Source organism: Microtus oregoni, unplaced genomic scaffold, assembly GCF_018167655.1.
Source record: "Microtus oregoni isolate MIOR12 unplaced genomic scaffold, Mior012 000110F_ref0000174, whole genome shotgun sequence".
Classification (NCBI taxonomy): Eukaryota; Metazoa; Chordata; class Mammalia; order Rodentia; family Cricetidae; genus Microtus; species Microtus oregoni.
In genome coordinates, this window is record NW_024544728.1 from 1,419,626 (window position 1) to 1,491,714 (window position 72,089).

Below are 72,089 nucleotides of genomic sequence, written 5' to 3' on the forward strand. Positions count from 1 at the left end.
CTTGTTCAGACCGACTGCTCTTTCTGTCTTTGATCTTGGAGGCAATTCCAGAGCTCTGTTCTAGTCCAGCTGTTCTATATATTACTCTTGTGGTTCCTATGACTCTGCGGAAAGTTGTGGCTAATCTTCTTCCATTTCTACAGCTGCCCAACAATTCTAAGGGCATGGATTCACCTGTTTCCCTGCTCCGTCCTTTGATATTTTCACATCTGTTCGTCTCCTTAGTGTGTGTTTAAGAGAAAGGAGATAGGAGTACATGGATGTATGTCAGGTTCCTTTTATTGGGGATTACACTTAAAATCAACACAACAAAGACACAAATCACCGTGCTAGAGAGAGGGCCCTGTGGATGAGAACACTGGCTATTTTCCAGAAGACCTGGGGTTCAGTTCCACCCACATGGCAGCTCACAACTATATAACTCCAGTGCTGAGGAATCTGATGCCCTCTTCGAGGCTCTGTGGGCAGTGGGCACAAACATGGTCCACAGACATACATGCTGGCAAAACACCACCCCCCCACACACAAAATAATAAAAAAGAAACACCCAAATCACGTATTATTAAAGATGATTTTATTGAGTTACAAGATAGAGCCTATAAAAATAGGCTGAGTAAAAATTTTACTGTTCATCGGAAACTAGAATCTTCACATATTAGAACGTATTTTAAGTGGCTAAACTGTTAACTACTTATGTATTATTTAAAATCTTCACTATTAAGGCAAGTATTTAGTTATGCACTGAACCCTCAAATTTAAAAAAAAAAACAATCAGCTAAAGTTCATACCAGATAAAGCAAATTTAAGTCTTATTAAACTCAAGGAATGTTTGCCAGTGAAGGAAACACAACTTCCCCATCTCTTCAGAGGAAATCACCACATTTCCTATAGTCTCAGAGTCATGTGCTAATACTATGCCCTGTTTGGTTTTACTTCCTAAATGTACCCAGGAAACACTGTACTTTGAACCGTGATCCCCTCTTGGGCCCATTCTATGCAGTAAGCCACTTTCTGGAGATGCTGGGCAGCAGCTGTGAGCAGCATCTCACCTTAGCCGCATGACCATGGATGGGCTGAATATCGCATCCCTCCTGACTCACGGTGCTGAGAAGGATGGGCCTTGAAAGCGTAGGTATAGCAAATGCATTCTTTACGTACAATCTTTCCAGTTATGGTGTACTTATGGAAGGAACCCTCCCCGACTGTCAATCAAAGAGCTCAATTGTCCTCCTCCTTCTTTCCCAGGAAGGCATCAAAGTCCCATAAAAAAACGGTTTCAAAGTTTAAGCTCCTCTAACATTATCTGATTATAAATTTCTTCCGTCAATGGAACGTAAGCTTTATTCAAGTTATCCATAAAGTAAAGTGGGTCAGAAATCTTCAGCGGATGAAATCCTTCTTCCACCAATTGTATCTTCTGAAGCTTGAATGTCCCTGTTGTTGCCATTTTCTCCTAGGAAACAATTACAGATCTGAGTGGAACAAGTTATTAGTATGGTATGCACGGTAGCTGCTACGTATGAGTACAGTGTTTAACAATGTAGGCCATATCTCCTTATCATAGTTTATATCTTTACATTTAGTATTAATTTAACATTAGAAATAGAAAACTTTAATTCATCTGTAAACTTTATTGAAATACTAGCTTACTGAATGCATAGTAATTATTAGGATAATCAATAAACAAAGTATGTTTGAAAGACATAGACATACCCTAACTCATGACAATACCAAAACAATATTATAAATATACAATGTTGTCATAAGAGAGTTATAAAAGACAAAATTTATGACACACGTATTCTCTAGTAGTTCTAGAGAGTAGGTTCTAGTAGTTTGTGTCTCTGGAGTAGAACGAAACGACGGAGTTAGTTTTATTTAGCCATACTGAGTGCTATCACATTTAGAAGTTCTGTTATGAGCAAAACTACCCTGTTAAGAATGTGAATTAAATTTTTCACAAAGAAGTTGCTTTATGGGAAGTAGATATCTTAATTAAGGGAGTTATTTTAGGGTTGGCAAGAGACTTGACTCTAGAGGGGTTCCCAGGTGTCCAAGGGGATGTCCCCAACTAGTTCTGTGGGCAACAGAGGAGAGGGTGCCTGAACAGGCCTTATCCTATAGCCACACTAATGAATATCTTGCATATCGCCATAGAACCTTCATCTGGCGATGGATGGAGATAGAGACAGAGACCCACATTGGAGCACTGGACTGAGCTCCCAAGGTCCAAATGAGGAGCAGAAGGAGGAAGTCAGGACCACTGACTGAGATGGTGGTGCTGATCTAATGGGAGCTCACCAAGGCCAGCTGGACTGGGACTGATGGAGCATGTAATCAAACCGGACTCTCTGAACATGGATGACAATGAGGGATGACTGAGAAGCCAAGGACAATGGCACTGGGTTTTGATTCTACTGCATGGACTGGCTTTGTGGGAGCCTAGTTTTTTGGATGCTCACCTTCCTAGACTTGGATGAAGTGGGGAGGATCTAGACTTCCCACAGGGCAGGGAACCCTGACTGCTCTTTGGAAAGCGTGAGGGAAGGGGAGTGGGGGGAGGGAGAGAGAAAAGGGAGGAGGTGGAAATTTTTAATAAAAAAGGAAAAAAATTAAAAAAAACAAGTTGCTTTATTCATATGGTCAAAAGTAAGTTTTAGTTCTGTATTTTCTCAGATTACTTATCGCTATAATTAATTTGTTATATATATTTTCTGAGACAGGGTCTCACTATATAGCCTTCCTTGTCTTGAACTCACTATGTAAACCAGATTGACCTCAAACTCAAAGAGATCCACTTGCGTCTGTAGAGTGCTAGGATTAACGTGGGTGCCACCAAGCCCTGCTGCATAAATATTTTGACATCTGTGTATGAAGCTTTAAATGATATGCTTTCTGTTAATTGTAGCAAATTAAATAATAATCATTACTGTAATAGTGAATGTTCTATTTGGAAAATTAACGATATTAAAAGATTTTCTAAATGCTTGTGATGCTGAACTAGTCTAGAATAGTTCAATGATAAAATGTGGCTTCTGCTTCTGTGAGTAAATTTTAAGCTATGCTAGGAATAAGGGCTAAAATATTGCTTTCTAAATCTGTGTTCTGTTTTGTGAAGATATATTTCTTGTGGGACAACAGGGGGGATAAAGGGAAGAGTGGGAGCAGCTATAAAAGGCAAAGGTAGCAATATTGGCTGCTTCCCTCCCTTGGAAGCTTCTATTGCATCTTCTAGTACCATAAAAATTAATCCTCAGTACATGCAGTAGGATCAAAACCCAGTGCCATTGTTCTTGACTTCTCAGCAGTCCTCATTGTCTGCTATGTTCAGCGAGTCCGGTTTTATCCCATGCTTATTCAGACCCAGTCCATCTGGCCTTGGTGAGTTCCCGATAGATCATTTTTATTGTCTCAGTATGTGGGTGCACCCCTCGCGGTCCTGAGTTCCTTGCTCGTGCTCTCTCTCCTTCTGCTCCTGATTTGGACCTTGGGGTTGTAGTCCGGTGCTTCAATGTGGGACTGTGTCACTGTCTCCTTTCATCGCGTGATGAAGGTTAATATCCAGGAGGATGACTATGTGTTTTTCTTTGGGTGGGAGCCTAGGCTGTTTGGATGTTCACCTTACTAGACCTGGAAGGAGGTGGGAGGGCCTTGGACTTCCCACGGGGCAGGGAACCCTCACTGCTCTTTGGGCTGATGAGGGAGGGGGATTTGATTGGGGGAGGGGAAGGGAAATGGGAGGTGGTGGCGGGGAGGAGGCAGAAATCTTTAATAAACAAATAAATTAATAGAAAAAAATTAGTCCTCAGAGAGGAGCCTTTCAGGCCACATGAAGCTCAGATCCTCTGGCCACTGTGTCTTAATTCATAAGGACTTATATCTTAGTGGTAACCAAAGATTCTCTAACTGGACTTAGGAACTTCTCAATAACGAGAAGATCATGCCTTGTATTAGTAATGTATCCAGCTATCCGAGAGAATACACCTAGCTAGTGGGGTCATGGATCTTGGAGGAGACCCTACAACCTCCATATTACTAAACCAGTGTAATTCCTAGCTGTATTCTAAATATTTAGTTATACCCACAGATAACAAACATTTTGTTTGAAGACTATCACAGAAAACTACAACTTCAACCAACATACCTATAACACAACTCCTGCACATAAGGTTCAGAGAATAGTTTCAAAAGAAGGGACAGAAGATTGAAAGAGCCAGAAGAACAGAATTTCTGCTGTGAGATTACATTTCCTAGAAAGGCCAGGAAAGTTAAACTTATGACATCGCAACAACATGGCTGCCTAAGCAAGACTTGAACGTGGATGACACCAGCAGACATGCTAACACAGAGGAAGAAATCTCACAGGGTCTTCAACCTAGACTAGGAACTAGAGACAGGTAAAGAATGCTGGGAGTGAGATGAAATAATCTTCCTCAAGGAAGAACCCCCAAATTGATTAACCCAACACCAAATAGTAAGCCCTGAAAGAATGTATATATAAGTAAAACATTATATGGACTGAGCAGGCTGTATTTATTATATTTAGAATTATATATTAGGGATTTATATATATATAACATATATAAAGAGGGTATATAGAAGGTATACAAAAGATGATGTATAGGAAACACATGCACATGACATGTAAGTACACAAGTAAATATGGGAAAATTGATAGTAAACTTGGATTGGTAGTGCCACATGTGCCTGTGTTAATGTGAGTAAAATATATACAAGATATATATAGATATATATATATATATATATACAAGATATATATATATACAAGATATATATATATATATACAAGATATATATATATATATACATACATGTTAACACTTAAAACTAAATGCTAGTCCTCAACTTCATCAATTCAAGTTCCAACTAATATATGTCACTTCTTTTTCATATTTATTTGCCTTTATAATTTCAGAGAATTTTTCTGAAAATTATCTAATATATATATATATATATATATTAGGCAAATGAAATATAAATAACTTCAGATGATGTGCACCGTGGATAAGAAGTGTTTTGGCTATGAGTATTGATTTTCAAATGCTATAAAAACGAATGTAATTTCTGTTCCACTTATTACTTGATAGTAACATAACACATATATTCTGTAAAAGTCTGTGTGTTATAATGCTAAAATGGAAAACTACTAAGTTTGGGAAATTGCATTTGAGCCGCAGTATTAACTGAGTAACTGAACAGGTAAAGTTATCAGTAGCTGAGTAAGTTATTTTCAAGCCACTCCTTACTAGCAATCCAACAAAACGAGAGCCTTTATCCCAACATAGGTGAGCTCAGGATTTCCCACAATGCAAGAGGGAGAGGACCTCACCTAAGGACTGTACAAAGAGGGTGGGAGGAAGATATGTGCAAGGTACAGTTTTGGTTTGCCACCCTCACTGAGAGTATCACTTGGTCCAGAGGTCCTTGCTGAAGAGGAGAAAACTCCACAGGAAGGACAAAGACAAACCCAACACTTTGCTTTCTTCTCACACAACTCCAAGTACAGCATCAAAGAGCATCAGCAATGTATCTTTCTGCTTTTTATTCTTAAAATTTACTAATATAAATAAAATTCACACATTATCTAAAGGAGACAGCAGCATTTTGCTACTGACTCACCTCTTGGTTCTGGTTCTTACATTTAACAATAAAGTTTGAAGCTGTAAAATTACCTGAATTCTTAAAAACCGTGGGCAGGCATAAGCCGGTAGAGATGTTACAACTTGGTCGTACATTTTCTCTAAGTCTAAAGACTTGTTTGGTTTAAGAATAATAGAAGCCATCCCTGCTTTTCCTTCGTAACCTGGGGGAAGGTTTGGAATAAAATCAGTGTATTACCAGACAAATTTTCAAGATCAGTCATGTCACACACTCCTTGCTACTGAGACACTTGGTCTATTCCAGAGGTAACAATGTGGCAACTGAGTCTGTGTCTTTCCCTGATATATGATGTAATCACTAGAAATAACTGAACAATAGGGAAGACCACACTTTGTCCTTGGTTGTACTTCAGAAATGAAACTAGTAAGATGGTCAACGAAATAAATTAGGTATAATTTGTATCCCATCGCGACAAATATTAAGAATGAAAATATTTATTTAGAGGTAACTATAGACCAGCAAAAAACATACATTTTAATTACTAATGAAAAAAAAAAGAAATAAAGGGACTATTTGAAGTAAAAAAACAACCCAGAAATGGGTATTTTGACTAAGGCCGCCTTGCTTACCACCTGCTGTGCCATCTGCAGACCTCAGAGGACTGATGCATTTCTCCCATCCTTGGCGACAGCTTCTGAACCTGTCCCTTCTTCCTCTGCTGCATCCCTGGCCTCCCCGCCACCCACAGCATTAGCAGGAAACACTGTCACTTGCATTAAAGGACACACTTTTATCACACGTGGTATTATTTAACATTTAAACTAGAACGTGTTCCGGTCTAGTGGGATGCACCAACACTTGTCATAACAAGAAAACTGAGACAATAGGAAAGATCACTTTCAATGATTTCCAAGCAGTAAGACCCTGGCCACGTTTTCTAGCTCCTGCCTAAAAAAATACAGAACGTGAAAGTTCGTATGTACCTCTTCTCTAATGTGTCCATCAGGTTTCTTAACTTATCCAAGGACATTGTTTGCCAAGGCAAGATGAGAACTTGTAAACTATTAATTTTAAGATGTAGAATTTTAAATATTGAGTAAGAAAGTAATAGAACCTAAAGTGGACATACGCTTTTTTCCTACAAATCTCAAAGTTGTCAACATCCACGTACCCGGCACAGACACACCATATACATTTGCTTCCTGTATGAAGTCCAGCCTCCCGATCACGTCAGCAACCTCTGTGGTCGCAACATTTTCTCCTTTCCACCTAAAAGACAGACGGATCTGAGTGAGAGTGTAGGTATTTGAAGAGCCGACTCCCGCTTGCAGTTTTTGTGACTTGAGTTTGGCTCTGTGAAGCATCTAGTGGCCAAAAATAACTAGTTGCCAAGTGAAAGCTATGCATGTCTTCTAAAGCATTTTGTTCAGGGTTCAATAACAGCAGCAGCTGTGGTTTGGTTAAAATAACTTAGAGTTTTATTGGTATAAATTGTTCAGTGTTAAATATTTTTAATAGAGTCATAAAATAAATCATGATAAGGAGGGTATATTAGTACAAAATCACTACTTTGTACAACAGTAAAAATTAAGTTTAAAATTTTATCTTTGGTAGTAGGAATTGAAAGAAATACTACATCTGCCTCAGTATCTTAACCCACTTTAATCTCTAGGTATTGACTCCTTCAATTCTGTTATTTTAATGAACACAATTTTATAAGATGAGAATTTGACATACTACTAATTTATTCCGTTTGTCTATTCATCAAGCCCTTGTTAGATACTTACTCTATGCTCTTGACTAGTCTATTGAATGACATTGAATAACAAAGTAAAATAAACTTTTAGGTAGGCTAAGACAAGTTTTAGAAATTGGAAAATAAAATGTTAACTGAGCGAGCAGTCTCAGTTTCAAAATACTTTCATTACATCATAAATAATCTCAGGACTTGTGAGACAGCTCAATGAATGGAGACCCTTGTCATCTAACCAGAGTTCAGTCCCATGAACAGACAAGGTGGGAGAAGAGAAACAACTCCCCAAAGCAACATGCATGTGTGTCATGTACTCTTCCTCCCCAACACTAAATAGAGAAATGAGAGATAAGAAATGAATGAATGAATGAATTTATGGCTCTTCTGTTTAATCCTAACTCGCAACTTCACACAGTACTTGTTTTTAACGCTAATACTAGCTTCTCACGTCGCTTCTGCTTTTGTGTCCTACTGATTGGGTACAGACTACTAATTAGTTTTTAAAAACACTTAGAGTGTTTGACATCAGGACTCATAGTTCATTCTAGAAATGAATCGTGAGTGAATCTTTGAGCGGAGGAATCATCATGGAAATGAAAGGACCCTGTGTGTCTGAAATCACAGCAGCAGCGTCTCTGCTTTCCACAGAAGATGGGTTCACAGGCACAGGACCAGCTGGGCATCCAGCGCCATTCCTACCTGAAAGTGTCTCCAATACGGTCCCAGAAATAAAGGAAGTTCTCGTGATCTTGGACCATGAGGTCTCCTGTATTGAAGTAAACATCTCCCTTCTTAAAAACATCAAAAAGCAGCTTGCTTTTCGTGTGCCTGTAAGAGCCAGCGTAGCCAAAGAAAGGATTCTTCGTATTGACGCGAGAGATGAGAAGTCCAGGTTCTCCTGCAAGAGAAAGGGCCATTTTTGCAGCCATCTGATCTGACAGTATCTTAGCAGACTGTGCACATGTACCTAGTTATAGCAGACGGGCCCAGCTCCTGTAGGCTCTTATTCCCTTGGTGTTTGTTTCCATCCCACTTAATGGCATTTATTCTTGATGCCTACGTCTAGAATATTCTTTCACAGACAGCTTTGAAAAAATTAATGGCAGGAATTGTATGCAAAGGAAATGTGAATTTATTTTTTTTAATTAGTTGACAGACTAAAGGTAATGTCTCTTGGAACTGCCCAGATTTTTAATGCAGGTAATACTAAGAACAAGTCACTCAATAGTTCAAATAAGCTGTTAATAGCAGTACATATTAGGGACCATGCCTGCTCTGCAAATATAATTGCATTTAATTTGATTAGCTATTGTTTGAAACAATTAACAATTCTTATTAACAATTAGCATTAACAATTCTTACTTCACAGAAAAGCAAACAAACAAAAAACGAATGTCCAGAGGAATGAAGCCAACTGTCAAAATCAGAAAAGGAAATGGATGTAGAACTCACAATGAAACTTTTGCAATTTTGGATGAAAGAATCTGTAATGGAGGCTGACCCAGTTAACAAAGTAGCCTAGTGTTTGGTCCTCCAGGATGTTTTTCTGGAAACACTTGACAGGGAAATGGATGGCATTAGAGAGATTCCCATCTCATGACACTTATGAGTGCCACTCACGCTTAGACACTTCTGAAATCATTATTCTAGTCAAGCCCATTTAATCAAGGTTGTGCTTGACGCTCTGCGAGACAGGATTGCATTTAGAGTAAAGGAAAGCGGCTTTCACAGCAGCCGCCTCCTAGGCCACTGTTTACCTCCTGGATTAGCTGCAGAGGTGGGATGAGTACTCACTGGGCTCTCAGCAAGGGCTGCACCTTACCTCTCTGGACAAAGATGCAGGCTCTGCTCCCGCAGAGCCCCACTGATTCTTTCTCATCCTTTCCATGCCCCACTAGCACCACCCCTATGACATCATCGCCACAGTCCTCTGGCACACTTTATCCTAGCATCACTGTTCATAGAGCACAGCCCATCTATCCACCCCATTCTCATCACAAACCTCTGAGAAAGGCCTTGGCTACATTTTGTTTTTACCAATGCAGAAAGGGAGGCAGACAGAGTAATCTGCCCAATGTTATACAGCCATAGAAGTCATACACGTAGAAGTTGGGGTATGCATTTTAGGACTAGGTCCACATTCCTCCAAAGCCTCATATATATATGTATATATATATTGTGTAGTCTGTCAAGCTACATTTAATATTCCAGAATTAAAAAAATACTCCTATCTTCCTCTCAATTTGCATAATGAAGGCACAAGGCTGCAATAGAAAGTAAAATGCAATAGCTCATCATGAGGATTCTAAAGTGGAGCTGGCAGTAGTTTTAGAAATGCTGAAATTACATAAACATGATCCCAAGGTTCAAGTTTGAGTTTCAGATCTCATGGTGGTTATGAGCAAACATGTTAAAAAAGACCTCAAGTTCTCTACATTTTCCAAAGTTGATCGTTTTCTCTTGAACAGTGCCTGGAGTTGAATTAAAAATTTTGAAAGTGTTTATTTTAATTTTAGTGTGTGTGTGTGTCTGTCTGGGTGTGTGTGTCTGGGTATGTATACTAGTGAATTGAGTGCAGATGCCCTCACAATCCAGAGACTCAGATTTCCAGGAACTAGAGTTACAGACAGTTGTGAGCTGCCTGACATGGGTTCTGAGAATTGAACTCAGGTCCATGTAAGAACAACACCTCTGTCTGTGTTATCTCTTCAGCCACCAAGACACTGATCTGATATGCAGAGGCTTGGAAGATTATTTTTTAAATAAATAATACTTTCTTTTGCAATATCTCCAGTGCCAGTAAGAGAACAACAAGAACAGCAAAGCGGGCTTACAACTTGCTTTATCACACTGAAGTCCAGATCTAGGAAGTTAACTCTTGTGTAGTGAGAGGCAGCATGAGGCCTCATAATGGAATTCAGGTTATATTTACGCGGATAGTATCTCTAGCCAATGCTAAGTGTACATCTAAATAGTCTATTTTCAATATTGATATAGAGGTAATCGAGATCTTTGTTTTCATCCAAATTTTTAAACTGAAACTTCTATATAGTCTACCTTGGGAGAGGAGTAAAATGGAGAAGTGAAGAAGGCAAGAAGCCATGAAGATTTATTCACAATATTTAATTGTCAACATGAGGCTCGTGAAATAATGTCACCTCTGATTTACATAAGAAGGAAGTTAGTCTAGGATCAGCTGATCTGACCAGAGTTTCATGTTTTCTAAGTGTCAAAACTCAAATTTAGATCAAAGGTGGCCTGACTTCTCCTTGTATCTAAGACAACAAATTAATTTAATATTATTGGTAACATGTGATGTAGACATTTGCCATGATTACTGCTGGGGAATACTGATCACACTGTGAACCCCGAGTTTGCATTTGCATTGACTAAATACAGTTAACCTTGGATCAGGAGGCTGAGTTAGCAACTAGTTGACAGAAATCATAGAGCATCAGAAGGCATCTGGGAGACGGAGAGACCCAGGAAGTAGTAGGGAGGGATCTGGAGTGTTACGGCTTGTTCTAGTTTGGTGGAGTCAAAGACAGCAAGGAGAGAGGGTTAGCTAGTTGATACTCCTCCACCTCTCTGAGCTGGCAGGTTTTCACCCCAGCCTTTGAATCTCAAGTCTTATTTATAAATAGAATGATAGAGATTTAGTTAAAGCTGCCTTTAGTGGCAGTGACAGGGCCTATGCCTGTGGGAACAGAATTCCCGCCAGGCTGCAGTCTGAGCAGCTGGGCTGCCACTAGAGATGCAGGTCCATAACTGCAAAGTGGCAATTGCTGGCTGAAATAGCATTAGGTTAAGGCATGGTCCCTGGGCCAAAATTAAAACAACAGATTACAAACTAGATAGGTACATGCAGATCAATAAAAGCCAAAGAGATGCCGCTTAACCAGTTAACAATTGGTCACTTAACCTAAAAAGGGCTCATTTAGCAGCAGTTAAACCAGTCCACCTGCATTCCAATCCAGGGTATATCGCATTCGGTACTGTGGTTCTTCCTTTCCTGCACTCAGCACCAGTTACGTGTGGATTCAGGCTCTTTGATTAAAAGGGCATCTTCGTAACCCGTCTTACCTTCTCGCACACGGTGGCACCAGCCTCGTTCGTTCCTCATTGGTTCATCTTTTTGAAAGTCATACTTTATCAACTCAAAAGCAAAAAAGAGCTGCGAACCCAAAACAAAGCAAAAACACATGAATGTTTTTCTATTTGTGCAACCACAGGAACCTCCAGTAGACTCTATGCTCAACTGAAACAAGGAAATTTAACTGACATATATATATATGAGATTTGAGAACCGAACTGGAAAGCAATGCAGGCCTCCCTCCTTGGCATTCATCTTGCTTCCTTTCTGCCTCGTTTCACCTTAGCATTGCCGGGTATTGCCCACGAGGGAATGAAAGCAAGCGACAGAAGGGACCCCGTCCCGGTTTCCTCATTCCTCTAACCACAGGCAGGAGGACCTGTTTCTGAGTCTTCAAAAACATCTTCTCTAAAGGGAAGTTTTAAACAGAACTAAGATACAAGCTCTGAATTATCGGGATTTTTGTTGGTGGTGTTTTCCTCAAGGCCTCCAGAAAAGTGACCAACTGCCTAAATACTATAATAACAAGTGTTTGGCTCTCCTCTCTGCCTTTCGAGTTAATTCCTCTAGACTAACATATAGGAGTCTGCCCATTTTTGTGGCATGAGAAGATGTGTCTGGTAGAAGGTCCTACTCATTTAAAAACCAGGCGAACAGGGTGTCCATTTCCTTCATCTTCAGACAGTCCCAGCTGCCCCCCCCCATGATGGCTAAGTCACAATGTCTCGCTGATACATCCTTTCTATTAAAACTGACCTGACAGTGAACTAAAAATTGCTCAGTCCAGCTGCCTCATGTTATTGGTCATTTAAACATGTAACCTTATTAAATGGAACTAGCAAACAGATTTAACATGGAGATGAAGAAATGAAGTAAGATAAAATTCCAAGAGCATACATATGAGGAGGGAGAAAAGGAGGTGAAGATTAAAAAATGCACAACAAGAACAAGTAAATTAAAAAAAAAATAAAAAGAAGCTGGGCGGTGGTGGCGCACGCCTTTAATCCCAGCACTCAGGAGGCAGAGGCAGGTGGATCTCTGTGAGTTCGAGGCCAGGCTGGTCTACAAGAGTTAGTTCCAGGACAGGCTCCAAAGCTACAGAGAAACCCTGTCTTGAAAAAGAAACAACACCACAAAATGGCATCACTAAGATAAATATGATATTAATATCTAAGTATAAATAAACCATATGTGGTGTTTAATCTTAGTAAAAAACAACATGCAATCAGATCCACAATTCACCATCCAAAAGTTTTTATAAATTATAGTTATTTACTGTGAGTGTATGTGTTTGTATATGTGATTGGGTACATGTGTGCCATTGTGGTGTGGTGTGTCGTGTGTGTGTGTGTGTGTGTGTGTGTGTGTGTGTGTGTGTGTCAGGGGACAACTTTTGGGGGTTGTTTTTTTTTTCTCTCTTCCTTCTGATGGCCAGGACAGACACTTTTATCTAGTGAGTCATCTCTCCACTCCAAGATTCATCATTTAATTCAGTTTAAATGATAACATCCAAGGTCAATTAAGCACTTATTGTAAGCCAAATACAGGGCTAAAATCTGAGAACTCTTAAGAGCTCTCTTTTAAGTGTGGGGACATTGTGTGTGGGGGTGACTAATGTCATCCCATTTGAAGACTAGGGCCAAATCCAAGAGGTTGCCATGAAAATATACCGTTCTTCTTTACATAAACCAATGTACATTTATATCATGCTGGCAGTTGTTGCTTTGATAACATGGTATTGTTACACTTGCCTAACAGCTGGTGGAAAGATTCCAGACATTCAGTCTAGTCTACATGCAACAGGAGAAAAGAGAGCCCTTCCCATCCCTCATCCTTTTCTCCCTTATTTTATATTGTGAAACACTTTCCCCACCGCTTCCGATATCAGTTTTGCTGTTATTTCTTTCCAATTAATTTGGTAACAGTGTACACTGGTGAGAATCATTTCAGAATGAGTTATACTCTAAGTGCGTCTGTTATAAAATGAATAGGAATTGGTGGCAGATCTTTGGAAAGTAGGCAGGATCAAAGCGTCAGTGTTCAGCTAGAAGTAGCTCTCTTTTCTATCTTTGAGAGTACAGAAATGCCTGTGCTGTAGTAATGCAAATAAAAGTAGTCACCGCACTTTAAAGTCTCACATCAAGTCATAGGCATGTGCATACATGTGCAGATCACAGCTGCGTGAGGTCCTGCTCACAACAATATTGCTGTGTTTCTCTTCAAATGATTGCATGATTACATGATTGTATAATGGCTCTGGGAGTCCCTGCTATACCTACATGCCTTCCTAAATATAGACGCACAAATGTCTATATTGTTAAGGAACCCAAAAGTCATTTTCTCAATTAATACATGAGGAACCTTTTATCCAGAGAAAAGTGCCCAGGTTATGAAGTCAAACAGCAACAGAGCTGGCAATGGAACTTGGTTTTCTGTCTCTGTGTCTGAGAAGTTTGCCTTGAAAATGATGTCTGGTCCCTCCTTCAACTTCTTATTCATTGTCTCCAGGACCTTGCAATGTTGTTCTTGTTACAAATGCATTCATTTGTCTCAGATGCTTAGGTTAACCAGATAGTAGCAATGGGGTGTTTAAGTGGTGTCGCTAAGCCATGCCAACAGCAGTGTGGCTGGACTTTGGGTCACACAGCTGCTGTATCCCAAGGGCAGGAGGAAATGGGGGTCAGTCTTGTGGACTAGAGAGCTGTTCTGAGTCTAGAAGAGAAGACAGTCTCTGGGTTCCGTCCATGAGCGGTTCCCTTGGTTAGATTTACATTGTCCTTTAGTTGTGATAAACTGTCACCTGGAGTGTATCAGCTCCCAGCCAGCTGATTTCTTGTCAGCTTCCATCCCAAAGGTGGTCCTGGAGGCTCGTGGAATTGCTGGTGATGTCAGAAATGCAGGAAGTCTTATGGCGAATGAGCTCTGACTTTGCCTTTGGCCAACTTTGCTCATGGTGGAGAGATGATTACATTTAAGATGATTAAATAGCTTGTAAAAACGTTAGGAAACAGACTTTTTAACAACCCCACATTTTATCTTTATTAGTATATCCTTGGGTTTACTGCTGTGGAAGAAAGACCACCTAAACTTCCTCCCTGCTCTCTCCTGTATATGCTCGTAATACATACATTTTATATTTTCAGATTTTGTTTTCATTCCATACAGAGGCCTAAAGTGGATCTGTTTAATTTTCTGTGTTTAAACTGCGTTAATACTGGCCATCAAACTTTTTAAATTGAAGGTGCCATCTTCTAAGTTTTGTTTTATTTTCAGACTTACCAGATATTTCCATTCAATTCATTTTCTCAGAGAAGAACAATATTCTTATAGCACACATATATTTTATTCTCTATTTGTGTGTAAAACTTTTAGAAAATTCCTTTGTTGTTCTTATACTGGGAGAGCAATTTAACCCATACTAAAATCCCTAGATGAAGGTACTTCATTTTTTGGTCTGGCCTTTGGCATTCTGTTTGTGTATTTGAGAGCTTCCTATGCCACGTTGTCAACCAAGCTATGTTTTGTACATCCCGTCCTGTTTTGTTTTTAATGCCTCAGCATCACCTGGTTCTTTGCATTTCGTTCATTCACTTCACTAGTGTGTCTTTTCCTGTCTGTTATTCTGCATCATACTTCATTTCCTGGAACACAGTACCCTCTTTGGCTAAAGATTCAATCTTCACGAGTATTTTCATCTAGTACAGTTACGAGAATTAATGTTAGTATGGTTATACTTATTTTTAGTATAACTATACTAATTATTAATAATATAGTTGAAAGAATTATTTTTCTCTGTGACCAGTCCTTTTCTGCAAGAACAGTTAAGCACGTGCCGGAACTGTCTACATTTAAGAGTTATCTTTTAACCTGTGTGCACAAATCTTTAATACTGTTCACTTTCTCTCCAACAATGTTTACAATCTGTTTTGTTTTTAAACTTTTAATGTGATATTAATTTCTATTACATGTTTATTTTTCTTCATTTATTTCTTTGAGATGAACTTGTTTCATTTCTAATTTCTTTGTTGATCTATGTTGCCCCTGAGGCCTCTTACCAGAGCTTTGATTTTTTTAAATATTTATTTATTTATTATGTATACAATATTCTGACTGTGTGTATGCCAGAAGAGGGCACCAGATCTCATTACAGATGGCTGTCAGCCACCATGTGGTTGCTGGCAATTGAACTCAGGACCTCTGGAAGAGCAGGCAAAGCCCTTAACCGCTGAGCCATCTCTCCAGCCCAGAGCTCTGATTTTTTAAAGAGAAAACTGTTATGATCTTTTCCTGAATTGATGGGAAAAATATTTGTGTAGGCATTCTTGGTCACTTTGAAGCACTTATTATTTTGATATGATTTGTCATCAGCTCCTTTTGGTCTATACTTATAGCTTCCCCCCCCCCCCCCCCAAAAAAAAGACATCTTGAAATTTGCAGGCAAATGGATGGAGCTAGAAAACATTTTGAGTGAGGTAACCCAGACCCAGAAAGACAATTGTCATATGTGCTCACTCATAATTGTTTTTTAAACATAAAGCAAAGAATAGCAGTCTATAAATCACAACCCCAGAGAACCTAGACAACAATGAGGATTCTAAGAGAGACATACATGGATCTAATCTACATGGGAAGTAGAAAAAGACAAGATCTCCTGAGTCAATTGGGAGCCTGGGGAACATGGGAGAGGGTTGAAGGGGGGAAGAAGGGAGGGGTGCTGAGAAAAATGTATAACTCAATAAAATCAATAAAAAAAGAAAAAATTCAAGCCCACTAAAGCTATTGTACTGAGTTATTTTTAGGCTGCATATATAGGGTATATGTGAAGCAGGTAAACTTATATATGCAGACTAGTGTTCTATTCCCCAAATCAAATATTGTGTATATGTAAGAACTCTAAAATCTCAACAACTGTGAAATATGAAATTCTATCACTGAAAGGCATTTTAAATAAAATATACTAGATACACAACAATAACAACAAAATTATTTCTCCAGATTAGCATTGGAAAAAGTGATAGCTGCTCATAACCTTGAGTTTGTTTCACACATATATTGTTTACAAACTTTTATTTTGTTTACATTGGGCAAATTTAATGGATGCCATCTCTTCAAAGAGCATGGATTACAGTTATAAACATATTGGGGCTACAGAAATTTCTCCTTCACTCTTAACATTATCTCTCTAGTTGGAAGCTGATTCCCCTCAAAACAGTAAGCCCACAAGGTTTTGTTTTTCTTTGTACGTTTGTTTGTTTTGAGAGGACTTTCTATAGGACTCTGACCATCCTGAAACTCCCTATGTAGAGCAGGCTGCCCTCAAAATCACAGAGATCTGCCTGCCTCTGTGCCCAAATGCTCAGATTAAAGGCAAGTGCCACCATTCCTGGCAAGGTTTGAAGCTTTAAGAGACATACTTAAAAAAATCTCCTTGCCTACTTCTGTAACAATCATTGATGCTTTTATTACTTGTACTATAAGCAGACAGCATGTAGCGGAAATGGTAAAAAGACAGGGTAGAACCCATATAGTCCAGAATAACTTAAAAAATACTATGAACAACTGGACTAAAATGAATTGAAAAATCAGTATTTCTCAGAAACAAATGGAGACAATGTGATGTCTTGTATTACTGACATCACGGAGGTTTCTCAGGAGGACACTAGAAAGAAGCTGAGCCAGCAACGTAAAATACTAGTTATCTTCATTACATGCTTGGGGTTTTCATATGATCGCAATTTTTTCTTAATTTCCTAAGTGGTCTGGTAATTTCTTTTAATGTTTCCCAAGTGCTTGAAAAGAAAGGGTATTGTACATCTAATAGATACAGGCCCCACAAATACCACTTAGTTTAAGCAGTTTGTTTATTGAATTATTCAAACATCCTATATCATTGCAATTTTGTTTATTTCTCCTTGATGTGTTTTTAAAAACAAATTTTAAGGTTGTTTAAACAAAAATTTCACCTTTCTTAATAATTTTTAAAATTATCTTTATTTCTGTGAATCTGCATGTGTACGTGTTTGGGAGTAATTGTCCTGGGTGTGCAGGTGTCCGAAGCGGCCAGGAGAGGGCATCAGATCCCACGCAGCTGGAGTTAGCACCACCAGGAGCTGCCTGAAACGGTGCTCACGTTCTGTGTCCTTGCTTTAATTTTCATTCTTTAAAAAATATATTATTGCTGTGTACTAGGAGGGAGCTTTTATAACTCAACATGGTATAAATGATCCGAGGTAAGAAGTAGTGGGAGAAAAAGACTCAAGGGGAAAGAGAGAGACTCGTCCAGGACTTGCACTTTATTCTTAAACATTGAACTTGAAAACTCAGCGAAAGTAAACCGTCATCCTCCTGCTGCGGAGGGAGCGCAAGGCAGATGACTGGAGTCTGCAGAACCCACGGCATTGCGGCTCACCCACAGCCACCTCTGCAGACACTTGCCTCAGCTTCAAAATTGTGATTAAAAAAAAATGTTCACAAGGTAGAAGTTTAAGCTCCAGACAAGAGTTTGTAGAACGCAACGTATTTCCTATAGAAAAAGCACTGTTTACCTTGTAAAAGAAGTTTGTCCTCCCGACTGACCCAATCTTCCCCGTGTGGTTCATGAAGCAGATGTTTCCTTCTGTAGCGCCATAGAATTCGCACATTTTAATATCTCCGAATCTGTCCAAAAACTGTCTCCACACATCACTGCTCATACCGTTTCCAACTGCCAAACGCACCTGATGGTCCCTTTCCCCATCTCTCTGTCAGAAGAAAAGATTTCACTGGTAAATAACTCATTTCCCGCTCTCTCTGTTATTCCTGCTATTTTTACGGTAACTGTCCTAAAAGTAAACAGGGCATGCACAATAGGAGAAGAGACGCAAATACAGTAAGCAAGTCAGAGTTTTGTTGGAGAAACGTGTCCAGTAGTTAACAAATAACTCTGGGTTACATCTGGTTCCTTTTCATATGTGGGAGGGGGTGTTCTTCCCAAATTACAAATTATGAAGACCCTTTTTGGGAGGGTAGACACTTAGAAGAAAGTATATTTCAGGATGTGAAAAACTTTTAAAGGATTATGAAATATTTAAAGTTTATTTCCTAGGCCTATCTTTTATTACCTGTATAATGTTGATATTGACTCCCACTCTGATTTTGTTTATTTATAAATCTTTATATATACATATATATGCATACACACTCATATATGTAAATATATATTAAAGGCTATAGACCCACATAGGAGATAACAGTAAATAAAACCCTTAGAACCAATGAAATAGTTAACTTAAAATGAGACAATGGGATGTAACTCATAGTTTAGAATGCACAATCTTCACATGCTTTTTTTTGTATTTCGAATTAAAGAAGAAATGAATTTTGTTCCATGTTCAAGAAAAATGTCAATTAATGTGGCTAATGCACATTTAAGTTCAAGTAAGGCCTTATTATCATTGTAATCCCAGTAAATTGATGATTTGCTCAGAACTACCTCTTGGTAACATATGATCCACTGACCACAGGATGTTTCAGCCTCTTCTCTAAGCACCACCAAAGGGTTTTAACTAAAATGTTCTAACCTATGAATGCTCAAGAATAAATAGAAAGGGACGAGATGTGATTGGGAGCCTAAAAGGTAAACAGGTAAAAAGACATGACTAAGAATTAGTGAGGTAGATGCACAAGCCTATATGGGGGAGCCAATCAGTGCTCCCCAATGTCAAGTAATCCCGTGAATGAGGGAACTATAAAGCTTGCCTGGCTGTCTTCCCTTGTTTGCTCCTTATTGTCTAGATGCGAGGGAAGTTACTCTCTGAATTCCAAATATAGAGAAAACAGTTGGGGTCGAGACATTAGTAAAACAGAAGCATTTAATGGCAGTTCCTTTCAGATTAGGGAAGTACCCCGCCCTAACTGTGATTCTCTGACATTTATTCTGAACAAGAGCAGTACACTCCTGAGTTATCAGATATATGACTTAAGAGAAAAACACATCAATTTTTAGAAGTGCCTCAATAAAATGGCTTGATCTCTTCCCAGGCATCTTAGAATCTAAACCTTTGGCTCCCAAGTACCATACATCTGTAATTAGATTTTGACGCCATTCTGAAATATTATTAAAGCATCGATTTTTATAGGATGAAGCCTGTGAAAGGATGTCTAAGATGTATGGGCTGCCATGAAAACTGTCCGAGAGAAAAATGTCTGTATCTGCAGAACAGTAAGAAAATAAAACAAAAACCATTATTTAATAGCAGTTTCTAAAATGGATGGGAGACTATTGAGCTATGTACTCAAGGTCAAAAAAATTTAAAATAATAAATATAAGGATGGTGCTTGAACATCTTCTGATAAAGTGAGAAGAAACAAAAGGGAAAGGGAGACAGAGAGAGGAGAGAGAGCAATAGAGACAGAGAGACACACACACACAGACATAGAGAGAGATCATTCTTAAAGAGACTGTGGAATTTTTTGTCTATTTTATATTCTCTGAACATATTGTTTAAAACTTTAAAAACAAAACATATCTTCAGAAAACTAAACACTAAACATGCACTGGATCTGGAGAGATAAGTCTGTGGTTTAGAGCATTTGCTGCTCTTGTTGGGCATTTGAGTTCAGTTGCAGAGGAACTGAGTTCAGGTCCCAGCACCTGTAACTTCAGCTCCAGGGTTCTGAGAATACCTACACACATGCAGCATACTCACACATAAACACACACATTCGTTTAGATAAAAAATGTTTACGAAGATATGTAAAACTAAACATTCATCTTTAGTAGAGTGGTACTAGATAGACCACAAAGGATGCTTCCAACATAAAAAGGTAGAGTATCACAGGTAGAGCAATGACTGAAGAGCAGAAAGGAGGGAAATGTTATAGAAAATGGGGTATGGTTATATATGACTGAATTAAGATATACTCTTGAGTGTCATTAATGCTTATGTGCACAGTCAAATTAGATAACTAGATCATTCAAGGGATAGGCTGAATTAAAGTTTTATAAAGTTACCTGATGGAGGAAGGTCATTGGTTAAAAAATAAAGAAACTGCTTGGCCTCATAGGTTAAAACATAGGTGGGAGGAGTAAACAGAACAGAATGCTGGGAGGAAGAGGAAGTGAGCTCAGAGGCCATGCTCCCCTCTCCCGGGCAGACGCCATGAAGCAAGCCGCCAGGTCAGACATGCTGAATCTTTCCCGGTAAGTGCACCTAACGATGCTACGCAGATTATTAGAAATGGGTCAGGCAAAATATGAGAATTAGCCCGTAAGAGGCTAGAGCTAGTGGGCCAAGCAGTGTTTAAATGAATACAATTTGTGTGTTGTTATTTCTGGTGTAAAGCTAGCCATGCGGGAGCTGGGCGGGACGAAAAGCAGGCCAGCAGCTCCCCACAACAGTTACCACCCAGTCAGTTACATGGGAAAATGCTGTCTTATGAGAGCATGTGACAGATTAAGGATCAATGCTATACTGTTTAAAGTAATTAAATTACTCAAGGGCCTAAAGGGAAAATGTTTACATTTTAAATTATGTGTGGGTATGGGTACATGCACTCATGTGCTTTTAAATGATTTTCTCTTAAGATTTCAGAAAAGGCTAACAGAATCTTTTACAAATTTACTGCCAAATATTTATATAGTTACACACACACATAGAAAGAATGAGAGATAGAGATAGTTAGATGATGGATGAATAGATAGATGATAGGTAGATAGATGGATAGATAGATGATAGATAATAGATAGATAGATACATACATAAGTCATTATCTAAACCACATAAAATACTTGCTTACTCTTCAGCCATATAAAGGTTACCCAGATTTCTGACAGAGTGAGATCTTCTCTCACAGATATCCCATGGGCTTAGTTCTCAGCAGGCATGATCATTTGGGTTTCAGTACAAAGAACCAGACTGGTGTGATGACATTCATGAAGGAGCCACACCAACGTTGAAGCTTTCATTTTCTTTAAAAACCTCTTCTACTGTCTCGTGCACCAGGAACTTAAGGGAACTTACCTACTACAGATCACTAATTCCGAAACAGTCTTTTTCTTCCAGAACATGGACTCCATCCAGCTCTGAAAAACCCTACTGCAACTGGCTCGAAGACCCTCTTTAGTTGCCTAGAAAACCTGAAACTCCATAGTTTCTCTTTAAATGCAGAGAACTCTATGTAACTTTACGTTTTAAGGAAATGAGAATGTTTGTTGTACATGTAGAGGCAGAAGTACCGGACACAAAACCAATTAACTACTGCCTACAGCTCCGCATGGCAAACTGTTTCCTGCAGGAAGCAGTGTTTCACCCTGGAATGATCATCTAAAGCACAAACAGAAGACAGTAGGAAAGTTGGTCCTTCCACTCTGATTCTAAAGGAGACCTCTTAGTTCTAAAGCCTACTGATAATCATGCATGCATGCATATGTCTAGCACACACCAATGCAACTTTAAGCACGATCACGCATTCTGACAGTGGGCTTTCCTTGCAAGCACTGCAATAACACACTGAACTAGTACAGGCAGGAAGTTAGGTCGGTTTACAGTATGGGGGCAAAACTGAGAATCCCATAGACCATGGTTTGAAACCTCGTGTACATATTTTTATTTAAAAAATAATGCTAAGGAGGGATAATGAAACCACATGTTCTTTAGATAAATCCAGATTTGCTAATTTAAAAAAAATAGATAGCTTCTAACCAAAGGAGGAGGTAGGGTAGATAAGAAATCTCCCCAAGATCACCAATAAAAGCATCTTGTAGATCAGGCTATCCAAGTCCACATTCTTTTCTGTGTTCATCTGTCTCATGCAATCCCACATAATTAAAAAGTTGTATTTGTCCCTGCCTCATCTCATCAGCATTGGAAATAATTAATGGAAGTAGTCTTCATATTTTAACCAGTAAAAACAGAGGAGATGGCCCACCATCCTGGGCTGAGTGAGGGATCTCAGGCCAGGAGGTATAGCTCAGTTACGGCTCCACTGTCTGTCCTCATGAAGGGTAGTATGCTTCACAATTTCTCTGGCTGATGTTGATTTGATTAAAGAAAAAAAATTACATCTTTGCTGTCAAGAGTGTTTAGGAAGTCAGAAAGCTTTTATTCCTTTTTTTCTTTCTTTTTAAAAAATATTTGGAAAGATAAATGAGACCAGAACAAAGGCAAGGACAGAGAAAGCAAATAAGCCACAAAGACACACTCTAGGCTTTGACAAATTTCTACACTGACCTATTTCTCATGCAGTGACAGCTGATCAAAAGGATGTCAGATCCACTGCTTTGGGGGTTGGGAGATGAATACCAATAAAGTTTCCTTTTAATGCTAAAAACATTAACAGGACTATACCCAATATAATCATTTATTCAAAAAAATAGTGAAAAAAATTCAAAAAAAGTGCAATTGCTCTTTTAAAAGTACAGAGTTTTGAAGCATTGCCAATTTTAAGCTTGGAGTTATTTTTCTGTAAGCATCATATGCATCTAATTTCATAATAAATTTCATAATAAAATTGAATTAGCCTGGACTTGCAGTACGCTAGCACATGGATCTGTCCTGTCCTGCTACAGAACAAAGCACACAATTGACACGTTACTGGGTAGTCTGTCTCTTATTTTCCAGAACTTTCGTATTTATTTCATCTTGTATTTTGTAAGCACCTCTGGGTCTTTGATAAATTATGTTCTGGAAGACTGTGGAGTGAAAGCAAAGAAACCAAAATTGCCTCCTGCCCTGCTCCCCAGCACGTTTTCCGTCTGAAATCCTCAGCACCTCCTGGACTGGTTTCTCCTACCTGAGGCTGTTTGCACAGATAACGGCAAAGTTCTCCGATGTACTGAAACACAGTCACGTTGTACTTCTTGCAATCATTCCAAAACTGGCTTGCAGAGAATTTCTTCTTTAACACACACGTAGCACCTGTGGGAAGAGGTCAAAACAGGCAGTAACTACCATGAAACTCAAATGATTCGGTTGTCTTAACAGATTCGCTCCCTTCCAGGGTTTTGATAATTCATCTTCAGTGACTGCTAGCAAGTTGATTTGGAAACATTACTTTTACAGCCCAGTAATCTCTTAGTGCAGTCCTGTGGTAGCTATGAGTTCTGACTGCAAATGTGCATTTTGCAGTTTGTGGAATGGAACCACCTTCAAAATTAGTAAGAAGTTTATGCATACTTCCACAAGTATAGAAGTCCATGTATGCCAGTGTAGAAGTCCGTGTATACTACCACAAGCTCTGGGAGAGCCTTCCATCCTTCGTCTCAGAGATGAGTGATATTGACTCATTTTATCTTTGCACAAAAACAGGCAATTTGTCCTGAAGACTTTATATCTGTCATACCCCAAAGCAGAGATTTAAGGAGCTATGCTAAAACTCCACTGACAAAAGTTCGCCAATGGATAAAGTGTCGAGTTTTAATAACATATTTTTAACATGATATCCTGTTTTTAATTGGAATCTAATTCACAATTAAACACATACAACCCAGTGGTTTTTCTTAGGGTCACAAAGGTGCCATCAGTGTCATCATCTTAGTCTAGGGCCTTTGTTTTTATTACCCCAAAGGAATTTAACTGCCTTAGCAGCAATTTCCAGCTTCCCTTACCCTTGGCAATCTTTTATGTACATCTACCTTAAATTTGCTTGTTATTGACTAATGTGGCATATTGTGCCTGGTCCTTTCATTTACTATAAAATGTGATTTGGGTCTGTTTATCTTGTAACATGCATCCGTATTTCATCCTCTTTATGGTTGAATATATCCATGGATATGCAACATTCTATTTGTTAATTCATTAGTAATACTTATTGGGGTTACTCGTTCTTTTGGCCATCAACACTAATGGTAACACGCACAAGCATGGTCAAGTGTGTTTGCATATTTTCAGTTCTTTTGGACATGTATCCATGAATAGAATCACTTGATCATATGACTACCCCATGTTTTACTGGCTCTGAGATCTAACACATACACACAGACCCTCACAGTGATGGAATCTTACTTCCAACTCTGCCCTTGGCTGTTCAATAAGATGTTCTTGGGGCAGTTAGTAAACCAGCTTAAGGCATTTCTACAGCTCAGTCCACACAATTTTGGTGTTCTTGGTGCTCTGGCTAGCAGTGGATTCCACCATGGAAGGTCGGGTACTGGGATTCAATAATAGACATAGATCAAATCTCTCTCTCTCTTCCACAAAGATAGGCTCGTTCTCTCTCTCTCTCTCTCTCTCTCTCCCTCCTCTCTCTCTCTCTCTCTCTCTCTCTCTCTCTCTCTCTCTCCTCTCTTCTCCTCCCTCTCTCCCTCTTCCCCTCTCTCTTTTCTCCTTCCCTCTAATAAGCTACTTAAAGTTGCTTACGGGGCAACATGGTGGCAGTTCCTTCCCCTGTGGCTTGCTCAGCATGCCCTTCCTTTTTACTATATTAAAATTGAGCGCTCTGCTCTGTTATCCAGTTTACTTAATTCCCAACAAGGTGATCTTTATGTGTGTGCACGAATGATCATCTTGTGGTGTCTGTGGAGAAGTGACTATGACCCTACACTCACATCTAACAATCCAGTTGTGATAGGAATGTAAGATTCTTTGTCCAGATTCTTACAGATGTTTTTAATGATGGAAGCTCTTTTCCTGTGAATCTTGACCGCACTCTGAGTAAGCTGCAACTGAGTACCAGGCATGCACAATCGGTAATGAATGAGCTCTAGTATTTCAGAGCTAGTGAATGAAGCATCCTTCTGCATGTCTTCAAATGGAACATCCTGAGTCATACACTTTATCTCAAATGTTCTTAGGTGTTTTGGGACAGACTGGGAAGAAAAGAAACTGGCCTTTCCAATTCCTTCCCCTCACTTACCTGTGTAATACAAATTTGTTCTTCTTGCCTGGAAGAGGTAGAGTTTATTTTCCCACTGTTCCAGTCTAGATGCTCGTCTGAGCTTTGGCTTGTGTTGCTCAGCAGAATGCTGCTGAAGTGACCCTTGAGTTTTGGGAGCTTGCTCTGAACAACTATGTGACTGACTGCCTGATGATCCTGGAGCTGGTCTGCCAGAGAATGAGCAACCACAAGAAAAAGGGAGTCTATACAGGGCTGAAATCACAAGAGCAAATGCCCAAGATTTGACTTTTGTAGTTTAGCAAAGTGCTATGTTACAAAAATGTCTCCTTGTCTCAGATATTACAATGTATTTATGCAATATGCAGTTCCTCGGACTTCTATGAATATTTGTAAGTTCCAATAAGCACAAGCTCAGACTAAATATTTTGGTGACCCATCAAAAAGAAAAAGCAAACTTACCTAACTCAACACACCCACCAATTCCAAGGAGAGCCCCTGAGCTATGGTACAGAGGGAGGGTTATATAAATAATGTCGTCAGCTGTGCAGCCGAAAGCCCACAGCCCAAAGGATCCCTTCAACACCTGCAACTGACTAATCACAGCTGCTTTGGGCAGACCTGGAAGAGAAGAAAAGAAAGAAAAATTAACCCCCACACATTCTCTGAGGGACTCTGAGTTCTTGGAAGGATTCCTGTCCACATTAAAGATCATGCTAATTGATGGCAGCGAGGTACAGTGTCATAATTGAGAAAGGTGAAATGTAGGCAGAGAGCCAAAATTATCTTCAGACAGCTTACATGCTTTAGGAAATGGCTATTTGTGTTTACTTTCGTATGTGAGCTAATTTTCTCATAACCATTGGGCAAGCTTTTTGGAACAAGCTTTGCAGGAGTCTAGCCTCCACCAACCTATAGCTAAGAATGCTTTAAAGTAATATCAAAAATATATTGAAAGAATTTTCCCACCTTGCTATAGCCAGCTTATCTAATGTCCCCGCCGTATTCTCAGAACGGACTGATTTATAATTTCCTTTGTTCCATAGCTTCAGAAGTCCATGAAACCCTTTCAGTGGCAGAACATACTTCCAGAGTAACTTGAACCTACTAGGCAGGTCACGGTCACTGTTATATGTCAAGTGTGTATGTGTGTGTGTGTCTGTCTGTCTATGTGCAAATATATATGTCCCATTACACATAGATTTATGAAGAAAGATTATCCTGATACTAACAACACAAAGAATTAAGACAAAAAGGCCTCAAATTTTTCTAGATGCCCTCTAGTAAAATGTGCAATGTGAATTGCTGCTATCATGAGGTTCTGCAGTCTTTAATTTCTGTAAAGGAAGTCAAAATCACACAAAATCAGAGTGCAGTGTCTGCCAGAAACTAATGAAAAAAATGCTAACATCTACAAATACATGCCCCCAAATGAGAGGAATTATAATATGCATCTAAATTGCACATAAAGTAGAAGCTTTCCAGAGGACAACTTCTCCAGGTAGGACTCGCACTTTGTAGGGATTAGCCATGTCTTGTATATGATCCTTTTGTAATGTTTAACCATGTCGTCTCATATGATACTTCAAAAATACAAGGTTCATGAAATATGTTGCAATGGTTCCACACATTTCATGAGCCAAACACGTTCCTTCTCTGTCTAGTCTTCCTTCACACATAATTAGTTTCTTATGAAAATATACAGTTGTAAGTAATATATAAAATATTTGTATTTTGCATAGTGCCTTAGTGCTGGCATCTATGGGTAAATATTTTCCTTACTGTTTTGGGATTTGTTATTGTTATAGAAAGTAATAATGTCAGTGTAAGAAATTCATCCATTAAAATGATCTGATTGGTTAACCCATATGACATTGTAAGATCATGGTTGGCCATTAGCACTTCTATGTCTTTCCAGGTATATGTCTCTATCATGGAACACAACTTGTATTCCTGATGATAACAATCACCACTCCAATTAGTTCATTAGATCTGATTTCATCCTATTCTTCTTACAATTTAAAGGGTTTTAGTTTTTCCAAATGATTTCCTGCACAGGCGGCCATTTTGAATCTCTCTCACTGAGGCTTGAGTTGGGTGGGGCTTGGTGGTCAAGGGCTCACCCGGTCAGCATAAAAGAGCATGTGGCACTGAATTCCATCCCCTGAGCAACAGAAACTAACAGATCAATCTCATTAAAAAACGTGTTTGCATTATAAAATGCTAAGGGGATAAGGCCAAATGGGGGGTTTCCTGGATGCAGGCAGAGAGGCAAAGTCAAGGGTGGCAGGGGACCACAGAAGACATCGAAGGAAGGGTCACAGTCCACAGAGACGTCAAGTGCGCTCCAGAAAGTCTCAAGCCTGCCTCGTTCGGTACCAGCTCTGAAAATCCTGACAGACTTTGTGCTCTATTTCCCTAATGGGATTAGACTTGCCCTCATATGTGAAGTTGGGATAATATTCACCACTATCATAAAATCATGGTCTTTCTTAAAAAGAATCCTTTGTAACTGCTCCCAAAAGCTTGGACTTTTAGACCCTCTACCGAGAATCCCTCCAGGCTTCCTCCTCAAAACTACACATTCGTAGGTGACATGAGACTAGTTCTAGTCACGATTCTAAAAACAGCTTTCTGATCCTCATCCAGAGGAGCAAATATTCTTGCTTTTTCTGCAACAGAGATGTTCTATGCCTTCATATCACACTGTCCATCCCATGGAGTGTCCCTGCCCACAGTAAACCAGCTCTCAAATTAAGCACCTGTCATGGAGAGGCTGGTCCAGAACCAGCAACACTACATCCCAAGCTCCTGTCACCTATCAGGGGACTTTAATGTACTTCTTGAGCTTGCTGCTTTCTGCAGCATCTTGGCAAGGGAGAAAGACTGAAGAAATAACTGAGGCTCTAGTTAGTAGGGAACCAAGAAAACATTGAAGGAATTCCCAATGTGATGGCGAAGAACAAATGCACAATAACAACACAGCAGCTGGACAGGACTGAAGGGGAAGGAAGGGTGTCTGGAACAGGGGTGTCTAAATATTGACTTGACAGAATGCATGGGGCTCCTTCAGTGTCTACAGCTGCATTTTCATTGTGGAGTAGGTGGCATCGCAAACTAGTTCAATATGATTGTTATCTCAGAATCCATGCTATTGGAAGCCCAGTTATCTCTTTCTGCTTCTAAGAACTTTCTATGACCAGGAGACTGTGCTCCAGGAACACGTCCCTCACGTCACTAATCCACACCCATAGGTTTGACCATGATAAACGCAATGATCAACACCAGGGGCATGTGTAAACCCTTCTTCATTGGTGTTTTTTTTTTTTTTAAACTATCCCATACATGATCCCTACAGAGTAATCAAAGGGATAATGCCCCTGGGCTTCAATAAGTTTTTATCCACTGGCCCCTCTCCCATGTAGCACTTGAGGTATGGTTCCTTACTGCCCCTTGACTTCCCACTGGCATCCCTAATCTCTCTAAACCTTCGTGTAATCCATTCCTTCTCTTTGTTATCTTTTGCTTTCATCCTTCATCTTGTCTCACCTGCTACACACAAGCAACACTCCCTTCAACTAACAGTTCCCTGAAGTTATTCATTTCCACTTACATGTAAGAGAGGTCCATGTAATCTGCATTCCATATGGCTCAGTCAGCAAGTGTCCACTGTTATGACACTGATCTAAGTATGGTACGAAGAGGAAGTGGGTGGAGGGCCAGGGTGCAGGGGAACCAAGAACCATTTGTAGATGTTTGTAGATGCGTGCTAAGTGTCTGCTAAGTTACCTGTTCTCACTAGACATAGAGAAGCACGTTTGTTTAAAGAGAGGTTATGCCTACTTTCTGCTTGTTCTACCTAGACATAGAGAAACACGTTTGTTTAAAGAAAGATTATGCCCATACTTTCTGCCTTTGAAGCAAAATTAAAAAATCAATACAGTGTCTTTCTCTCACAGATCCACAACTTTTTCCCAATTTTCGGCTATATAATTGCAATAGAATAAATGTAAAATTAGTGATGCTTTCTCTCCCAGCCAGTTGTGCAACAGCACAAAATGTCTCAGCTTTGACCCCGAAGATGAAATAAATGCCTGTCACAATCTGCTCCAGTCTGCCCTCATTGGAGTGGACAGGTAGAGACTGTCTTTAAGTCACCCCTGACTTGTCACAAGAACACAGTCACAAAGTCAGCAAACTGGCTAAACACTTTCTGCTGGAATATAAAGAAACCCCCTTTTCTAAAGTTATTCTCTTTCAAATACCAATATCCAACTAAAATTGTGCTAACAAACATACATACAAGCATTTTAAGTTTATTCATTCTAATCATATTTTAAAATATAGTCTGCTTCCTAAAGGACTAAAAGGGAGAAGATGCACCAAATTACTGTCTGGTCAGTTTTCTTAATTCATGTGTAATAGCAGTTTTGCTTAGGGCATGACACACACATAGGAATGGCAATATTGAAGCATGGAAACAAAATTCCAACTGCCAGTCTGATCACAGAGCCTCCCTGGTTTGTCGTTCACAGTTCTCAGGGCTTCCTAAAAGGTAAAGAATTCTCGTGCATTCTCAAGCAGTTTCATTATCTTCTTTTGGTTAGCACCATTCAACCGTTCCCCCCAGTAAGGAAAGCTGAGTTACTTAAGCCCGTTTTGTTTCTTTCTTGGGACTCACTAAGCTTTCCAGACTTCCAGGGAGTCACAAGACTCAGTTATTCTGGGAAAGTTAGGAGAGCTGTCACCTGCACCACAAGTCAGGAATAGAAAGAACTGCTTAAGAGTCCACTATCAAGTTTTTAAACACAGAAGGGGCGTGGAAAAAGAGACCTGAAAAGGAAAGGAACATGACCACTCCTAGGTAGGATGGAGGAGAAAACTTACTACAGATGAAAGGGAGAGTGCACGCAGAGACTGGACCATCTGGGAGAGTCCAGAGTGGACTTGATGACGCGGAGCTGTGACCTCTTCACATGGGGAAGGGAAAGTGGGGGAGGGGGACAAGCTGCAGCAGCTAAGAGGGCAAATGTACAAAAGTGTAGGTAACCTAAATGCCTGTCTTTAGAGGAAAGAGCCTCTCGGGTAATGGCAGCTCAGGTTCTGGGCTGGAGAGTGTAGTGGGCAGGGTATGCTAGCCACACCCTGGAACTGGCAGAAACCGAGAGATGCTGAAGAACCCAGCAGCCAAAAACCCAGCAGCCAGGTCCGCTTTGATGCGTTAAATAGGCACCTCACTTAGCCTTTTGGCCAGGGTTTGAAAGTGAAAGGAAGGTAACTAGCAACTACCTAAATGATTCTCTTCATTATTAGGTACCAGAATCTGAGGTCCAGAAAAAGAGCAAAAATAGTGTCTAAGAAATTGGCTAAGCTCTGGGACTGGGTTGACGTCTTCAGAAATTCCAGCATCCTTGGATTTCACTCCCTAAGGAAATCTCAAACGAGAGTAAGGCCAATGAGCACCAGCATCTGCCAAAATCGAAACAAGCTACCTTTTAAAGCCAAAGCAATTAACTTCCCCACCTGCATTTGAAAGTTCCAAGACCTGAGAACCATAGGTCTTTCAGGCATGATTCCTCAGATATTAATTTGTTACAAATGACTGGAAAATTGTTTTTGAGACAGGCTCTCACTATCTCTCTATGTTTCACTGTTTGGCCTAGACTCATTCTGTAGACTGGGCCGGCCTTGAAGTAATAATAGAGTACCGCCTGCCTCTGCCTCACAAGTGCTGGGATCATGAATTAAAAAAAAAAATGAAAACAAGACTCCTAGATTAGTGGCAGAAGGGGAAGGTTTATTGTAGCTATGAGGGAGAGCGTAGGCAGAGGCATCTGGAAGAGTCCAGACTGGACCAGGCCATGAGAGGAGAAAGAGGGGTAGGGAAAGAAAGGAGGAAGACAAGAGAGAGGGAGGCAAGAGAGGAGCTAAGGACCAAGAGACCTAGCCCAAATGGCTGGGTTCTTGTGGAAGCTGGAGGAAGGGAAGGGGGCAGTGTATGCCAGCCAGGATGACTCTGTAACAGGTACTGAGAGAAGCTGGGAGAACCTGGGGATCAAGTCCACTCTGGTATGTAAATAGACACCTCAGTTAGACATCAGTCCCGAGTTTGAGATCTTACACATCCGATCTAAGATTTTATTATTTTTAATTATTTGTATGTGCATGTCTGTGCAGTCCCAGCACTGATGACACAGATGCACACACACATACATACAGACACATACACAGACAGACAGACACATACACAGACAGACAGACAGACACACACACAGAGCGAATACCTGTTGTTCCAGAGGTAAAAATATACAGGCACGTAGACTTGAGGCTTGAGGCGACATGATGGCTTGTGGGCACTGGCTCATCAGAGGCCAAGTTCATCTTTTCTGTAAGTGAAACCACACCTTGTGGAACAGAATCCTTCATTCCCCAAACACGAATGTGCTTGGGGAGGCTGGGAAGGATTTCTTCTATGCTTCCAAGCAAATCTGAAAAGCAAGCGGTTAGAAATAGGTTAAAAAAAAAAAAAAAACCAAACACACCCGGGATCTCAAATTTCATGTTGGGTTTCTTTCACGTGTTGGGACAGAGATAAAATGGAAATAAAGTATCCTCTCTGCTTGATTGAGCTACAGCAAGGCTACTTTGTGCTTGTATTTTTTGGTTTGGGAAGCTTTGTCACCCCAAATGCCCCAAGTTTGTCCTTGAATTTGCAATTGCCCACCTCAGTTTGCAAAGTCCAGGGATTGTAAGCACGAGCCACCTTTCCAAGCCCTGTTTCTCTCTTTCAACTGGATTCTGGTTCTATTTCAACAGGACTAAATGAAAAAACAATTTTGTCACATCTGATTGAACAACACAAAGTGGAATCACAATAAATGTTGGTGGTTTTGATACCTTCCTGCTAAAAGACTACACTTCAGCTTCCATGCCAGGCTCAGCAGGCCCTGAAGAAAGCGGTTAGGGAGTGGTAATAGTTTCTGCAGCTGTAAGACACCAGATCTCATCTTCTGTAGGCTTTTTGGTCATCCACACATTTGTCCCCTCAACTGAGGTCAGACCAAGCCTCTCTTTCTTCCTGCCGTCTATCTCTTTACAGCTATCTTAAATAATCTTATGTATTCTATTACTACAATTGTTATAGTTTCCCAATTTCTAAATAAAACTACTTCCTAGAGTCTTTTCAAATTTAATATTAGGATACTGAAGTAGACATTTTGTTCTAAATACAACTTGGTCGTTAGTTATTCCAGGAGAACACCTGGGTGTTAAATTGCTCCTCTTTCATGAAACACACTTGAGGAAATCCCTTGGCCACTCGGGAGTCCTAGGATCATTTTGGTTTCCAGGCCATTTTGAAGCCAAAAGCTAATAAATTCAGAGAGAGGCCTGTTCTCTAGGCAATGTGATAAGTAAAGTTGCAAACCCCTGAAGCAGAGGAGGAAAGAAAAAATGCCTTTCAGAAACATCCTTTATGCAGGGAAGGATGTGACAGGGCCAGCTGAGAGTGCAGTGACAGCCCAACCTCCAGCAGCAGCTTGGGGCTCAACACCAAGGACAGAAACAAAGTGAGGCAGAAAAAAAGGAGCAGTTAACGTTGAGAGCTTAAGTACTCACAACTGAAAACCTTTGGGGCGCAGTTAGTTCAAGGGTCTGAGGTTTGAGGGATGAAAAAACAGCCAGGGTTTAGGAAACTCAGTGTTCCCAGGATTAATAATACAAAAAGGCAATGGCTGAAGTAAGGGGAGACTAAATTATTTGAAACTCTCATTTGGCCACGAATGTAGGATAAAATGCCATACTGTAAAGGTCACTGGTGGGGGAGAAGGGAGATAAGGCAGTGGTGAGCCCCTCAGGAGGAAGCGTTAGATATTAAGGTACCCAGCACTCAACCGTATAGAAAAGAAACAAAATCTATCCTTCCTGAAAACTCTTTTTCCAGAATAGAGAAAGAGCTGTGTACATCACATTCTTTTTGCTGGAATTTTGCCTTAGTTTAACACGGGTCTCTGAGAGTAGGGTACAAGTTTTATATTTATTACAGTTGTTAGCTTTGTCCCATATTTCTAGGATGTTTCTTTTGCCAGGTGTGAGGGACTTCTGCTTATTTTATTGCTTATTTTAAATTGACATTGACACTAACATTTTAGGTGGAGCTGCACAACGACACCCACTAGCCAAGGACTACTGGCAGCCACCAGAGCCAAAGTAAAGGCAAAGAATGTCTTTTATACTTCTCTGTGAGCATGACCCTGAAACCTCCCTGGCTTTAGCAGCCTTCAGAACTAGGCCAGATACAATTCCTTAGTTTAAACTGCCAGTGCAGGCTATTTTATCACAGCGTCTCCAGGAGGCTAATAAACCAAGTTCTGAAAATGATGCCCAGTGTAACTGGTAATCAAAATGAAATGAAGCAATTCCCAAACCACGTAAGCATCATAAAAGAAATCAGTGAATTGGCTCAGAGGTTAAAAATGTGCACTGCTTTCGCAAAGGACCTGAATTCAGGGTCCAGCACCTACATTAGGCACTCACAATGGCCTGTCATACAGCTCCTGTGGCCAGATGATCCTCTGGCATCTTTGTGCACCTGTGTTCAAGTGCAAATACCCCCACAAGGATACACACAAATAGACATACTTTAAAAAAAATGGTGATTAGTAATAATACTTTTTAGTGTACAGTAGACCCTGGTCAGAATGCTCTAGAATATATGAAATTTGGCCTGCACTTAAAAAAGCAACTATGTGTTATTTAATTCTTAAAATTAAACTGAAAACATTCTAAGGGGACCCTGGGTCGGCCTAAAGGGCAGGAACTCCAGGGAATGGAGGTAGGGTAGGAAGCTTTTTTCTAGAACTAACAGGCTTCCTGCTGAGGTAAGTAAACTCAGAAGCAGGTTCCAATGGAAAAGCAAATTCATTACTCCCTTGCTGTTTTAAGGGACTTAAAGCATTATTTTTTGCTTTTCTTTTAAGTGTCAATGATAATTTAATAAAGATTTCTCCTTTCAATGAGTAAAAAAAAAAAGAAGTAAGCAGAGTTTCGTTTGTTTATTTTTGTTTTGTTTTTCAAGACAGGGTTTCTCTATGTAGCTTTGGAGTCCATCCTGGTACTCACTCTCTCTCAGTCTGTAGACCAGGATGGCCTCAAACTCATTGAGATCCGCCGATCTTTGTCTACTGAGTGCTGGAATTAAAGGTGTATGCCCCCACCAACCGGCGCAGAGAGTTCTTAAAAGATAAAACGCAAAAGACTAAGAAACACTTAATGAAATGTTCAACATCTTTAGCCATCTGGGTAACACAAATTAAAACTCTTTTGAGATTTCATCTTAACCCAAGATCAAGATCAATAAAACAAATGGCCAAGATTAATAAAACCAATGGCAGCTCATACTGATGAGGATGTTGGATAAGGGGAACACTCATTTATTGCTGGTGAGAGTGCAAACTCGTACAGCCACTGTGGAAATCAGGGTCATAGTTCCTCCAGAATCTGAGAATATATCTGCCTCAATACCCAGCTATACCATGTTCGTGCACATCCCCGAAGGACTCTGTGTCCTATTACAGAGGCTCTTACTTAACCAAGTTCATTGCCGACTGTTCCTAATAGCCAAAAATCAGAAACAGCCTAGGTGCCCATCAACTGATGAATGGATCCTGAAAACACGGTGCGTTTGCAGAATGGAATACTATTCCGCTGTTAGGAAAACTGATTACTGAAATTTTCATTTAAAAGGCTGGAACTAGGACAGAAGTATCCTGAGTGAAGTAACCTAGGCCCCAAATGACAAATATTCTATGTTTTCTCTTTTATGTACATGTTAGCTTTTAAGCTTTCAAAATATATGCTTTCACCCAAATAACCATAGAGATTAGGTACCTAATATGGGACCAGAGGGGGAGGAAAGGATCTCCCAAGGAAGAGGAAATAAAATAAGTGTAATGGAGAGACAAGGGGAAACTAGAATAGGAAGATTAAATAGGAAAGGGGACGGGGTGCAGGGTAAACAAAGGAATATGGGGAGGGACAACTAACACTAAAGGCCATTTGAAATATTTATGGAAACCGACTACTGTAGAAGCTTCCTAAGATGTTTCAGTCCTAGTGACTAACACTCACGGTACTAAAAGTGGAGAAAGGTACAGTCATGTCATCCAGCTACAAACCCTGTGTGTGACCAGCAACAGTGACCTGGCTGCAGGATATATTGGTGCAATAGTGGCATAGAGGGGAGCAGGTGGAAAGATCATAACAGCCAGAGGTGATGGGTGACTCCAAGCAAAAAGTGTCTTCCAGGCCCAACAGGACCGATGCACATATGAACTTACAGCTACTGTGACAGCTGCTGGCCCTGCACAGGTTCAGGTCAGAAGGGGTCCCAGCACTGAGACTTTAGGTAGACATGGGGTCGAATGCCTAACCAGGAAGCTATCTCCAGTTGCTGTCTGCTGGAAGACGGAAGGTCAATTTTTTCCAAAGGAGTCTCATTGGGTGTGTCAACCATATTTTAGGGCAGGCCCATGACCAGGAGTCACTGGGCAGCACAAGCAAACTTAATAATAAATATTTTTGTAGACTTATTTTATTTTACTTTGATTTTTTTTGTCCTTTGCTTGTTTGGTTTGATTTTCATTTTTGTGTGTAGTTCGTGTGTGTGTGTGTGTGTGTGTGTGTGTGTGTGTGTGTATTTCTTGGTTTTGTTTTGGTTTCTTTGTTGTAGTTGTTGTTTGAGAGAAGACAAAAAAACATAAAGATGGGTGAGTAGGGAGGCCAGAAGGATCTGAGGGGCTGGGGAAAACCATGATCAAAACAGATTGTATGAAAAATATTTTTTTCAATAAAATTAATTAATACCAATGAATGAGTCAAATGGCACTAGACAACTCATAAATAGAACTTATAAGAAACTGAAAGCAAACACATAAATAATGAAGCATTACACTGCCAGGGAGCTAGGGGTTAGGTCTTTAAATGTCCTATTAATCTTTACTTCTACCACAAATACAAATTAAGCAAAATATAAGAATCCAGGAGAATGTTCAGTTCTGGTGAGTGTATGCAGATATGCAATATTCTGACTTTCAGTTTTGGTGAGTGTATGTAGGTATGCGATATTCTGATTCTCAGTTCTGGTGAATGTATGCAGGTATGCAGTAGCTAGTTTTCCTACGATGTTTAATAGTCTGTATTGCAGAAGGAGACTCAATGCATTTTGGTTTGTTTGTTTGTTTTTCAAGTGTTTTTTTTGAAAACATGCAAAAATTTCAGGCAGGTTATTAGGTGGAATCTCAAGTGTAAAAATGAGTCAGGGATGATCCTGTGTGTGAGCACTCAGGCCCTTAGTACAAAACAATTCTTCTTCTTACATCATCGTTGCACCTCTTAGTCACTTTTCTGAGACGACAAAAGCAGTAACAAGAATTTCACATGTCTGTCTAACATGCCATGCCAATTGTGCTTTGCATTTTGTTTTGTTTCAATAACTCTTTACTTCATCCTGCTCGACATTTAACGGACCTGTAGTTCTAAATATGAGGGAAAGGAATCAATTGATTATAGCTTTCAATAGATTGGTAAATATTTTACTTTTAAATTTTTATATGACTAGGTATAGGTCTATGGTAGCATGCTTGTCTGATATTTGTAGGATCCTTGGTTTGATTTCCAGCACCAAAAACATTAATAAACCCAAGATGAAACTCAACTGCAAATAGGCAACCTGATCTCTCTATAGTGCAGAACAATGTTCACAAAAAAGTCAGGGTGAAATTATCTATTTTATCACATACTTGTAGCCAACACTCTCCTGTGTAGGGCAGCTCAATAACCTTGTTATAGGGGCATGGCTAGGCTCTGGCTTTTCAGAAATGATGCTTAAGGAAGCCGTGTGATAAAGGACTATTCAGACATAATGGTACCAGTGCTTCATGATAGGTGCAGAAACACAGTCCTGAATAAATAGTGCTCCAGCTACTCTTATCAGCACTGTTTATTACAAATCACAGAACGCTTAGGAAGTGTGTGCTATTTCTGTGTATTTATGTTCATTATTATCATGCAGTATTATCTCTTATGCTGTTTATGCGTATTTTATGAACACTGTTTATTACAAATTATAGCACACTTAGGAACTGTGTGGTATTCCCTTTCCTGGAAATGAACCACAAAATGAACCACAAGGGTAAAATAGCTTGCCAAAGCTACTGGGCTTGTTTTAATCCGGGCACACTACTAAACTTCTAAATATATACCAGCACTCCTGATTAGCATCCATTCTACATTTCTATACATTATATTTCTGTACATTATAAATATTCTCAGAATCAGCAGTCTTCTCTTGACTTGTTTTAAGTAATTTCCCCTTTTCCATTGAAAGAGGTGATATGTCTGAGCCATTCTGTTTCATTGATTCTCTGTCTAAGCCTTTTTGTGTTTTTGTTCTTATTTTTTAATTACACTATACCTTCGGTTTATTTGTGTGTTTGCTTATTTGTTTTTCAAGACAGCGTTTCTCCATGTAACCCTGGCTGTCCTGGGACTTGCCATGCTCTGTAGACAATGCCAGACTCCAACTCACTGAGATCCGCCTGCCTCCTGAGTGCTGGGATTAAAGGTGTGCACATGACCGCCTGGCTACACTATTACTTTTAAATTAACAAAATCAATTATTTTCTTCTGTAACAAGGTAACTTTCTTGACCCTGCTAAATCAAAGACGAGAGAAATACAATACAACCATTCTTATAAATACAAGAAAAAATTAGCACTATCCTAAAAATGAACGTGGATCCCATGTGAGGGTATCACAGGACACAAGTTGTAGGTAACAAAGTTCCCAGGAGCCTTTGCTTTCTGTACCTCTGTACACATAACAGTCAATAAAATTTAGAAGGACTTTATTTTTTCTCTCTTCCTATTGAGCGTTAAGAAACGGTTGCTTTTATGGTTAAATGGCATTTGCCAGATTGCAAAGTCTCCATTGTTAACCTGAACATTTGCTCTGCATGGTTTATGAGGGCAACTGCTCATCATAACAGGGCCAGGCTGGACAGGGTAGCATGTTTGCTGCCAACATGAGCAGTTCCTTCTCCTGAAGAGAAATCTGAAGTCTTTTAAAATGAGTTCATACACAAAGTGTTTTCACACTTAAAGGAGAGAAGATTGGGGTAACAGAAGATTGTTTTAAAAGTTTGTAGTGATTTAATATGAGGTGCATTCAGAAAGTAAAATGTACACACTCCAGGAAACATATAGACCCAAGGTCGACCCAAAGCACTTCTCTTTTAGGAGTAGTGTTTTCTCTTCCCTAATAAAAGCTTTCTTTAGCAACAGATTCTGTCAGCTGTGTGGAGAATTTCCAGGCTGTCACCTTCCTGTCTGAGATTTGTCCTGACTTTTAATTTTAATTCTGTGACTGTCAGAGAACACGATCCTGATCCAGACCCCTAGACTGTAACACAGCTAAGAGACTGCTTTGCAAGTCTGTATGAGTCTTCAGGCTTTGTTGGAGGGTCTAGTATCATACACAGTTTTCTAATTAGCATGTATTAAAAGCCTGATGTGTTGACATTGTTTTCTTATAACATAGCCAGAACACATACTTTTTTATAACTATATTGCCGTGTACCTGAAAGTGCTTATACAACCAGATGGTGATTAGATCAGTATCCCACATCGGAACCTAGGTTTTGAATCACAGTTCTGCAATCTATTAAAATGAGTTACTCAACTTAAGCTACCTGATTTCTTTGCCTAACACCATTGCATTTGCTTCTCAGAGCACCTGGAGACAGGCTTTACAGGAGTTGGCTTTTGTTGAAGGAATTCATTCAGCCAATAACCTTTCTGATAGCAGATCATTAGAGCATGGTCTGAGATAATATAAGCACAGACAGGGAGCCAGGAAGCGGGCTCTCCCTTTTTATCTCGCTTGGTTGATGGTCAGAGTTAGGTTCACAGCACCCAGCACCCACTGAGCAGAAGAGGAACGCAGCGGCTTTCTTATTTTGAGTGTTCCCCAATAAACATGTTTTCCTCATGTGCTCGTGGACCTCCTCAACTATGCCTCCAGGCTTTGAGAAATGGTAACTGTTGACATCATTGTAATAATAATAATAATAATAATAATAATAATAATAATAATAGAATAATGCTTGATGGTGGTTTAATTGATATTTTTTCTCTGGCTTCCTCATGAATATGGTTACCAGATAAGTAAGTCAAGGTAGAAATTGTACCTATCTCCAAGAACATTACTTGACCTGATCCATAAAGCTTGTTTAAAATTGTATATTACTTCTGGGACTCCAGAGAGATCTCTGGAGCTAGTCAAGAGCTTACCTTAGAAGCACAGAGTCTAAGTTTTATACCACCTTCAAATAAATTATTATAGTGCACATTTCTGATACCAGCACAGGTAGACAGGACACAAGCAGAAACCTGGTGTTTAGTGGCTGGCCAAGCTAGTCTATTTGATGATTTCCAGCCAATGAGAGATACTCTCTCTCCAAAGGAAAATGAATGGCAGGTGAAAAACTACCCTGAAAGTTGTCCTGTGGCCTCCACGTGCACACATATGCATGTACACTCACACACAGGTCCATATACAAATTTGCACATATACTGTCATACACCCCAATAAACCGGATATAACTGGATATATAGAGAGGTGCAATGTTTTTTAAAACACCACTTCAAGACAACTGGGTGCTATTCCTGTGGATGTAGGATGTCTTCATGAGCACAGCAGGAATTCTTTCCAACGCTAAGTATCAAGCTACTACCTAACAGACCCTTGGCCGCTTCACAAAAGCCAAATCATTTCATCCTCAGAGCTGCGCTGTGAAGTAGACGGCATTATCACCGTCTTACAGCTTAATAGAGTGACACTCACAGAGAGATTCCAGCAGCTGCTAGGTCTGTCTGGCTGCTCTGTGTAAACCACTCGGCTCTCCACATCTGTACACTCTCCCTAGGACCACAAGGATCTCCATTAGGAACAGCTGGTCGGAATCTGTAGATTCTGAAGTTTAAAAACCTAATCATGTATGGTGTTCACCAATGCAGCCTAAAATACCAAGAATACAGTATTTCAGGATAATAACTTTAAGTGCACACAATTTACTAAGATCCAGGCTGTTCTTAAACGAACAACCTATTCGTTAATTAAAAGATAATTATCACAGCCTTGAAATTCATGTAGTGTGTGTTTTGAGACATGTTAAAGTAAGTGATTAATGTGCTTAAGTTTAATTTCTCCAGTTAACTACTTTGCTGGAAAACTCTGCTAAATAGAATGGACTTAAAACTCCATCCAGTAAGACAAAGTAGTAGTCTCTGTGTGTGTTTATGTGTGTGAGAATGCATATGTGTGTATGAACGCACATATATATATATGTGTGGATGTATATTGTGTGTGTATGTGTGCGCATGTATGTGTGCATGTGTGTGACTGCATCTGTGTACATCTATGTGTGTGGATGCATGTATATGTGTGCGAATGCATGTATGTGTGCAGAATGTATGTGTGTGTTTTGTGTACGAATATGTGTATGGTCTTGTGTGGAGGTCAGAGGTCAGTCCGATGTATTCCTCCACTGAGCTACACTTTACTATTTTTGAGGTGGAGTCTCTCATTGGCCTGGAGCTCAGCAAGTAAGCTAGGCTAAACAGCCAGTGAGCACTAGGGACCCACCTACATCTTCCTCTCAGCTCTGAGATTACCACACATAGCTTTTTTTTTTTTTTTTCTAACTTGGGTTCTGTGGATCAAACTTAGGCATTTATGTCTGGATGGTACTTTCCTGGACTTAGCAATGTTCCCGGTCTCCATGGCTTTTATGTCCTGAATAGGAAGTGGGGGATGTTGGGATGTCGGCATTTGAACAGGAAAACAAGGAAACACTGCAATTAGTTATGCGAGAGCAAAGTCAAAGCTAGAACGAGTAAACTGTAACACTAATTGAACATAATTAAGCAACTCTTCATGCTACAGCATGAAGTTTGTGTAACAAATTGAGAAGTACCCAGCACTAAGACTCCTTAGTAATTTGCTCTGGGAAGCTTTTCAGATTGCCCTCGGCGTCAGAGCCACAGAGATCTTTTCAGCGGCGCTGGGGCCCTCTTAGTTTGCTCTTCTGGAGAGAGACAATGCTTTCTAGCATAGCTGGGAGCTGAAATTCGCTACATGATATGCAGTGATGGAAGCCGTGGGATAAAATGTCAGATTGTGTCCACAGACAATAAACCTTGCTTATTTTTCTACTGCGTTCATAGCCTGTAGTAATTGATAAACACTTTTTTTTTACCACACTGTCAACATTCTTCGTGGTTTCTCCTTGTGGCTCTAGGTCACTGGAAACTCGGCACACAAACACGCCTCTGTACAAAGTGAAGTGGAAGACAGGACTGAGAAAACCACCAGACAGTACCGAAGGAACAGATTTTGGCTTCTCCACTCCTATGGCCCTAAACTAGCTGAAACCAGTGCTTGAAGATAAACATCTTCTGACTTGGTTGGGCCACAAGGTAAGCTGGAAGGACATAGAGAAATAGGAAGAGTGACAGTGTTGAGGGCCAGCCCTTTTCTGTCCCCATTCTAAGTTATTCTGGTCATGTGTGAGTCTGTGAGAAAAGAGAACCGGAAGCGTCTACGTGTTTAGTCATCGATGAAGCAGAAATTAGATTATGCTCCCCACTCTTACAGGATTCTGAAATTCTATACCAAAAACCGGGATGTATCAACTAATCTAAAATACTTAAGTATTTTTCCCAAGATCTTTGCTTTGGACACCTTTATGACTTTTTAGCCCTATGCAAGAAGAAATTGTCTAAACCCTTTAGGTTGCATCAAATAAGCAACATGCTTCCTATTTTAGTGGATTGAGCTACTCTACCCTCTTCCCAGCTTCTTCTTTAATTACTCAGTGAGAACATATGTAGCCATAGGTATCTTAACTCACATCAGGGGAAGAAGGTTACTGAGAGAAAACCACAGAGGTGAGTCAAACAAGGGGGAGGACTATTGTCTGCCAGGAGTCTGCCCCTGGCTGAGAGGGAGGCTCAGCCTTTCTTGGTCAAACTCTAGCTTGTGGAGTACAAAGGAAGTGTAGGAGTGAAGATAAGAACTTGTGAATTTCACATTTAAAATTTCTGTTATCCAAATGTTTTCATTCTTGATAAAATCACTAATTGGTAGCTTTCTTATTCATGAAACTTTTTGCCCGGGGCTGATAAAATAACTGACCCAACCCTATGTCTCTTGAGACCTTGCAGGGACCCTTCCCAAAACGGCAAGAAGCAGAGATTTCACAAAAAAAAAAAAAAAAAAAAAATCCTTCCATTGTATTGCTATTTACTAACCTACAATGAGGTACGTGATTGAAGGGGGCTGGGAGAGGAAGCCACTGGCCATGGGATTGAAGAACGTTTGCCTATGCATAACTTATACACCTTATCACCCACCTCAAAGTATTAGACATGAAATATGGTTACTTAGAAAAGGGGCGGGGAAACAGGTTGGTTCTCTTTGTGCGCAGCAGACCACAGCCCATACTCTACCTCCGCCAACCACCACAGCCACGGGCTCACAGGTGCTGATGCAGTGCAGGAGGGAACTGAGGCGAATGTTGGAGTTGAGGAAGGCCACCACGCAGCCCAGCTTAGCCAGGCCAAACCACACATGAATGAAGTCGGGCTCGTTGCTCATCAACAGAGCCACAACATCCCCCCTTTTCAGTGAGGAGTGGTTCAGGAAGGCATGGGCGACTCTGTTGCTCCTCTTGTCTACGTCCTCGTAGGTGTAAACGTCTCCTTCATAAATAATGAAGGCTTTCTGGGGTTGCCTCTTGGCGTGGCTCAGGAACTTATCCAGCACAGTGACCAGCTCCCCTCTCATTTTGTATATCGTCATCTGAATTCCATAGCGCACCACCTTCAGCAGGAACCACAAGTCGTCCCAGAAGTACGGGAACAGAAGTTTCTGCACCAAGTGCAGGAAGAGCAATCCAGCCCCAAATCCTGTGAGCCAAGGCAGAAGCATGACTGCCCTGGCCACCAGTTGACCCAATGGGTCCTGTTAGTGTCTTTCTTTTCCAAAGGCTTCACCTCCTTTACCCTGGAGACCCTTGTCCTAAAAGCTCAGGGCTGGAACTTGCAGTTCTGGCTCAGGCTTTCTGTGTATATCCTGTGAAAGAAATCACTCGAAGGCAACGGAAAGCTGCTGATAAGGCTTGGGACACTGGACCCCCGCAGTGCTGTAGAGCAGAACACTTGAGTCTTCTCTAAAAAAAAAAAAAAACGACTGCACACACAGTTCTCTCTCTCTCTCTCTCTCTCTCTCTCTCTCTCTCTCTCTCTCTCTCTCTCTCTTTCTCTCCTAAAAATGAGTCCCCCACAGCCCAGTGTTACCAATCCTCTTTGCTGCCAGAGCGGGCTGGATGCAGGAGACTCTGGGCTTCAAGCTGGGAAGGTCTTTGGCTTCTCTTGGTCCTTGCAAGAACTAGGTTATGCTCGTCTGTACCTCCGCAGGTAGATGCTCCCCTTTGATTGCCAGGATCTGGAGGCTGAACTGGAGATGGAATTCTAAAGAAAGGCAGTGGTTTGTTCCGGGCTCCTGACTGTGCTCACGCAGGGGCTCAGCCACGCCTCGCAGTCCCGAGACAGATTCTGCAGCCAGAGTCACTCTTCTCCAGTCACCCTCGCCCCGCCCAGGGCAAGGCTCTCCCTTCCCCGCCCACACAAGTTCGGTCTGCTGGAAGGAGCTGCTGGCCACAGAAGCTAGGGATCTTCCCAGTGTCCTTGGAACTGGAAGAGCCACCCCGCCTACGTCCTGCCTCCCCCCAGCTTTGAGCCAGCTTGGCAGTGATTTCCTGGACTCTCAGCGGTCTTGCTGAGCAAATGACCCTCCTCTTCCACGTGGCAGTGTGGTGGCAACATCATGCTTTAAGACCTGCCTCAGGCCGGATGTCCCACAGTCTCATGTAGAATAACATAGGTACTGGAAAGCACGGTATGGGGGTGTCTGGAGGACCCAGCTATTGGCCTTGGGTTAGGGGTGATGAGGGGCTTCTGGAGAGACTAGTGAGGTGAAAGAATGCTGCCCCAGAGGGTTATTAGTAGATTTAGCAAACTATTGATGGAGTTAAAAGTAAAAGCATTCAATAAACAAAGCAAAACCTGCCGAAAGAAGACTGGAGATGAGTGTACACTTAGGAAGAAGTTGGGCCCCAAAATGATTATTTTCTGAAGAAAAGTAGAATGCTTGAACTCATCTAAGAAAGTTCCCGTTGTCTTTGTTTACAATAGACGAATTTTAAAGCACATTTTAAGTTAATGTTGGCCTGTCCGTTGCAACACTGTCTTTAGAGTGCCAATGTCAAAAAATTGATTTAATATTTGAAGTCACCACCGTAACTTTTAAAAGTATGAAATGATGCCTATTTTGGATTTTTGGAAGGGATGAAGTGGGTAACATGAGGGCAGCTGGGAGTTGCAGCAATTGTACGAAATCTGTGCATGGAATTCTCTAAGAACAATTTCAATAAGGTATTTTAAAACAGTATTATTTTTTCAATTAGGTATTTTAAACAATTGTCAGAGTTCAGAGGATTTCTCAGGTATGCTTGCAGCTATGGCAGTGGTTCTCAGTCATCCCAATGCTGGGACCCTTTAATAGTTTCTCATGTTGTAGTGACCCCCAACCATACCATTATTTTTGTTGATACTTCACAACAATATTTTTGCTTCTGTTATGAGTCATAGCACAAATGTTTTTTAGAGAGAGAAGTTTGCCAAAGGGGCCACCACCCACAGGTTGAAAACATTGAGCTATATTAAAAGAGTACATATTTTTATACAAAGAGAATTTTACTAAAGATAAAACACAGAGGATCATTTAATTATGCATTTAAATGGCTTTTTATGTATTTACATACAAAATACATATTTATAAGTGTGTATATGTGTTCATGTATGTACCCTTGCAAGTAGATGTACACACTGGTGTGTAACCTTGGCTATGGAGGCCAGAAGTTGATATTTGGTATCTTCATTTATCATTCTCCATATTATTGTTTATTATTACTCTGGTGATGCTGAGACTCGGGCTCTCGCTGAATCTAGTGGAATGAGCAAGAACAGCTGGTCAACAAGCCTGGGGGAGGCGGGTCTCTAGTTTCTGGTTCCCTAATAATGGAACTGCAACCCTGTGCCACCTGGCCTGATATTTCATATCAATGTAGGGGATTCAAACTCTCTTCCTCATGCTGGTTGGGCAAGCACTTGACTCATCTCATTCGCTCTTGCTCATAAATTCGTTGCTACCAGACATCATCAGCCAGGTTCTTTGCTTTTAAATGCTAATTAAATAATCGTTAGTGCCTCATTATCTCTGTTTTTTTTTCCCTTCCATCAACAGGCTTAGCTAACTTCAATCACTTTAAGAAACAAAAAGCAAAAAAGAAAGAAAAAAGAAAGAAAGAGAAAGAAGAAAGAACAAAAGAAAATAAAGAAAGAAAAGGAAAACAAAAAAAGGACAAAATAATAACAAAACCTTTGTAAAAACCAAACACATGCTGTACTTGCCTTGGTTAGTTTGATGCCACAGTAAAGGTCCCTGGAGTCACAGACTGCTAGATCCTTCCACGAAGATGAAGAGAATGCTTTATAACTCGATGCACAAGCTCTTATCTTCTCAATTCAGAAACATCTCTTCGGGTAAGAAGGGCTGTAACAGTGAGCATTTTAGACCTAAAGAGAGTGTCTGAAATGGCATCGTTTGCCCTCTTGGCTCAGTGATTCAGTAACATCCTGGAAAACCACTTTGAGGCACAAAGTTAATACGGAGCAGGCCGTGTCTCAGGTGGTTCTCTCACTGATATGAATAAATCTCTTTTCCCACAGGAAAATGTGTTTTTTTTTAATCTTCTAACACCTAATTTTTAGCAATGGTCAATATAAATGGGAATATAGAATGGACAGAGCCATCAGTGTGAGGCAGTCTAATCAGCAAATAGACTCTTAATACGTCAAACTCTAACATATTAAGATCTACAAGGTCATGTTACTAAAGCTTCTACAGGCTCACACCAGCTTCCTATGTGAACTCTCCCCGTGGAAGATGAACTGTGTGAGCATCTTGAAGCACTTGTTAAGAGGCCTGTACATTTCTGTATCAGCACATGAATCAATTGTCTCATCCATAAGTTTTTTTACTACTTTCCATATTTTTTACACTACTTTCCATATTTCCAAAGACAGCTATCAAAGATGAATGTCACTTAAGTAACAATACCAAGTTATTTGTACAAGGGCTGGCAGACAGCAATAGCTACAAGATCAAAGACTTAAGTAAAATAAAGAGAAACCTGAGCAAACAATTCATTTAGACCCCCGTCCTGAGAGTGCCTTTGATCAGGGACAGTGCAGTACTGCCCAGGTTACCCTTGGCATACACATCAATGTTATGATTTTCTCTAAGTGTATTTGAAAATAATAATAATAAAAACAGAGTGACTAAATACAAATCAGTACAGGAAGAGAAGGGTCTTCCTACTCTGCATATGCTCTTCTCAACCCCCGTCTCAGTTCGGATTTGGCATTCCTCTCTATCCTTTTTCCAGTCCCTTCTGCACACTCAGTTCTGCTGAGGAGGAACTGTAGCAAATGACGAATGCCACACTGAACAAACAGCATCATGGGATGGGCACCAACACTTCCCCCAGGACACTGCCTCGGGAATCTCCACTTTCCTCCCATGCTTTCTGGTACAGTAATGCAGAAGTAATGCAGCCTTGGGGCTCTGGGAGGTTGAGATGAGAAAAAAGAGACTGAGAGAGATTTCATGGGATGCAAGCTGGATGAAAAGCATCACAATGGATACTTGCTGTGGATCAAGAAGCTGGCTACTTAATCCTGCCAGGGCTTGGGGCAAAAGAGAGAAGTGGTGTCATATATATTAAAGATTTGACTGCCTCTAAAAATAAAGGACTGCACCTTCTCAGGTTCTCTTGCAGAAAACATTCCTGTAGAAGTGGGTCTTTGTGGATCATGCGCGGAGAAGGAAATACGATGGACTGAGGCCACAGCAATGCTCTGCCCAGATCTCCTCTTTCTCATCTCTAATGATTGATGACTGACCAATTTTCACAGTTAGGTTTCAGCCATGGCCACATTTCCTGTAGGCCTCCATTGTTGTGTATGACAAGAACACTACAGAAGGCCCGTTGCTGAGGAAGGCAGAGGAAAAAGGGCTATTTGTGTTGGTTAATTAGTCTCACCCAAAAGGCAAGTTAAATGTCTACCATCTTTGCAACAGGAAGCAGTTTGCCACTTAGAGGAAGGTGCTCATAAAGAGTTTAGCTCCTACCCTTCCACAGAAACAAGGAGACATAGGTCTATCTTCTTTCATGGTGGCATTCCAAGGAGAGAAGAATAGAGTTGAAAATACCGACTGCGCAGACTCACCCACTCTATTATTCCACTCAGGAGCAGTAGCGTTTTATAATTTTTAACGACTATATTTAGACTGTGACACCAACTTGAGTTCTGATGGAAGACTCACTTTCCTGTGATCCAATGTTTATTTATATTAATAAATAATTATTGCCCAGGCTAATGAAACAAACAACATTAAAGTTAAGGAGATCTGTTAGAGAGCTGGGGGCCTATTATTGTTGCTACATGTCTGAGACACATCAAACACATCTTAAAATATTAAAAAATTTATAGTACCAACTAAACCATCCCGTAATAATAGTTCTAAGAGCAACCCCCAAACAAATTAAATCTTTAACTATCACTTCGTGACTAATTGAAAAGGAACCTAGAAATTTGTGTGTATCAAAGTCCTAAGAAGATACTCCACACATTTATTTATTCATAGTATTTATTAGATTCAGATGTTTCTATGAAACACTTCCCTTTCTCATTATTGGTAAAATCAACTTTGTGAAAAAGATATTTATGTAAAGTTTCATTACTGACTGAGAACTCACGGGGTTTCATAGTGTTTCTTCTGTACCGTATGTAACACCTCTGAAACTATAATTAGTTTTCTTGTGAGAAATGAAAATCAACCCATGCTTAGAAAAAAATTTTAACTTTGTAGTCCCTGTCACAACCTGTTGCCTTTTCCCAAGATTTATTTTTTTAAGAGCACAGACTAAGATTTTCTCTCATTATGCAGACTTTCTATTGAATCATCTAATAATTTCCTTTGCTATATAGAAACTTTTAAATTTAATTTGGCCCACTTAGTTATTTCTGATAGATATCCCCTGTGCCTAGATGATTTGTGCCTAGACATATCTTGATTTCCATGTTTTCTTTTTGTGGTTCCATCATTTCAGCTTTTAAGTTAAAGTCTTTGGTCCACTTGGAATTGATTAAGTAGCATCAGAAACACAAATCTAGTTTCAGCTTTTGTCAATATATCCAGTTTTATCAGCAGCATTTGCTGAATAGGCTGGTTTTTATTCTCAGTATAGTTTTTGATATGTCCCTATCAAAAACTGAAAGACCTTAGATGTGTTATTTCTTCATATCCTGTTTACTGGCCTACATTAATGTTTGTATTCCAATATAATGCTGCCTTTGCCACTATGGCTCTAGAGCATAATTTGAGGTCAGGTTTCGTGATGCCTCGGTCACTATTCTTTCTGCTTAGGATTCCTTTAGCTGTTTCAGTTACAGGGTTAGTATCTAGGATAAAAATGACTGCTAAAATCAGATGCCATTAAAAAGCCTGTCAATCAATAAATGAGCCAATTAATTAAACAGAAAGGCCTCAAAAGGAAAGATACAAATTGTCAATAAAGATTTTTAAGTATTCAACTTCCAAAGTCATCACAAAGATGAATTGTTTTGATAGTTCATCTCATACATTATATTGGTTACCATCAAGAAAGATGACACTGAATTCCTATAAAGACGAATAAAAAATGGAAAAAAATATTTATTGCTGGTAGGATATGGTTAGTGCCGCCATAGGGAAATCAATGTGAATGTTTCTCAAAAAATTAAAATGTGACCCAGTTACATCACAAATGGGCATATGTCCAAAGGATGCTGGAGCTACATTCTACCAGAGACACCTGCACATTCATATTTATTGCTGCTCTTTTCATAAGAGCAAAGACATAGATTCGGCTCAGCTGTACATCAGCAAAGGAATGAGTGGTGAAATCATGGTACATATAGATAATGGGAATTTTTCAACTGTAAAAAAATGACATAATAAAATTTGCTAAAATGGATCGATCTGGAAAGCATTATATTAAAATAAGTGACTTCATCTCAAAAAGGCAAATCCTACATGTTCCTATTATGTGCACTTTAAGCTTTCGGTCTTCATATGTATGAACATGAGTCGGTATGAGTATAAAGGCATTCACAAGAGGTGGGAAAAAGGCAATAGGATGCATGTAACATAAAAGCTAAAAGGAATCTACTGGGGAGGAAGGATGTAAGGGATTGGGAAAGGAAGAAAAAGCAACAAAAACATTCTGTTTAAAAATTGCTAATGAAATATAATGCTTTCTGCTAATTTAAATTAAATAAAGACATAGAATTGCCCCAACTTTTTTCTTTGATGCTGTTATAAAACACTCACCCAAAGCAACTTGGGGAGGGAGGGGTTTATTTAGCTCACAGTCCTTCATCCCGGGCAGACACTCGAGGCACGAACTGAAGCAGAGACCATGGGGGAATGCTACTTACTGCCCTTAATTTCTCTGGAAGTCTCTGTGACTTTTCTTCTATAGAAAAGACTCACATGCTTAGGGATTACACTTCTCAAAGTGGGCTAAGCCCTGCTCCATCATTTAACAAGTAAGAAAATGACTCCAAAGATAATTCATAGGTAAATATGGTGAAAGCAACCCTTCTTCCCACTGAGGCTTCTAACTGAATCTAACTATGACACAGATAAAAAGGTAGGTAGGTAGGTAGGTAGGTAGGTAGGTAAGTAGGTAGGTAGGGAGAAAGAAAGAAAGAAAGGAAAGATAGAAAGATAAATAGATAGATGATAGATAGATAGATAGATAGATAGATAGGTAGATATGATGATAGAGCTTCAGAGATCTTGAAGAGTGCTTTTCTTCCTTTTCTTGACTTCTGGCATTAAAACTTTTGATAAGAATACTTCATAGGTGATGCTATGCACTTTATATATATATCATGACAGTGTGCTATTTGGGCATTGTGAGTCAGCTAGCAATCACTATTGGCAATGATAACACCACCTAAGTTTTCAGGTGGTCCTGCCTGATTTTGCTTTTCTCTTTGTGATGTACTGCTTCACAAGCACTAGCGAGCTGGCCTTTGTTTTTCCATCAGTGTCCAGTTTTCTATCAGGCACCCAATTATTTTATCATCAATTGGTAGATGCTTGCCTAAATGAATTCCCTTAACCCTCTAATTCCATCTGCATTGCTAGATAATGTTTTTATAGTGATGACTTTATGATAATTTTGAATATTTTTGGGAAAGATGTTTGATAAATGCTTAATTCATTTTCTATAGTAACCAACTGTTAAGGAATAATGTGCAACAACAAACTTCGTTGTTGAAAAATACAAATATATTTTTGTTTTAAACTGTACATTGCATTTTAAAGATAATGTTTTATTGGTTTTTAAAAAAACCTTACATACATTCATGCACTGTCACTTGACCGTAAGCACCCCCACTACTTTCCTCAAGCTACACCAAGGTTCCCCACCAATGAGCTTCTCTCCCATTTCATGTCCTCTCTTTTTTTTTAAAAAAAAAAAAGAAGAAAGAAAAAATAACCCAATGAGTCAAATTAGTGCTGTCCACATGTACATAAATGTGAGGTCATTCTCTGAGTCATGCTCACCCTACTAGCTGTCATACCCCAAAGACAAGTGACTCCCCTCTGTCAGCAGCCAGAAACTACCAGGAGCTCCATGCTAGGGGTGGAGCCCCCAGTGCCTCTTCTCAGTACAGGCTGAAATTCTGAATGGCCTGACTGCCATTTGTGTCCAGAAGTCAGTTTTTCCTAGTCGTTCTTCCTAGCTAGCTCTTCCAGTATTTCCGGGGCCGCAGCTCTCTGTAAGGTTTCCAAAGTCTTGGGCGGTTGAAGGTTGATATAGATGAACCTTTTATGCCTGAGCACTCAGTGTTGTTCTTAATTCTGCGGGTTAGACGGTAGAGACGTTACGCGAGGAAGAAGACACAAACACCCGGCGGTCCCACATGGGTGCACTTTAATGGGGGAGGGGTAACAGGCAGGTAAGGGGCCTGCAGACACGGTAGGAAAGGCGGGGGAAGAGAAGAGAGCGAACTTGTGGTGGCCTTTGCTTTTAACGGGGAATGCAAAGGCTTCTGGGAAATGTGTTCCGCGCTTGCCTGCGCTGGAGTCCAGAGGAATGCTGGGAGTTGTGGTCTTGCAAGAGAACAACACTCAGAGTCATTTATTTTCAATACATCAGCCAGTGATAAATCTCTGCATGAACTGCTACCAACTGTGAAAAATAGCTTCTCTGACCAAAGTTGAAAGCAGCATCAATCTAAATTTATAAACCTAAGTATTTAGAATGCAGTTTGAAAACATAACCACTTAGCTAAACAACACCAGTAGGTTCTCCCTAGGGCCCAGAACCTCCCCAGGCATGGGCGTTTGATCAGGTTTACAAAACCAGGCATAAAAATCCCTCCCGTGGAACAGGCCTCAGAAACAATCAGAAAATGATTGGTTACCCTCATAAGCATCATGCCACTATTGCGGTGGGCACATCTTGTCTAGGAGGTGCTATCATGGTGTGCAAGGTGCAGCGCTAAGAGAGACCACTGATATCTTTCCTCCCCCATAGGACTCCGCATACCACTTCCCAGCATCACAAAAGCTAACCAGAAGGCAGAGAGTTTCTCGCTGATTTCAAGATTGAGTTCCTTATCTCATGTGCCCTGAGTGAGTGGTGTCTTCAACAAAATGGTCTCACTGTCTTGTTATGGTGGGCAACCAGGAGCAATAGCCATAGCCAGTATTGTCTCAGGGAGCCTCTGTGATCTCAGAATTTCACAGGGAGACAGCCTGTCCTTGGCACTGAGATTTTCACTGATAACTCAAATTGTTTCTGGGAGGAGCATAGCTCATCCTCTTTGATCTTAAATGGTTTCAAATCTACAATAGTAGATTTCCATATGGCGTTTTCACAATCCTTCATTTGATTATTCCCCTGTTATCCCGCCCCCCCCCTGTCCTTCACCCCACTATGCTTGAACCTGCCTTCTCCAAGGGTCCACCATTTCTATTTTCATTTTATGTATATTGTGTACATTGTATGTATGTATGTACATTTCATACATCTCCAGTAGTGTGCTTCTAGGCTCCTGGATTCTGCATATACTTCAAGCTAAACACACACACAAAGATTCCATATGAGAGAGAGCAGCAACGCTTGTCTTTCTGGACCTGGGTGATGTCACTCAGCATAGTCTTTTTTTTTTTCTCTTAGCTTCATCCATTTACCTGCAAAATTAATGATTGAACTTGTTTATAGTTGGGTAATATTCCATTTTACACATGTACCACATTTTTCTTACTCGTTCATCAGTTGGTAGACATGTAAGTTGATTCCATTTCCCACCTATTGTGAATAGAGCGGCAATGGACAGGGAAAGCATCTCTTAAATACGTCTTAAAATCCTTCTGGTATATGACCAGGAGTGGTGGCCCTGGGTCGTCAGGCAGTTTATTTTAAAGTTATGTTGAGAAACCCTAAATTATATATACATTTAAAATATCTAAGTTATTTAGTCTGAAAATTTGAAGATAGAGATTCAGAAATTTTGGATGTAATTTTACTCTTTCAACCTGACACCTAACAGTTGTCTATGTTTTTAGTTAATGCTTTCAGTGTTTCTTTCTGCAAATATAAGAAGATTTTGTAACAAAGATTTCATTTTATAGGCTTATTTATGGACTTTCAAGTCTTTTTTTATTTTTATTTTTTGGTTTTTCAATACAAGGTTTCTTTGTAGTTTTGGAGCCTGTCCTGGAACTAGCTCTTGCAGACCAGGCTGGTCTAGAACTCACAGAGATCCAAATTTTTCTGCCTCTCGAGAGCTGAGATTAAAGGCATGAGCCATCACTGTCCAGCTAAGTCTTATTATTTAAGAACTATATTTTGTAAGGTCTTAGGCAATGAGTTATCTGGGACAAGATTGTTGAAGACCTTTAGGGTGAAATTCCCCACTGGAAGTCACATTAAGAGCATCTGTAATTTCTTAAAGTTAAAATCTCAATGTTAAAAGGAGTTTTGACAAAAATGATTTAACCATCATGGGTAACTTTTAAAGCTTCCAGATTTTATTTCAAAAAATTACTCTGCTTGTGGTCCAGTGAGGGGAAGCTGGAATTAGTGCAGAATGTGAAGTCATGACTGACAGTAAAAACGCTAGCTGAGGGACAGTGCTTCTTGTGAAGTTGTTTCTAGCAAATCTGCCCCAAAGGAGATATTGATGATGCTGTGCAGATGATGAGAGTCACACGATCATATAAACCTAGTTGAGGACGTAGCAGAGTCTAAGGGCACTGCCTCCATGTGACTAGCACGCTGTTGAATAACTCGTCTGTTATGACAAAGTTCTCCATGAGAGGAAAAGCTAACGGATGACGCAACCATCGCTGCTGTCTCATTTTAAACAATTCCCGACGACTTCCTCCACCTCTGTCTACCACAGTGATCCCAGTCAGGAATCAAAGTAAGACACTCATCAGCCAAACTTCGGCATTTGTTAGGAATAAATTATTTTTAATTAAAGAATGTTCATTCTCTACTAAAGTGACCACACAGTAGTCTACAATATAATGAAATCATAAGATTTTTGTTTTTTTTCTATTTTTTTGTAGTTTTTTTAAAATTTTTTTTGAGAAAAGGTTTCTCTGTGTAACAGCTCTGACTGTGCTGGATCTCCTTTGCAGACCAGCTGGCCTCGAACTCCTAGGCATCCACCTGCTTCTGCATCCCAAGTGCTAGAATTAATGGTGTGCACTACCACCTTTCAGCAATCATAAGTTTTATATTTAATGGGAAACCACAAAAAGTTAGTCACTTCACCAAAGTATTATTTATTATATTTATTACAGTGGCCTGAATCCAAATCCATCCTCTCTCCCATGTATATATCTAGTCAAGTTAATTCTATATGTATTATATATCTGCATTATACTACACATATATGCTTATATATAAAAAAAAGTGATTCTGTGTTCTAACAACATTATTAATGCGCTTTCTACTACAGAATAAAAATGTTGGTTGACATGAAATCACATAATTCAAAATCCATATGTTTTATCCTTTTCACAGTACTAAATTTCCTACATGTATTTATGCACCAAATTAGAAAGACACATTTAAAACAAAAACCAAGCTAAACAACCAAATCTTCCAGTATTGAGAGATAGGACAGCAACATGGCATAAAAATCTAGGCCACACACTTCAAAGAGCAATTGTTCTTTGAACTGCTATAAGAATAAGTGTGTCTCCTGATCTGCTGCAGGAGGCATGGGAAAGCGGCTCAACAGACCAGCAGTGCACATGAGCAGTGTTGTATTAGCACCAAATTAAAATCTAGAGTTACGACAGCTGATGTTTGTCATCGGGGCATCCCTGCTGGTTTCCTGAGTTACTGCCGAACTCAGAGAGTCTCCCAAAAGGCTTACTATAAACTTTTTTCAGTGTAGCAATGTACAAAAAATTAAAAAAAAAAACTGATAGAAAAGACGAGCTTGCTGTTCCTTCACAGCTGTGGGTCCCCGGGAAACAGAGTCAAAACCAGATGGCCAGGAGCTGTTGCAGGAGAGATCCAGAAGAAAAGAGGGACAGAGTACAAACTCGTGCCTGTCAGCAGTTACAGCCTCAGGCTGATAGACTGACCTAGGGAGGGAGAAGCTCAGACAAGACCTGTCATCAGGTCAGGGTCAGATACAGGAAATATTCTTGAAACTGGAGCTATTTTTTTTTTTTTTAAAATCATCTTGCCACAGAGAACCATGTCTGCCCTATACCTATGTCAGGCGTAATACTGGTGAGCCACTACCATCAAGCATACAGAATTGGAGCTTCATGGCCACCTATGATGCTCACAGGGCATATGGAGCCATTGTTCATCTGGTTTTATTTATTTATTTATTTTTAATTAATTAATTTATTTATTAAAGATTTCTACCTCCTCCCCGCCACCGCCTCCCATTTCCCTCTCCCTCCCCCGACCAAGTCCCCCTCCCTCATCAGCTCGAAGAGCAATCAGGGTTCCCTGACCTGTGGGAAGTCCAAGGACCACCCACCTCCATCCAGGTCTAGTAAGGTGAGCATCCAAACTGCCTAGGCTCCCCCCAAAAAAATCCATTGCCATTGTTCTTGAGTTCTCAGTAGTCCTCATTGTCCGCTATGTTCATCAAGTCCAGTTTTATCCCATGCTTTTTCAGACCCAGGCCAGCTGGCCTTAGTGGGTTCCCGATAGAACATCCCCATTGTCTCAGTGTGTGGGTGCACCCCTCGTGGTCCTGAGTTCCTTGCTTGTGCTCTCTCTCCTTCTGCTCCTGATTTGGACCTTGAGATTTCAGTCCAGTGCTCCAATGTGGGTCTCTGTCTCTGTCTCCTTTCATAGCCTGATGAAGGTTAATATTCAGGAGGATGCCTATATGTTTGTCTTTGGATTCACCTTCTTATTTAGCTTCTCTAGGATTGCAAATTATAGGCTCAATGTCCTTTATTTATGGCTAGAAACCAAATATGAGTGAGTACATCCCATGTTCCTCTTTTTGGGTCTGGCTTACCTCACTCAGGATAGTGTTTTCTATGTCCATCCATTTGTATGCAAAATTCAAGAAGTCCTTGTTTTTTACTGCTGAGTAGTACTCTAATATGTATATATTCTATACTTTCTTCATCCATTCTTCCATTGAAAAGCATCTAGATTGTTTCCAGGTTCTGGTTATTACAAACAATGCTGCCATGAACATAGTAGAGCATATACTTTTGTTGTATGATAGGGCCTCTCTTGGGTATATTCCCAAGAGTGGTATTGCTGGGTCCAGGGGTAGGATGATCCCAAATTTCCTGAGAAACTGCCACACTGCTTTCCAGAGTGGTTGCACAAGTTTGCATTCCCACCAGCAATGGATGAGTGTACCCCTTTCTCCACAACCTCTCCAGCAAAGGCTATCCTTGGTGTTTTGTATTTTTGGCTAAGAGTTTTATATGCTTGCTCCTGACTACCCAGTGCTGTGAGTTTGGTTTCAGTGGACCTACGTGTCCACATTCACACTCAAAATGAGCAAGATGATGCAATCAAACCCTGCTAGGGATCATTTTCAGCTCTGTGTTGCTCTTCCTTTCTGGCTTCCAAGGTCATATGACATAAGACCCCAAAAAGCTCAAGTGATATTCCTTTCTTGGTGGATTTTTTTTTTTTTTTAAATTCAAGCAAAGCCAGATAGTGGTGGCACACGCTTGTAATCCCAGCATTTAAGAGGCAGACACAGGTGGATCTCAGTGAGTTTGAGACTAGCCTGGTCTACAGAGTGAGTTTCAGGACACCCAAGGCTACTAGGAGAAATCCTGTCTCGAAAAACAAATAAACAAACAAACAAACAAAAACCCCCAAAATTCAAGTAAATGCATAGTACTATGTAGTACCCAGAATGTAGATAATAGCTACCCCACAGTCCACTACAGACTGTGGCATGTCTCTAGTGCTATACCGTTTAGCATATCACAAGCTTCTTTGAGATACATTTTCTCCAGACATTGAATTACCACACATATTTCTTCCTACCAGCTGTGACTCTTCCTGCAGCAGGTCGTGACCATGGTATATAGAAGCTGCATGACACCTAAAAGGGAAGTTACATTGGAGCTATAAACCATGGCCAATAATCATCCAGCCTTCATGTCCATATATCCCAAGGATCCTGGCCAGAAATGAGATATAACTCTCGTCTCTCGGTAATCTGCCTGGGCCTTGTACTCAATATTAAACAGTTCCACTGGCTTATACTCAGGGTCCAAGCTAACCCACCAGGAAAATCCCAGCCTGTAATGTCTTTAGATTTAGTTTCAGCATTATTTCCTATGGTTATCCCATAAAACCCTGTCCCATTGTGTCTTTTCCCTCCTGAGACCCAGTACTAAGAGTAGAGGGCCAGAATTTGTGACCTGATAACCCTGTTCTCACCTATGACAATGGCCAGCTGTGGCATGCAGAGGAAGCCCTAAGTGACTGAACCCCTGAGTTAATGTGTCTTGTGTGACATGGGCACAGCCATGTCAAGCACCCACAGGAGTCCACAGGAGTGGCAAAGCCTAGACAGAAGCAGGGAAGCTGCCATGAGACCAGAAGAGCAGACTGCTATTAACTACGCTTTTAAATATCAGCAACATAAACAGATCAGCAATGGCTGCGCAGAGAGTGAATAGCCTGGAGCAAAACAAACAACAGAGAACTCGGTCAAGCTCTATTTCATCACAGAGGGTTGGAAAGGTGTGGCTGAGACCTGATTGAAATTTTTTACAAAGCACAAGAAAGGGATTGAGCAGCCTTCAGAGAGACTTCCTTAAGACTTCCTACTTACTTGGTGATGTATTTGGGGATCAGAAGAAGGTTCAGTGGATTCAGGAAGTAGATTCAAAAGGTCAGAGGTGGGCAGTCCTTGGGCTTCCCACAGGTCAGGGAACCCTGATTGCTCTTCGAGCAGATGAGGGAGGGGGACTTGATCGGGGGAGGGGGAGGGAAATGGGAAGCGGTTGTGGGGACGAGGCAGAAATCCTTAATAAATAAATAAATTTAAAAAAGAAAAGAAAAAAAAAAAGGTCTGAAAATGCAAATGACTTGGTGAGTTTCACTGCTCTATTTTTGATTGTCTTTAAAACACCAAGCTCATTATAGCTACATATGCTACTACTTGTTTTGGGAGCTTTTCTTGTTTGGCAATCCTAAATGATTTTTTTTTTTCGAGACAGGAATTCTCCATAGCTTTTGGTTCCTGTACAGAAACCAGCTCTTGTAGACCAGGCTGACCTCTAACTCAGAGAGATCCGCCTGCCTCTGCCTCCTGAGTGCTGGGAGTAAAGGCATGCGCCACCACCACCCAGCTTGATTGTTTTATTTATTTATTTATTTATTTATTTATTTATTTATTTAGGATTTGCCTCCTCCCCGCAACCGCTTCCCATTTCCCTCCCCCTCCCCCGTCAAGTCCCCCTCCCTCATCTGCTTGAAGAGCAATCAGGGTTCCCTGACCTGTGGAAAGCCCAAGGACTGCCCGCCTCTATCCAGGTCTCATAAGCCTAGGCAGTTTGATTGTTTTTTATATGTTCTCACAACCTGTTTGACTTTCATGAAGATTTAAACTATGGAAGATTTTGCAGAAAATTCATGCTTGATAACAACAACTGAGATAAAGATAAAGACTCTTCTGGTATAGCAGGGCACCCCTGCAACCCTGGTACTTGAGAAGCTAAGACAAGAAGGTCATGAGTTCGAGGTCAGCATAGGCTCCATAGCAAGTCAAAGGCCAGCTTGTGCTATAAAGTGAGACTGTATCTTGGAAGGGGGTGGGTGGTTTCTTTTAATAAACATACAGACAGAGAAAGATTTAAGGGATTCAGAACCCTAGTAGAACAGGCCTCAAGATCACTTCCAAGTTGGTTTCTTAATTCTCTTCTTAATGAGACTGAGAGCCCGCAATTAGGAGCCCTGATTGGATCTAATTTGTTCTTTCCTTCCTGGGTTTTCTTTCAAGAGGAACTCCAGCTGTTTGCCTTTCTGATTAGAAAATGCTTTAGCTGCATTTTGTATGTTTTAAAATTTTATCTTTTGAAGTTCATTATAATTCAAAATATTTAAAGCCCCTTGTTGATTGTATCTTTGACCCCTGACTTATTTATAAATGTGTTGTTAGTTCCTACAAATGTGAAGAGTTATCCTCTTATTAATTTCTAACTTAATTCTACTGTGGCCAAAATACACACACTTTATAATTGGAATTTTTAGAAAAGTTATCAAGGTTCTTTTGTGACCCAAACAATGTTCCACAAATGTTCCAAAGGCATTTGAACGCATGAGTCTTCTTTTCTGGGTGGGTGGGAGTTATAGAAACCTCAGTCAGGTTAATATGCCTGAGAGGGTCATTAAAGCCAGTTTAATTGTCCTACAAAAATATTGCATAATAATATGTTATACTCTATATATTTTATTGAGGGAGAGATGCTGGTATCTTTAACTACAGCTACATAGTTCCATCACTTTCTGCTTCATGTGCTTTAACACTTTAGGTTCCTAAGTATTAACAACTGCTAATATCCCCTTGATGAATAGATACTCTTACCATTAAAAAATAACCTTCATATGGTTTCCTATTATGTCTGTTACCTTGTCTGATAGTAGCATAGATAGTAGCAATATGTTTCTGTTTATGTTCAGTGTGCCCTTTGCTTTCTTGAACACATGGAGCACAATTGTATGTCTTTGCTAGCTTTGGTATCGCCTTCATGGATAGTGTCTATAATAATCTCAGTTGACCGATTTACTGTCTCAAATGGTGCATACTGCTCTTTTCATAAATTTGTGAAGTTCTTAAGACGTGTCAGACACAGGTTTAATTGATACACTTATTCCATCTTAAGTAGAAGCAGCAGCTTCCAGTGGATGACCTCCTTCTGATAATGAAGTAGATGCAGCTGTATCTTTCTGTGCCAAGCCACATAGACTACTCTCAGGATGTACGTCCATGCTGCTTTCCAGCCATGATCAGTTAGGAAAGCTTTGATCTAAAGAAAGATAACACTTGTGTTATAGACGAATTCCAAATTCTGCTTTGAGGGAATCAAGGATTTGACAAGAAGCAAACAGTGAAAAGCTTACTGAGTTTAAATGATATTACCTTCCTGATTACCTATGCTGAGCTCTGTTCCTTTTTGTAATGCGATTGCTTAATGTACGTCATAAATTTTATCATTAATATGCAATATGAATATATATTGCTGAGTTGCACAGGAAACTCAACAGTCTTACTAGAGGAAACAATGCCTGAAATGAGTTTCTTTGAGCTTTTCATTCTATTTTCAGTGAGTAGGAGTGGTGTCGGCACAGGCACGGGACGATCCCTTGGTCCTCTGTGGTGTGGCAGAGGGAGGTGGCCTTGGTAGTCTTTACCTCAGCAGCAGCTCTTGCTGGCATTGACCAAGGTAATGCATACGTAAAGAAGAATGCCTTGAGCCACATAAGCTGTTCGTCCATATTATCTATTCTTGCTTTCTTTTCTACTGGATACCAGGATTTATTCTGGCCAATTTGAAATGAGGGTTGGGACATTTGGTTCAGGACTCACAGATAAAGAGAAGCAGATACAAAGAGGCTGGCCAGGCACAGTTATACAAGTAATTAGTTACCAGAAGCAATTTATGAAGTTTCTTTTTTAAAGTCTTCTTGAAACAGTTTTTAGTTTTCTTTCAAAAAAAAGACAAAAAACAAACAAACAAACAAACAAAAAAAGAACTAAACAAGCCTGGATCTCAGAGCTGCAATTTCTTACTAAGAAAGCTCTTGGGAATTTCTGATTAAAGAAAACATTTTTAGCCTCTGTGCTGTGTTTTCTAAACTTTCAAATTTGTTGTTATTGTCTGAGAAAGAGTGTTACAGTTGACGCGGAACCTCTGTTCTCTCTCATCTGGCTCCTAAATTCTGGGATGATAAGCATATGCTACCATGCGTGACTTCAGTTATTTTTCTCATGGCTTTGACCAAAGATTAAAACTATCTCCTCTAAACTTAATGAAAATTGTTTTTTTTTTTCTTTCTAGTGCTCAACTTCTGGGTGCTAACTTTAATACTTGACTCATGAATAAGAACTGTTCTTTCCAAAGCCTAAGACGTCATTTGTAAAACAATCAACAAACCATGCTATGTCTTCACAGTGTACCTGCATAGTTCAAAAGCAAACTTGGGTAATCTGGCTGTGCTGGACAGATTTATGTCAATTTGACACAAGCTAGAATCGTTTGGGGATAGAGAACCTCAACTGAGAAAGTGCCCCTATCAGATTGGCCTCTGGGAAAATCTGTCTTACATTTTCTTAATTGATGATGACTGAAGAAGGGCCCAGCTCATCATTGGCAGTGCCACCTCTGAGTTAGTGGTCTTGGATACTTTAAGAAAGCAGACTGAGCAAACCATGTGGAGAAAGCCAGTGAACAGCATCCCTCCAGGGCCTCTGCATTAGCTCCTGCTTCTAGGCTCTTAAGTTCCTGCCCTGGATGACAGACAGCATGCTGTAAGATGAAATCAAACCTTTCTCCCACCTTGCTTTAGATCATGGTGTTTATCACAGCAATAAAATCACTAACAAAGACATTGATCCTTGACCTATTCAAGTCTGAAACCAAAGGCAATGCCTAATAATTTTTAATTGATAGTGTGAAATCCCACTATATAAGAACCATATCTGTAATCTATACTGGTTTCTTGTGATCACAATGAAGCTGTGAAAACAAAACACAATGCAAAACAAACAGACAACTGTCTTAAAGAAGTTTCTCAGGCCTGACAAGCAGTATTCCTTCTCTGGACAAAATTAGGGTCACAGAGTTTAGATTTAATAACCTGGGTTATATCCCCAGAGTGTACATGTTGGAAAGAGATAACTGGCCCCTACAAACTATTCTCTGACTTAGATATGCAATGTCAACACACACACACACACTTTTTAAAAGTTTCTAAATTTCTATTTTTATTGATTTCAATTTAATTTGTGATGTGATGTGTGTGTTATTTATGCCTATATTTGGGTATGTGTGTCTGTGTATATATAAAGAAGTTAAAGAAGGGTGTTGGATGCCCATATTCATTGTCTTGAAAAAGGGTCCTTCAAGGAACCTGAGGCCATCTGACAACCAGAAAACTCCAGAGACCCTCCTGTGAGCCCACGGTACTGGGTGACAAGTGTGTAACCCAACTTTTCTGTGGTTCCTGGAATTCTAATGAACGTCCTCACAGTTGCACAGGAATGACTAACAACCATGAATTCATCCTCCTTATCCAATCTTATTTATAAATGGAAATTTACAGGGTCAATGTTGGTAAATACCACTTTTTCAAAGATTTTTAAGATCAAGATTGATGTTTTGGCTTTAAAATAAAATTTACCTCAATTATATCTACATTTGTGCTACTTAAACAAAAATTGTTAAAACATTTTGGTCCTTTTTTCTTATTTAATTTGTCTCATGTTTATTTCATCAATTGTTTCACAAGTATTTATTTGTTGGAGACATTTGTCCTAACTTGGCTTCCTATTAAGCACAAGAAGTCACGACATTTACACATGTGTGTTAATTCAGTGCAGATTTGGAAAATTGGTAATATTCTGGGTGAGAGTGAGTTTGTAATATGCCTGTATCGAATTTATGTTTGTTCTGAATTGTCCTGCTCAACACTGAAGCTTGAAATGTAAAAACATAAAATTGCAAAGACAACGTCAAAGAGCAGCTCAGAACTGCATCTTTTGGGTTGAAATCCTCCTTGTTCCCATCCTATTCATCGTGAATGGCGGAAGGGTAATGGCACCCTTTGTGCAGCTCAACCTGGAAAATTAATACTATACATCTATCTTTTGACTAGGAAGAATAAAACCAGATATTATTTTTTGTTCTGCTGACACACATGGTAACACAATTCTTCTCACTGGCCTTCCCAGGACTGCATGTGCTGTTCCTGTCAAAGCCACCCTGGCTAGTGTCAAAGATGAGAAATGGAACAAGGGTCATGAAGCTGGCTTCCCTAAGGATATCCATCATGTTCCATGTCTCTTTATGTCTACAACTGCCTTCCTTTCTCCTTATTCAATCCTTTGTGTCTTCCAAAGTGAGTTTTTGATGATTGAAGTTGAATTTATGAGGAAGTTACTTTAAAAAGGGGAAGGGAAGTGCGGAAAAACCCAATGTGGATTCCTCTACTTACTGTCTCATCAGTAATCCACATAAGTTCTCCAATCCTTTCACCTCCAGGCTCCCTTTTCTTTCTTGAGAGACCTTCAAGAAGGACATTGCAAAGAATTGCCAAAATAGTCTTCTTTAGCATAAACTGAGATATAACCCCTAAGTTTAGCAAAACTTCAAGGAAAATGACTACAATTGATTACAAAAGAGAAACCAATTCATGTTATACAGATCAAAAGGAAAAGAAATAACACAATTTGATGAATCAGACCCCAGCACGATGAGACTAGAAGAGGTTGGACAAAATGAATACATTGAAATCCACAGCACTAAAACCATTTGCCTGCAAATACCACTGCCGTGCCTGCTAGACAGGGAGCAACATCTGGAACTCAGGCTCATTGGCAGTGATCAGTACATACTGGATATCTTTCTCAACATGGCCAGTTAGTGACTTATTTTGCAAGAAAGGGTTGTTGTTCCAGAACAAAGGCTTCAAGGGACCCTGCTCTTTCTTCACTTCTGGGTAACCAGAGCAAGAGGGTGCGGACTGTGAAAACCATGGATGGCTAAATAGCCCGTGCTTTTCCAAGTTTCATTTCTAATGGGAAGGTTTTCTAAAGCCAAAATATTCCTACTTTGAGAGGCAAACTCCTGTAATTTCAGCACGTGGGGCGCTGAAACAGGAGAATCACATATTTAATATTTGAGGGATAGCTAGAGCTAATTAGGTGTCTCGAAAGAGAAAGAACAAAAGAAAAAAATTAAATATTCACTAAACTAAGTGTTTAACAGGTGCTATCATTTTTATCATTTAGAAGATGACTTGAAAATGCTTTGTTTTACTTTTAAAATATGTCTTACCATATTTGTTAATCAGAAAAAGACAAAATACCCTTTGTGATATTTAAAAAAATATTTTTAGTTTTGTGGGATGTGCGTGTCTGTGGGGAGGGGCATGCATGTATGTGTGCATGCAGAGGTCAGAAAAAGGAGTCAGATGTCCTGGTGCTTGGGTTTCAAGTGGTTGTGAGCTAGGCATGTGGGTTGTGGGAATCAGATTATGGTTCTCACGTGGGCAGCAAGTGCTCTCACCTACTGAACCATTTCTTCAGCCCCAACAAAGCACGGCTTGTTCATAAACCACAGTGTATGACCTATATATCACCCATTAAATCAGCTTAATACGTTGTGATTAGCATACTTTTAATGGGATGGAGTAAAAAATATCAAAGTCTACATGTACCTATCAGGTAGTTATTTCAGTGTGTAAATGTGGAGGGAAATATTCATTAAGTTGTGACATCAAATGCTTTTATTGCTAATAATCAAAGTAAAACAAACAATGAAAAGTGCTCTTCCAAACAACTATATACTCAGCATCTAGAGACCAACTTCCGCACACAGGGCAGTAGACGAGGAGAAAGAAACAGGTCATGACCACAGAAGAGCTGACTTGGGACTAGAATTGGAACAACGTGAGCCACTTTCAGGGCTCTGTAAGAAACATATTTAGGATGTGGTACGGAACTCTCTAGAGTCCTGCTCTCTCCTCAGTGTCATTTCTCCAAGGCCAGAAGCTGGAACTCTACTCTTCTTAAGTCTTTGTGAACATGCCAACTGCATGTTACCAACAGTCAGTTTCTGCACATGCACACAGCACGCATTGATCCCATACAGTAGCCCTTCTCCTCTGCCCTCCCTGTTCTTCACACCGTTACCAGTCCCTAGCAATTATTATTGTATTTTCAAGTCAACAATTTTGTTTTTAAATTTCCACATATGAGAGAAGACGTGGTGTTTGTCCTTCTGGGTCTGGCATGTTTCCCCTAAAATAAAATGATTTCTTTTAATTCAGTCCATTTTGCTGCAGATGACAAGATGTTTTCTTCATGATCTAATATTCCACTGTGTACATAAAACCTTTCCTTTACCCACTTATCATGGGCAGAGGGACTGTGTTTACCTCTTAGTGTCTACCACTGTGTGTGGTACCACAATACATAGGAAATGCAGTTCTTTCATTTTATATACTAAGTTCATGTCTTTTGTATTGTGATAGTGTTCAATGACAACTTGACACAATGTAGATTCGCCCAGAAAGAGAACCTCTAGATTATCTAGATTAGGTTGGCCTGTGGGCATGTCTGTGGGAGATAAATTACAGAATGTGGGACCACCGGAACCACCATTCCTGTGACCACCAATCTTTGGGCTTGGGTCCTAGACTGTACTGGGATAGAGAAAGTGAGGTGAGCAGAAGACACATGTGCACTCTCTGCTCCAGTCTGTGGATGTGGCTAGGTGCTTCAAGCTCCTGCCTTGACTTTCCTACAATGACAGACTCTGAACTGGAATTGTAACTTCAATAAACCTTTTCCTCTCATAAATTGCTTTTTTTCCTGGGCATTCAATCACAGAAACAGAAATAAAGGTAATACAGAACCCAAAGCAGATAACTATGTGTATTAATCTTACTTGTAATTCCTTGAGGAACTCCCATCCTATTATCTATAATGATTTTACTAACGTACAATCCCACCAACAGTGTATGAAAGTCTCTTTTCCCTGCATCCTTTATAACAGTAGATTGTTGGTCTTCTTGATTGGTAGTGGTCTTTTGAGACGACAGGGTATCCCACTTCAGTTTTTATTTTCATTCTCCTGGAAGCGAGGCCAGGAAAAGGAATAATCTCCAGTGATCAAAGGAGCAAGTTTCTAAGTGGTAGAGTAGTAGGGTAGTGGGAAATCATCGTCTCAAGTTGGGCTTCTCCAGAGAGCACTTCCATACAGTGGTAGGGTCTACACTTATGGCTGATACGATCAAGAGCACTGTTAAGCAGGCCACATGGGTACCGTATTTCGAAATGACTGATTTGCAATAACTTGGCAACTTCCTCAATTAGTCCTAAGTAGAAGCTGGGGTGGAGAAAAGCCACATGGTAATAGAGGAAGCGTCCAGAGTATAAACATATGAGCCAGCAGTGAGAGATGGCTAGAAATTGCTTCATCATGTGTTTTCTAATACTGAACAAAAATTCTTTTCAAGAGCTTCCAAAAGTCAATTCAGCATGTTATAGATCACAACAAAGACAGACATCATTATGCAGTCATGGGTCATTTATTCCTGGGCCTTTCTAAAACTGAGTACCATTAATTTGTGTTCTTCAGAGCCAGGCTGATCCTTGACTCACAGAGGTGATCCTGTCTTGTCAGACATCTTCTGACATACCACACTAGGACTTTTCCCTCTGTCACTGAAGAACACACTAAATTCTATATTTTTCCATTGATTAAATATCAATCTGTTACTCAGACCCCCCCGCCATGGTATGGTATGATTCACAGACAAGGAAGAAGTACCATAAAAGCATCAACCAAAATGCATAGACATTTTCTCATTCAGGATTGTAACTGTAACTGGGGATTTCATGAGGAAAAAGAATGCGATTCATTTAGAATTGTGTTCCTGAGCTGAACACAGAGCTTAATAAGACTCTTGAATCAGAAGTTACTTTTTTCTTTGGCATTTACTGAGTCTTGAATCTTCACACAATTTTTTTTTGTGTGTGTAAAGTCTACATTTTGCAAATAGAGAAAGGAAAGAGACTCATTTCTTGCACAGTTTAGCGTCAGCTATGAAGTCACATCTGTGACCTAGCTGTGCTGCCTTCTACCTCTCTCTTTCTGGCAAAGTGTTGTTGGATTGAATGTCACCAGAAACTCAGAAGAAATCGTCAACATCTGAATAAAGGGAAACTCTACAATTCCTTGCACCAGTTAGTCTTTATTTATTTATTTTGCTGAGATAATAAATGTGCAGAGAGAAAAGGTCCATTTGTTTCTAAGATCATTCAGCCTTGGTATTTTGGGTCTGCGGGGAAGCATCACGTCATTGAAAACTAAGAAGCAGGATGAAACTGGTCACCTCATGGCTGAGATGTGAAAAGAGGAGAGAATGGAGCCACACACTCCCCATCAAGGACACACCCTGTGTATGACCTGAGGATCTCCCAACGTGCATCATATCTGAAAGGTTCAGGCACTTCCATGTAGAGAAACTCTAATGAACAAATGTATAATGCATGGGCCGTTAGGAGATGGCCAAGGTCCAATCTCATAGAACGCCATTCTATCTCTCTCTAAAGAGTCTCCAGGGCTGGTAGATTAGGATGGTTTAGCAATTGGACTACAACAACAAATAGCAAATGTTTGCATAAATAGGAAGGTTATTTTATTATAACATATGACATAAAATCTCCTTCCTTTGGATTATACAGCTAGATGCAGAGGACTCTGGCAGCTGTACCATGTATGCTCCTTCCTTTTCCTTGAAAACTGAGGCTCACACCCTCGAAGGATGACAGCCTCAAATTTGTTTGGAATCTATATGGTAAGAAAATCAGTCTTATACTAAGTAAGGTTTCAATAAAACTGCAAATTGATTATTCTTTAAAAGTACTACTTAGTAAAACAGTGATAAAAAAGAACATACTAATATATATTAGAATGAATTTTGAAGTATCAAAAGACTAAGTTACTGAACAAATTAAAACTATAAGAGATCCTATAATATTTGTTTGTTGTTTGTTGGTTCTATAATATTTTTCTTTATTTTTGAGAATTTCATACATATATACAAGAAAATATGATCATACTTAAAATAAAATTCTTCCCGCCAACTTTCTCCATATTTCTCCAAACATGACCTCTTCCAAAGCAATGCCTTTCAAAAAAAATATCCCATTAAGTCTAATTAGAGCTGCCCACAATTGCATGCGTACAGGGTCACTCACTGGAGCTTGGGGAATCTACCAGCTTCAGTATCCTCAATAAAGGGATTCCCTCTCCCTCAGCAATTATTGATTGAGGTGAATAATGTCTCAGAAAGCACAGAGCCTTGTTACATAGCGGTTTCCTCAGAACTGAAACATCCCTTCCAGTAGAGAGCTGAAAGCCCATGAGACCCGGAAACAAGCAAAAAGGTTACCTGTCCAGGAAAATAAAAACTTGGAACCTTTTAAGTATTTAAGTTTAAAAGTTTTCATATGATTTATTTTGATTATAATCTTTTTCCTCCTCCAATTCCTTCCCTCGCACTGACATCCCAACTTGACGTTCTTCTCTCTTAAAATTATAAGTAATGATGATTATGATATTAATAATAATAATCTCAGCCAAACAAACAAAAACACCTCCAGCTGGAAAAACCATGAAGTCTGTTTTGTTTTGGCTAACTGCTCAAGAATGTGAGAATTACCCTGGAGTTTGATCCACATACCCAGTGTCTACTCTGTAAAAAATGTGAGTTTTCTTCTCCTAGCAACTATCACAAACAGCTTTTAGGGGTGGAACTTTGTGTCCACTTCCCCTTCTCCAAGCTGGGATTGTATATGGTTTGAACTTGTATCAATCTATACATGCTGTCACTGTCTCTGTGTGTTCATATGTGCACCAGTCCTGTTGCGTTTGAAACACTGTTTCCTTGGAATCTTCCACCACCTCAGGCTCATACAATCCTTCTCCCTCTCTTCTTCAGCACAGAAGTCCGAGCCTTGAGAGAAGAGATGTAACAAAGTCATTCCATTTAGAGCTAATGCTCCAGATCTATTACTCTTTGCCTATTTAGCCAGTTGTGGGTATCTCTGCTAACACCATGCTGCAAGAAGCTTCGCTGATGAAGGTTGGGTGATGCGCTCATCTATGGATGTGTCATTAGGAGTCATTTTGATTGCTAGGCCATTCGACAGAAAAGTAGCAGTAGGTTTTCCCTTAGGACTCATGACCTAGGTAGTCTTAGGTTCTCATTGGCAGTGTCAGGTATAGATCAGTCTAATGGAGCAGGCCTCAAATCTAATTAAAAAGTGGTTGATTACTCCCATAACATCTATGCCACTATTGTACAAGTGGACACATCTTGCAGGTGGGTTGCTATTGTAGTTCAAACAGTTTGTAGCAGGGTCAGATTGATTATTGTTTTTCTCCTCCAGGGATGTGAAGGCTACCTCCCAGCACTGTGGATGCTAGTCGGTAGGGCTGAAACCTATTTCTGAGCACCAGCCCAATTTCTCCATGTTAAATGACCTAAGTTTGTGATGTCCCCAATAGTAAAGTCTTATTATCAGGTAAGCATTGGCAATAGTCTACAATATTTGGAGAGTTTATTGAATCTCTTTGACCAATAGCTCAAGAAATATAGTCCATCTTTGGTGTTGGTGGGGTATAGTTGGAACATTGTCTTTCCCATTAAAAAGTAACTTCATTTAAACTCCTTTTATACATATATGTCTTTTCGGAAGCATCTCCAGTAGTATGCTTCCATATGGCTTTCATAAGGGCCCTTCGTGTTAGTTGCCCCTCCCTACATTTTCTTCTTTACCCTGCCCTATTTCCTTCCTCAGTTAATCCTCTTATTCCAATTTCCCCTGTATCCCTTTGTAACACTCTATTCTATTTCCCTTTTCTTGGACTATCCCCTCATGTTCTTTGGATAGTCTAGATGAAACACATATACCTAAAACTTAAAAGTTAATATCAACATAAAGAGAAAACATACAATGTTCCTCTTCTGGGGTATGAGTTTCTTCACTCTGAGTGATTGTTTCAAGCTCCATCCATCTCCTTGCAAATGTCATAGTTTTATTTTCGTACAAGCTGAATACTATTTCACTGGGTGAACAAACCACCTTTTCATTATTCGTTTATCAGTGGTTGTACATCTAGGCTATTTTCAATCTCTGGTGATTGTGAGCAGAGTGGCAGTAAACATAAGTGAGCAAGCGTCTCTGTGGTGAGATAGAGTCTTTTGCATATACACTCAAGAGCAGGAGAGCTAGATCTTGTGGTAGATCTCGTCTTAGCTTCCCGAGGAACCTTTGCACACTGATTTCCATACCGTTTGTAGCAGTTTGCACTCCCACCCGGACATGAATAATGTTTCCCTTTCCTTCCATCCTTGCAAGTTTGTGCTGTCATTTGTCTATTGATCTTGGCTCTTCTGGCTTGAGTAATATAAAATCTCAAAGTAGTTTTTATTTTCATTTTCCCGATGGTTAAGGATGTTGAACATTTTTAAGTCCTTCTCAGTCATTTCTGTGTCATCTTTGGAGAGCTCTCTGTTTAGTTTTATACACCATTTGTGGATTTGTTTTCTTTGTGTTCAGTTTCCTGAGTTCTTTGTATGTTCTAGATAGTAACCATCTATCAGAGATGTAATCGGCAAAAGTTTCCTTCCCGTTCTGAGGGATGGCTCTTGGACATGTGGAAGACTCTTGAGGGCACCTCCAGCTTTGTAGAGGTGTACACAGACACATAAGGAGAGATGCAAACATGGGAAACCCTCAGAAGTGTCTTAGACCTGTCGAGCTACCTCCAGAAAGTTCCATGGTTGCAACTTTTGAGAGTCATCACCCCTTCTGCAATGTGGTTCCAGGTGATACTGCTGCCTGAGTTATCCCTGATCCTACAAGTAACGTTACGCACACTCCTGCTAGCAATCCCAGTAATTGGCTCACCCACGTGAACTTTAGTAACAATCATTACTTTGGTCTTTCATGGATTCCTTTTCTGGGCAATTATTCTATTTAGCTTTGGGGCTCACACAGTAGTCTTACCATGCTCTATTTGTTCAGTACATGTATAGATAAAGTATATTTTTATATGTAAACCATATTATACTGAACAACAACAACAGAAAAAACAGCATGCTAAGACTGTTGTATGCCCCATAGCACAACAGGATAATTTGATTCATTATCAAATACGTGATAAACTATAGAATCTTTTCTCCTGTTTTTCTGGCCTATCCACAGCTCTGGGTCAGCTACACGCGCCCATCTCAGTGAGTGCCCACAGCATCAGCTCTTGAAATGGAAAACAGAAACCATATTAACTGACCATCATTTCACCCCATTTATTTTCCTTTTCCCTCAACAACCCATTTCTAGTAGCTAAGGAAGCCAAGTTGTGCATTATTTATAAGTTATGAACCTTTTAAGAATATTTGCAGTTAAAATTTTACTACTTGGTATTAAGTAGATTTATGTCTGCTAATCTCAAGAGACAGAATAAAATGATAATGGAATTATTGGTCCATCCTCGGGGGATATGTAAAACGTTCTTTCGGAATTAAAGCGGCTCTTTAGCAAGCTAGAATATAAAGTGATGATTGAAATGGATGGAAGACTCTTAAGATATCAGCCAGCAATTTCTGCAAAATAGATTCGACTAATCACAATAGTCATCACTACTCACCCCTCCCCCAACTTCTTTGGGAATATAACTCATGCTGACTCCTGCCAAATTAAACAGCTCAAAGCTTTCAGCCTGCATCAGGGTAATATGCTATCCATGGCCCGGCAAGGGCCTAGGGTGCTATGGTGTCCATGGCCAAGGCAAGAGCCTGCATCAGGGTGCTATGCTGCCTGTGGCCCAGGCAAGTTTTCTCCTTAAAACACAGCTCTAATATGATCCTTTGCTCTCCTTTTCCCTAAACCTTTGCACTGGATATAGCACATTTTATTTTATTATTATCCCATAGAATCTTGTCTGCTTTCTTTCTTCCTTCCTTTCTTCTTTCCTTCCTTCCTTTCTTTCTTTTTTCTTTTTTTTTCGAGACAGGGTTTCTCTGTAGTTTTGGAGCCTGTTCTGGAACTAGCTCTTGTAGCCCAGGCTGGCCTCAAACTCACAGAGATCTGCCTGCCTCTGCCTCCCAAGTGCTGGGATTAAAAGTGTGCGCCACCACTGCCCGGCTCTTGTTATTTTCTAACGAGCAACAGAAGGGGAGTGGATCTATTTGAGATGGAGGTGGGGGAGGAAATGGGAGATATAGAA

At 40.0% G+C, this 72,089-nt stretch overlaps 1 protein-coding gene across 1 annotated transcript; it reads right to left on the bottom strand.

Annotated features, from left to right (window-relative positions):
• Positions 1-1,271: 1,271 nt before the first annotated feature.
• Positions 1,272-43,328, bottom strand: LOC121443638 (long-chain fatty acid transport protein 6). The gene is made up of 10 exons (XM_041645463.1): positions 42,848-43,328; positions 31,565-31,768; positions 25,743-25,901; positions 23,241-23,365; positions 18,014-18,208; positions 11,459-11,549; positions 8,075-8,273; positions 6,794-6,891; positions 5,694-5,824; positions 1,272-1,453 (listed from the first exon to the last, which is right to left on the bottom strand). The coding sequence occupies exons 1-10, from the start codon at positions 43,326-43,328 to the stop codon at positions 1,277-1,279; spliced, it is 1,860 nt and encodes a 619-aa protein (XP_041501397.1). The 3' UTR covers positions 1,272-1,276.
• Between the last annotated feature and the right edge of the window lie 28,761 nt (positions 43,329-72,089).

Excerpts from the sequence above, each read along its gene's own strand:
- LOC121443638 (XM_041645463.1), bottom strand. The coding sequence starts at position 43,328 with ATGCTTCTGCCTTGGCTCACAGGATTTGGGGCTGGATTGCTCTTCCTG. Across the intron at positions 31,769-42,847 it reads GGCTGTGGTGGTTGGCGGAG|ATTTGCTTGGAAGCATAGAA; the intron begins GTAGAGTATGGG and ends CTTGCTTTTCAG. Across the intron at positions 25,902-31,564 it reads TTTTACCTCTGGAACAACAG|GTCTGCCCAAAGCAGCTGTG; the intron begins GTATTCGCTCTG and ends CTTCTCTTCCAG.